This window comes from Salarias fasciatus, chromosome 6 (assembly GCF_902148845.1).
Source record: "Salarias fasciatus chromosome 6, fSalaFa1.1, whole genome shotgun sequence".
Taxonomy (NCBI): domain Eukaryota; kingdom Metazoa; phylum Chordata; class Actinopteri; order Blenniiformes; family Blenniidae; genus Salarias; species Salarias fasciatus.
The window spans coordinates 29,134,822-29,206,910 of record NC_043750.1 but is presented as its reverse complement, the minus strand read 5'-3'; the positions used below and the strand labels follow the sequence as shown (position 1 = coordinate 29,206,910).

Here is a 72,089-nt window from a genome sequence, read left to right as displayed (position 1 = left end):
AAACTACTGCCAGATGCTAGTTTGACCTACTTGGCACAAAAAAAAAAGTCATGTCTTGATGACATTTTTAATATGTGACAAACTAAAAAAGAAAAATCCACAAGTATGTCTCCATGAAAGTAGTAGTCCATGTGTAAGTCTCCATAAAACTCCAGGTGTTCAGTCCCAACATGTGTTGAACAAACTCTCCACAGACCATTTTAACCACAGATGTCTCTGAGCAGAGTCCCACTTCAGCTGCATCGCTGCCTCTCGTCTTTTTGCCTCAGTGTCATCCTCCAAAGTCAAGCCTCATGCTTACAGGAGAATTAACTCTCTACAAGAAACATCTGTTAATCCTTCTCTTTCTCTGAATTTCTCCAATATATTAAGAAAGAAGCACACACATTTAAATGATTCAGATTATTCTGATTCATCATGTCAACTTTGAGATTATAGACTCAAAACAAACTGTCACTGTAAAATCTGACCTGGAGCGAGACATATAAAGCTAAATGCAAGAGCTAAATGGAAATCAAATAGAAAAGGCTGTAGGGTTTATTGGGGTCTCCTCTAATCTTTGGTGACAGAGAAATGGGGGATGGGTTTGAAGAGGGGAGAAGAGTTAGCGAGCTTCCGAACCATCGCGGCGTTTTTACTGGTCACTCGTAAACCTCTGATGATCCCGGGGCCGACAGGTTGCCAGTAAAGCGCCATTTAAGAGTGTCCTGGAATTCTGTGCGAGCGGCGACCGGAGCCCCGGAGGTAAAAGGACACCGTGGGGTCCGACAGGTTTACGAGGCCCTCCGCCCTCCTTAAAGCACTGAGGCTTTTAGCTGTCTCGGAGGACGGAGAGGATTCCTTTCCTGTTGATCTGAACGGGGAATTCCAGGCCTTAGTGATCCAGAACAAGCGGGATCAATGCTTCTCTCCGCGTCGACCCGGTGAGCTGCGAAGACGGGGTGAGGCGGGGGCGTCCAGGGCCGAGGTAGGAAGTGTTTGCGCCTCCACACATGGCTGCACGACATTGTCAGCTTGTCAGCGCATGGCGGAGTGCTGAAAACGTCCTGCCAATTAGACGCAGTCCAGCTTTCCCACAGCCTGTTGTTTGTGTAAATAAACACGACTTCAGCTGTTTATTGTGCTCGTAATCCACCAAATCTGTCGTCTTCCATTTTTATTACAGATTTTCATCCTCTGTGTGTATTTACATTTAGTGGTCATCGCCTCTCAACACCCAGATGTTGCCCCAACCTTCCCTCTTTTCCAGTTCCTCTCTTTACTGGAAATAAATGGCAAAAGTAGTAGAAAATCAAAGTGGACCTAATGGATGTGTTATCTCCATGATCCACATGAGAGACTGTGTGTGTGTGGAGAAAAAAACATGACGAATGGTTTTTAAACTTTCACCTCCGAGGCATTAAGCACACTAATCCATACAGCAACTATTTATCAGTCTCAACACTGCATCAGCTTACCTTCAGAAAAGTCCCCTGCACATGAGAAAATATGAAAAAAAGAAGATTCCTACACAAAAAGCTTGGTTTTCATTGAAATAATGTCAAATGGGCGTAATAAAGCTTTTACAATTCAAAAAACAAATGCTTTCAAGGACTTTTCAAGAGCAGCAAAGTAAGAAATCGCATACTGGGCTGTCGGCTGAAGGCCATCAGGAAACAATAGTGACATTCACAAAACTCTGAAAATGATTTATTTCTCTGTGCAAAAACCTGTGGATTGTTACTGAAGTGGATCCGAGCAGAGAGACGGTACTGTGAGGAAACCCGAGACTCGCCCAGAAACAATGTCCTCTGTTATTCTGCAGCCACTGCATTCCTGTGTCGCTGATAAAGATCAAACGCTGCCCTCGGAAGAAAACATACCTTAATGCAAGTCATTATTGGCAAAATGGCAAATAAAATGAAGGAAATGTGATTTTTTTTTTTTTTTTTTTTTTTTGCTGAATTGTTTGCACCTTTCTTTACCAAAAGTCCCAGAAGCTGCTTTTTGGGACTAAACATATATTTGCCCGCTGAGCTTCCTCGTGACTGATGGAGGTTGACCGAGGAGGGCCACATGTGCATCAGGGAAATGTACTCACGTCAGCACATGTGCCCACTTTGGGGAGTCGCCGATAAGATAGGACAAACATCTCCTGCACGCCGAGACGTGTACAAATGAAAAGACGTCCGCTTGCATGTGTTTCTGACCTCGAGTCAAGATTCTTTTAAAAGGATTGTGAGTGATAACTTTGTAATGGTGTTTAAAAACACATTCATTTCAATTTACGAGCTTATTAATCAAAAGAACATGACATTGTACCGCTTTGTGCTTTCCTGCCAGCTCAGTTCCCTGTTCAGTAGTAGTCTGAAAAAAAACAGAGAGAAATACACAAAAGACCATTTGGAGAAGCAATTTATGGTTAGATACTTTAAATAAAATCCCCCCAAATTTGAGGAATCCGTATCAGATCTGAAGCATGAGGCACTGTTCGCCGTGCAGCACTCTGGAGGGAATCATTTTAAAAAGATTGAAGCTCAACATCGTCCATTAACTTCCTGAAGCCGCTTTATTCGAAACAGTTAAGTGGAAGCAGATCTTGCGGGCACTTTGTTGTGACGAGCTGCGTTATCTTCCAGAGGACTCAGGTGGGATAAGAGCTTCTCCAGTAAATGATGACAAATTGGCCTGAGCGTGGCAGCAGCAGCAGCAGCAGCAGAAGTCGTCATTAAAATCTGAATGCTGGAGTTGGATGCGACTCTGGATTCCTCCACTAAAGTGATCATACGCTAGTTCTTTTTTTTTTCTGACGCAGCCTACAGGCATTTGTCAAAATACTTGTAAACTGAAATAGTTGTGTGAGAAGAGTTCCCACTGTGCTGCAGGGAAGAGGACCGCTCCATAACGGCCCTGTAACCCTGCAAAACAAACTGAACAGCACTTCTGGGCTTCACTGTCTGAAGGGAAATGGTTCATCAGGACACATCAATCACATTTATTCTTGATTGAAATAAATAAAGTGATCTGAGTGGTTCCCCTCACACTTTTGGTTTTCATTGAGAACTTTATTTAAAAATCAGAGGAGGAAAGAATAAAATACAAATACTTCTAAAACTGCAAATAAATACTATTTTAAACACTACTTAAATATATTAAGTTATGTGTGACTCAGTCCACAATTTGAATTGACATTCAAACCATCTGATATGCTTTTGCAAAATCCATCTGCTATCTGAAAAGTGCAGTTTTACACAGCATAAGGTTTTCAGAAAAGCACTACACTTTTATTTTTAAAGATACAAGTTACTTGTAACTGAGTACAATCAAAGCTATGTAACGTTTATAAATTTTCACAACTCTTTCTTCTTAAGACAGATTGAACCATAAGCTGTGCTGATTTGGCGCATGTTCTTCGTTTTAACCATCTGATGATTATTACACCTCATAAATATTAAACTGTGATGTAGAAATGTAGCAGTGGGTTTAACCCAGTGAGGATTGAAAAACTGTTTCTTGGGTCGCGACCCCGCTGCCCGAATCTGAAATCCTGTCACGGTCAGTGCTCAGGTAAGATGTTTAAGCCGCTCTCATGCGGCGTTGATGTGGGATCTCACAGCGCTCCTCAGCGGAAAGAGAGCCGCAGGCTATTTATTGTCCTGTTAAATCCACATGAGCAAATCAGCAGACAGCAGCGGGCAGCAGACGGCCAGCTGTGGAAACACGCCTCGGCCGTTAACCGTTAGTGGAAGCCATTAGCAACAACTCACACAGCCTTTCAGAGAAGGTGCCAGTTCCGTAACACACACCTGCGTTTTGAAAAGTGGCAGGCATCTGATTCCAAAATACATTTTCCTAAAGTTAAAAAATTATTGAAAACATTTGAGGACATGATCACTGCTCGATTTCAGGTCCCATTTACACGATAACGTCTCAGGTGAACAGGAAAGTCACACAGGAAACATCACATGTGGTTTAATATCTGGACCAATACTACCTTCTCTCTCACCCCTGACCTCTGACCCCCAAAACACTGTGGCCATCACAAGGTTTAAGTATAGTTGGTCCCAACAGGAATGTCTGTAGTTCCTGCAGGGTGAGAGGTGAAATTTAGCTCCTCTAATTGAAAGCTCTCCCACGAGCTGCCAATCACAGCTGAGGAGGTTCAGGGCAGCACATGGAACGAAGCTGATGATGATGATGATGATGATGGTGATGATGTAATGGCGAAGCACTGTCAGTACACAAGAATGAATCTGATGCAGTAGAGTTAATGTCCATCTCAAACTACACACTTTGTTCTACAGACTCATTAGAAGTGATGTTTAGAGTGTTTATGTGGTTGATTAGTTTTTGCTTGTTTTGTGTTTTATTCCCCTGTATTTACTATTTGCTCCTGTAATGCTTAAGCTCCTTCTACAGAAACAAAAAAAAAACAACTTAATAAGTAAGAACAAATCTGAAGGAAGCTTCAAGGGGGGTACATGAACAAAAAAAAAAAAAAAAAAACAGCCTACAAATTCTGCAGCAGCCTCAGGCGCAGTATTAAGTTTCGATCCAGCCTGAATGAAACTCTGGACACGCTCCAGCTGCAATGTCTGTGTTTACATGCATTTCAGAGAAAGAAGAGAAAATCTATCATCACCTTTAAGAGTCCAGTTTTCCATTATTCTCTGAGGATGCAGATAAGAATGCATTAATTTCTTGGTTGATCAAGAGGCCTGCCAGAATATAATCTAATAAAATACAAGGCTAAGTGCATTTCCCTGAGCTACAAGCTGCAGCGCGACGCTACATCTGATCATAATTTAAACTCAACAGTGAAGCATTCCAAAACCTACTAGGCTGATCACTTGGAAAGCATTGCATGTTTAGCCGTAACCAAATACTAAAAAGTTCTCTGGACAGCCATAGCTCTGTGTTTGAATGAAATAATGAAATGAACAAAACAATGAAAGATCTGATTAGCGAGAAGTCAGAGAGTTGAGAGAAAACGCGGCTCTGTCAGGCTCTGCTCTGAGCTGATAAATGATCCATGAGTGAAATACAGCTCTATTCCATTCAGACGGAAGATGAGGACAGTTTGATTAAGTGCGCTCGTCCAGTGATGAATAATCCATCATCTCACAAAATCAAACACAACGACTGATCTGAACCCCGGCCATGTCTGAACACACAACAGCCGACTTCCATGTGTGTGGCTCAAGTGAATATGAGGTTTAGATAGGGTCGGAACAGCTGCATAGAACACTGTACCTGGACTCTGTGTATGTGTGTGTGTGTGTGTGAGAGAGAGAGAGATTTACATACGGCATCTCATATGGAAGTGATTGTCTCAGACTCTCCGTGAGCAGCGATTCCATTTGTGGTGATTTATGGCCCCTGATGCATGTCAGATAACGTTCTTTGGGCCTTTTCAAAGGCTTCTGAGTGGAAAAAACTGATTTGTAGTGGAATTAAATTGTAGAGATGAGATTAAAGTCCTGAAACTAGCATAATGTTGCCATTAAGTATTTTAGAGCTGATTTTACTGGACGAAAACTTGAAAGACTTTGAACACCCTGAAACTTTTTTAGATCATAAATCCTTTGCCACTGACCTTGACGGCACCACTCTGTAAAACATAAAATCCCTGAAAAGACGCAGTGCATCACTGACAGGATTCATTCAAGAAGCAAAAATAACATCCACTCTTGCTTTCGGACCACTATAAAAAGCCAAAGGACTGTTGTGTCTTTATTTCTTCAGACTATAATAATGAAGTGAAGTGTAGCGCACTTCCATTTGTTCCTGCTTAATGATTCAGCAGAGCCGGAGATGAATGACCTGCAGCACAGACACACATAAACCATACACCACGATAAGATTACGATCTGTGAGTTTTACATTAGCTGGAACGGCGTCTGTAAACCAAATAATCCACGAGGTGAAAATCGACTCTAGAGTTCAGATTTGTCTATTTTCTCTGGGCAGACGGCGAACGCCCGCCTCTCCCGGCCCCCCGTCTGTTTGGTCTGATTTATGATTTAGATCTTAACTCGTCAGCCACATCTTCGCCTGGTGATGAAGGCTTCTTCCATCTGCAGTACCTGGAGAGAGGTATTTGTTTTTATTCTGCTCACATGTCTCATTCAGCTTCACATTTCTTCCTTTTTACTTTGTTCAAACTCTGTTTTTTTTTTTTATGCCGCCACCATCTGGGCTGCTGAGTCCAATTTTTAAAGGTTTTTATCCACAACTAATCATACTCTTTAAACTTCAATAATATTATTGGATCAGACACTTGGTGAGATCCTTTTCTCAAATAACTCACTGATTTCATGTCTTTGTCATGGATAATGTGAAGAGGTTCCGTTTACTAAATGCTATGTAGTAGAATAAGACCTCTTTCATGAAATCCCAAAATGAAACATTTACTTTATTTGTTTATCACAAAATGATGTCACAATTTTCTCATTTACAGTCTGGCTTCATCTCTGCTTTATAGTTCAGTTCATATGAGGTGAGATATAAGTTACTGACTCAAGGAGGAATTTGAATGCCACAGTCTTTTGAGTTATTGATGCCAAGTTTTAATATTTTTCAATTTCAATTTCCCTCTCTGAATTAGACAGGTGTATTGGAAATGTAAATTACGAGTAAAAAGGACACTTCAGTTTATCGTCACAAATAGCGTTCTCTGTGTAGTGAAGATAAGATCATTTGAACTAATAATAGCAATATTCAGAATTATGAGCTTTATTTCCTTTTCCACTGAAGTGAGACAAAAGCTGGCCAAAGGCAGAGCAAATAATCCATACTGTTCTGATCTGGAGATCTATTTGGTGCCAGTCTCATGCTAAGTATGGTGATCTTTCATTCCCTCGTGAATTATCAAACAATATTTATCTGCAGAGGACGTTGCAGTGCCAGAGCTGCGGCTGCAGCTGGGTGGTAATCACGAGACGGACTGCAGAGAGAGAACCTGCTCCAGACAGTCATTCATCAAACACTGTGACACTGTATCCCCGGTAGAAGAGGAGGCCTCTGGGTTGTGTAGCACGTGCAGGCTGGACTTGTATTTGAAAGGAGCAAGAACAGAAAATGGAAAACCTCCCAAATTTAATCCTCGCTCACTTAGATTTGGACCACGGCGAAGTAAATGAGCTTCACATCCTGAGAAGATGGAAACCAACCGGCCCCGCGGAGCGACGGTCCTGCGACGCAGGGCCCGCTGGCCTCACATGCACAGCTTGAAGTCTGTTTGTCGACTCAATCAGATTAATACATTTGGACCACTGATTTGGTGAATGTTTTATTTTATTAGTACAGTCACGCAGGCCTGCTCTGGTTGTGTTTGTCTTGAATTCATGAGGGTCCATACAGGAGGGTGTTGATGTAAGGGACTGCATGTACGACTGGGTAGGTTTCTGTGTGTGTGTGTGTGTTTGAGATGGCTTTCAGTGGAATGAGATGGTAGGACAAACATTTCATCGATTAATCTTTGACAATGAAAGAAGCCCGGTGATTCATTTCAACGCCTCAACTAATTGTTACACATTGATCTCGGCAAAACTTTGATGAATATACGGAATACTCAAACCAATGTTTTTCTCACCACGAGTCCAGACAGCAAACCACTTCACCGCTCTGGCTTGAATTTAATTGGCCAAGATCAGGTAAAAGAGAGAAATGTCCTGATAACAAGCACAGCAAACACTCCCACACAGTCATCCCATCAATGCCTCCATTGTCTGTTCAGCGTTGCTGCAGCTCTCCGTGCTGAAGTTGGGTAAATGGAAAATAACCTGCCCTCATATCCTCATACTGCTGTCCTGCAGGACAGCATATCACTCTGATCTGAGTGCTGCACGCCAGCTTATTGCTTCACAGGACGTCAGTTCACTCATAATGCTAATTCTGAGGACAATCCGGGTTCATCAGTTTGGAGCTCAGGCCTCAAATGAGACTCGTTATGCAAACTTTACCAGACTGACATTCTTCATGGAATTACAAAGTGAAAAAAAGCCACAATAATCACTTTAATTATGGTAGATATACACAGTTTTTCTTCCCATTTACATTCATGCTCACTGTTTTCCATTTGTTAATGTATTCATCACTCACATGGAAATACTATGAATTCATTATAGAAGAAACAAAGCGGTAAATTAAACTATACATGGAGTTTTTGGTCAAATAAATCACAAGTCAATAACTTGGTTAAAATGGACAAACTAAATGCAAAACAAACAAAAAAAAAAGCCTCCAAGAGTTAACCAGCCTTCACCAGTCATCAAAAGACAGCAGTTTACTGAACATGAATAGTTCTTTCAGAGGTGAATAATGTTTTGAGCTTCATTTTTTTTTTCCTTTTTACATGAAGGAGTCAGATCCACTCAGAGTTTTCTAGGAGGAATCACACATCACAGTAACACCTTTATCTCAATCATTATTCCACAGTTAATCAGCCACACCCAGAGCTTTATGTGGATTTTCCAGTGCCAGCTCTGCTAAGCCCTCAGCTGGTTTTCATTTTTCTGTCATCTTGGCTTTTGCATGTTGAACACAAAATACTGCAGAACACGGTGAAATGAATACCCTCGGACCGACTACCATGATAGTTAATGATCATGTTGCTTTCCTCCAGCGAGGAATAAAACGTTTAAAGGACCTCAGGAGGACTGGGATATTGCACTTCAAGATGTCCTTTGCCTTCTGGACGCAGAGGATATTACATCTGATGTTGTGTTTTATTGATGTTGTTGGCACCATGGAAACAAAATGTTCCTGCAGTGGTTCGACCGCGGACCCCGGTGAGTTCTACTCAGAGAGCCAGCCCCTCCTCTCATGTCATCCTCAATTACTCTAATATGGAAATAATTAATGAGCCACTTAAATGAAGTGTATTTTGGGGAATTGGCTGCAGGGGGCTGGAATCGGGCTCTTCGGCGTATCAGGTTAGGCTCTAATGAGGGGGAATAATAAACTCACACCAGAGGGGAGGTGTGGTCACAGCCTCATTGACAAGCTGATCACGAGACGGTGAAAATATGTTTGAGGTAACACTTCGCACTTGTGAGGCGTACCGTGACCAGACTCTCAACATGGCTGTTACTAGAGGCCTTGTTTTTTTTTTTTTTGTTTTTTTTTTCCACTTTGAGTGGAGCGCTTGTGTCTGAGGGATGTGGTGGGAGTGAGGCCCCCGAAGGCACAGGGTCACTTCTGCTTTATGTTCACCAGACCCTGCCTGCGTGGAGCTCGTCGTATCTGGAGGAGGTGAGGATCCGTGCGATCGCCCGCTCCTTCAGAGTGAATCATATTTCGTCATCCCTTCCTTCCAGCTCCGGCCGTTTGTGCATATCTGAGACGCGTCTACAGATCCTCTCCTCGTTTTCTTTGACAAAAATAGACTCACAGATATATTCACGACCTTCATTTTTAAATATGATGCTTGGCCAGATTCACTTATGGTGGAATTTAACCTTTACAACCTCATGTTTGACCTTAGCTTTTAAAAACAAATCTCTGAGGTGGAGCTGGTCATTATTTGTGTCTGCAGTTGTTTTTTCAGATAAATGGGAAAGGAGAGCAGTTATGCTTCCAGCAAATTGCTGCAGCCCAGTCTGCAAATTTATGTTTATATCAACCTCAGATAAATCTGAAGAAAGCTCTCAGTCATAACAGGCTAACTGCTCTAAGTATTTATCCAACTTAAACCATTACAGTCGCTGTATGAAGCCACACAGGAGGCTTGGATCAGAGACGCTCGTCGTTTCAGTAAACTTGGAAAAATCAGACGTACGGTTTGTGGCTCCAGTGATAAACCTCTATTTAATCTCACAGAGAAATTTCCATTCCACAGTGTACAAGGCTGACTGTCCTTCCTTATTTCTTCTTTTCCCCCTTGTCCAAGTCTGCATCGCCTTCTGAATTGGCTGTGTAGCTCGAGCAGAGTTACGTAACTCAGACCATGTTGTTGTTATTGTGTGAGGGGAGTGCGGCTCGAGTGCCGTTCTTCTGTTTTCTGGGGGTTAAAAAAAGTGCATATTTGTAACACACTTGTACTACTTACGGTACTGTTAAAGGCTGAGCACTGCTATAAAAAAAGCACCAAATTAAATACAGTTAGCATTAAAAAAAAACAGCCACACAAGGCTTGTTGTTGTGCATTAATGCTAAGTGTGGATATATTACACTATTCATATAAAAATAATAATTTAACACAAATAGAAAATAAAGAAACTTTCCAAAAGAAGTTGTATTATGAAGTATTTTTTTCATTTTGTCAACCTTTTAGTGTATTTCCAAGATTGTAAGTCACACCTGAGTGTAAGTCACATCTGTCAAAACCAAAAAAACGTAAAAGAAGTGAAGGTTACTCCATAAAATACTTAAATTAATTTTTACATTTTTGCCAAAGTCATGCATTCCTTTATATGAAAAAGATGAAGTCAATTTGATTTATGTTGCTGCAACATTGTACATTCACACCCCAACCAGCCACCAGCCTCTTTCTGAAACTAGAAATTAGATATAGTGTCAATGACAGACACAAAACGACGGCCATCGAAAAGACGCGGACATTAATGCAACCGCAGAACGATCTGATGATAAGAAAATCTTGTTTTTTCTTTAAGAAGTACATCCATTAATCAAAAAGATAAATCTTTATTTAGTTATTGGAAGACTAATTCATCATCACTTGGTAAATATCAGAGAGCCTTGGGGTCCCCTAGAAAGGAAAACATAACTGGAACAAACCAACCATCAAGTTTTACGGTTGGTCTTCTCAGGTCAGATACTGTAAAACAGAACATGGGCTCCATACAATCATGGAATTAGGAAAACAGAAACATTTATTACAACATTACTAACAACACTATAAAGTCATTATTTTAACCTCATGCATACGAGTATATTCAGCTCTAAGATAGAGAGTTTGTTGGTTTGGTGTAAACAGAAAAACCAAATCCCTCCGTTCTCTCTCTCTCTCTCTCTCTCTCTCTCTCTCGCTCTCTCTCTCTCTCTCTCTCTCTCTCTCTCTCTCTCTCTCTCTCTCTCTCTCTCTCTCTCTCTCCCTCCCTCCACGCTTCATCAAGTGCTCTCACTGTACCATGAGCCAGAGTGTGATTTCAGTGTTTGGGTTTGCAGTTCGTGCTGAAACTAGAGGGCCTGACTGCTGAACGACGAAGGAAAAGATAAACTATTTTCAAAAAACCTTTTTTCATTGTGTATTCAGTAGAACAGAGACAGAATTGGAGACAATCGCTTTTGTTGCTGCGGCATTTCAGAAGCGTTGTGTCATTCGTGCTTTGTGTAGGTGGGTTGGTGTGTGTATTCACAGACAGATTGAGTAAACACCTCGCTGAGGTCTTATCTATAAAAGGGGTCAAGGCCAATCTTTGTTTATGAGATGTTTGGGCCAAACTTTCAAAGACACATAACAGTGTTTTTCCTGCCTGCGACAGATTCTATGCACTTTATACATCTGTTGGTCATTATTAAAGGAAATCAGTTCAAAGGTCTGTTTTCTTCCTCTCATTGTTTAATATTGACTGTAAACTTTTAAAAAATATGACAATGCAATGATATATAAGGTCATAGTGGCTTTGATTTGCATTTGTACACATGATCAATAACGTCAGATGCATAAATTTCGACAACAGAAATATTTTATGTGTCATATTCCTGCTTTCTCCAAGTCTGGGTCAAGGAGGCTTCCTGTCTATCACAGGGTTCCACGGATACAGACAAGAAAAAACCAACGTATATTCTCACCTGCAAACTCCTCACAGAAAGGCCTCATTATTCTAACATCGGTTGTTTCTTCATCTTCACAACAGCTGTTACCACAGTTTGTAGCAAGATCTGAAATGTCAGAACTGCATCAAGCAAATAAGGGTTATGGAAATTCCATGAATAATCACTAGAGGATCATCAGCTAAACGGTTTACTCAAATGAAGCACCAGAATCATGTTTCTTTTTGTACAAGGTCCAGCTTAACTATCACGCATGAGAGATATTGTTTAAACAAATTGGCACAGTTGATAGAGGAAAGCGAGGTGGCATGGAGGATGTGTCCGAAGAAAGTCATCTAAACACTCCACTGGATGCTGCGGCAATATTACACAGATCAATCCGTCCATCCATCCATCCACTTATCCATTTTAATCCCATTGAGATAACTACGGGTGCTGGCAGGACACACCCTGACCAGGTCACCACTCCGTCACAGGAAAACACACAGAAATAACCACCAACCACCCCCAGTTAACCTCACATGCATATGTTTGGACTGTGGGAGGAAGCACACACACATAGAAGGAGAACATGCAAACTCCACTCAGAAACATCTGTATATTAACCTGATTAAACATGTCTGTGGAGCTCTAATCTGAATTGATACTGCGTGTAGATCAATGGCTCCACCAGATCTACTTCCATTAATCTTAGATTATAATGGCTTCAGGAAGTCAGAGCCACCTGTTGAGCTTGAATAAGCAGAACAATAAACTCCAGATTAATGATTAGAGGAAAGCGCCTCAAATGGTTTCAAAGGTCTGATATGTGTCTGAATACAAATAAATATCAGAGACAATGTTTAGAATTTAAATTCAGCCTACATTTTAACAGTTATCTGAGCTTCTTCTTTAAATACTTGAATTTTGTTTTTAGTTAAATCGTTAATTAGTCGCCTGAAGCACCATAATAATCCCAAGATATTTTTTGAGAAAGAGAGAATGGATTTCAGTTGTAGGAGTAAAGAGTCGCCTCAACAGATGCTGTTATTTGAGTTATTGTTTGACTTGGCAGAAGTTTTGCGCCGGACGTCCCTCCTGACTCGGCCAGAGCAGGAGAGGATTAAGAGCTTTGGTCAGAACCACGATGGTCCCTGACCGGCAGAGGGCTTCAAATCAATAAACCTCTGGATACAAACCTGCATCATTACACTCCAAGTCACCAATGGCCTCAATCTTTCCCAATAAATCAATGTAGGAAAACATTAGAAAGTCTATTGATGGAGGCTGGCTATTGTAACAAATATGGATTAGAGCGAAATATATATTTGATGAAAAAAACCTGTCGATTTGCTTTGTGTACTTGTCAAGGCAACATGTTTGGAAGTCAGGTGTGTGAATTATTGCTTTTGGCGCCGTAAACTTTGAGTCATAAGTGATTTTTATTCCTGTTCCTTTTTCTTGGCCGGTGACTCGATTTTGGGAAACAAAGAATTTGCGGACTGCCGAGCACAGAAACGCCGGTTCTCTCAGGAGAAGACTTTAAGAAATTTCCAGATATATTAAGATGAATATAAATGAGGAGTCTAAATGTGGTTTGTGCTGCAGGAGGATCTCTGCCTCTTTCCCGTGTCCAACCCTGGAGGGAGCAGCATTCTTCTGATCATCTCCATACAAGAGGTCCAAATCTATTTTTGGACGCTGCTCATGTCCGGTCCTCCCCGGAGTGTCTGGCCACGTCTTTTTCCCAGCCGATGCTGCGCACATGCGTCCCGGGTCATCTTTATTTGTCGTGTAAGTCCTCTCGGATCAGGGATGCGGTTCCCAGAGAAAAGGTTTGCCAGTGTTTGGTGAGAAAGCCAGCGGACGCACAATGTTTTCCAAAACATCGTTCAGTGGGATTTATCGTCTGACAGTCAGAATGACACAATTTTCCTTCACAAACGTTAGCAAGACGTTTAGATCCTGAGAAAGGATGCAAGATTTACTAAGTAGATCAGAAATCAGGTTTCTGAAAAGCTATTTCATGTCGCGGCGGGAATTCTTGGCACACGTTAGATTTTCACTGGAGCTTCGAATAAACATGTCACGTCAAATCAGTTTGATTCGACGGCCGTCACACGATTGGTCACAGCACAGCCTCGCCGCAGTGGACAGTTTCCCAGAATAAAATACAGATCAGGACTTTCTGGAAAAAGATCTTATGCACTTTTCCAAGCACAAAAAAAGCAATATTAGATGCAGTAGCTTTGTTCCCACCTGAAAAACATTATGAAGTGTCAATAATGTCCACAGTTTATGAAAAGTGGTGAGAGTCTCGTATGTTCTAGATTACCTTTTGGAACAAAGGAGAACAAAGGTTGACGTTGTGATGCGGTGAAGAAAACATTTCTTTTTGCTGCCGGTGTCAAGTTTGTGTCTCGTGGGGTGGAACGTCTTCTCTGACTTTCTTGGAAGATACTTGTGCTGCCGCCTCAGTTCGGTGATAGTAAATCACATTTATGAGACAGAGTGCGGAAAAAGTTCACATCTGAAGTAGTCAAAGTCAGCAGCGCAGGTTGTATTTGGTGCTCAATCGCGGTGGTGTCAATATCAGCAGATTGGCACCGCAGAGGGATTTAACAGTGAACAGCACATCGCTGAATCACAGGCTTGGCTCCACACATTGAGAAACCTTTAACATTTTGGCTGCAGTTCATTTTTCTATGTTCTTCCAACAATAAAGCCAACTTTCAGGATTTATTGAGCACTTTAAATCTCATATTTAGCTGAACTTAAACAATAGGATGTATTAATATTGTCAGAATCACTTCAAGCTGCAGTGATTTCATTATTTTAGGTGAACTGTCAAGGTTAACTTAATTCTCACCTTAAGTTTGAATGTACTAATCTTCTTGGAAGTGAGCAAGTTTGACTGATTCTTTATCTTATTGCAAATTACTCCAGCGTCAATCGCCTTGTTTGGTTTTGCAGTGTTTTAACAAGAACAGAGAGGTTATTGAGTTGAATGGGACATGTGTTTAGCAGTGTTACATTCCATCGCAGATACTAAGCCCAATGAAAAAAAAAAAAAAAAAAACGCCGCTCACATTTATCTCCGGCTCAAGGCCGCCTGCATGCTGCACCTTCAGGCATCAGATGAGGTGAAGAACCCTGCAACGCTGAGAAAACCCATCTGACTTCTTTCATCACTTCTCTTCTTGGCTCGGCTGCCAAAATCTATTTTCTTGGCTGAACGAGAGAGGACACGACTCCATTACAGCAGCACTTAAGAACAAGACACGTACTCCTTATTTCTCCGATGTAAAGATAGCTATCCTACTGAAGAGAAAAAGAGGCTGGCCCACTTACACAATGTGACGTTGACCAAACGCATTGTCTGATACTTCCATTAAAATCTACGGTTTCAGGATGGCGGTTGTGGATTATTCTCAACTCCCAGAGTGCCTGGTTGACAGATCAATGCATCATGCGCAGCTCGGACGTTGACAACCAATCAAAAATATGTTCAATCAGCATGATGATCTTGGATTGCTTCATCTTTCTTTAAAGGAACTTAGAAACTCTTGAATACAAAACCAAATGAAAAGGAGCTGATATGTATTTCGCAGGATGCTAAAATGTTCCAGGCAGAACTCAACCGTGAGAGAAAAGGTTTGAAAAAAAGAATTGTGATTTTGTTGGATGACAGTTAAACATACTTTATCCTCAAACCTGTGCAGTTTGTCATCTTTCAGTGGCAGCGTTTCCGCTGCAGAGATGATTGATTCAGTGTGTACAAATAGTTTTCAGATGGGCAACATTTGGCACAAGGACAAATAATGGCAGCACAGAAACAGAGCAGAAACCGATCCATCTGAGTAAAGAACGTATGGTTTAAACCCACATTATTCACACTCAGTCATTTATCAACAAGAAGGCAACAGTTGGGAGAGGAAATTATTTTTCCATTCAGAGAAATCATCAGTCACTCTCAGTTTTTGTCGTAACTCGGATGACTCTCTTGTGTATTTGAATTGTTAAAGTTCAGAAATAGATGGTTTTTTAGGAAAAACTTAAAACAGGAAACAGATTCATCACTGTGATTATCGTACGGAAGGCAGTTTTGTGACAGAGGAGATGAGTGTGGGAGATCAGACTACATTCCTCCTTAACGTTCACTAATCTTTTAATTCCTCGATGCCATTAGATCTGATTGCAATGGCTTCCTTGGGTAGTTTGAGCTTCCGGGCTTGATGGAGGTCCGAGTCATGAATCCTCAACACAGCACTGCATGGAGGAACGCGGAAACAATTTCAATGAGCAGGATTAATGTAAGAGATCATTCGTCAGTGATTTATTCTCAGTCACTGTGATTCAACCAGAAGAAGAAAAAAACAAAAAGGTGAAAGATTTGACATGAGCCATCAGTGTCAGTGAAACTCGACACACCGAGCTGCATTCCATGTTCAGGGATCTTTCCATTTCTTATTCTATCCTCATGTTACACCTTCACAAAAAAATATGGCCAATGATGATCTTTAATCACTTCAGTGTCAGGTTTGGCTGAGAGGAGGACTCGTGATGCCAGACTCCGCCCTTGGTGGAGCAGAAGATCATCTTAATGGAGCAAACTTCAAAAATCCAAACAAACAAAATCCTGCAGATTGCAGAAGAAGCTTGCTGAGGCACGAAAAAGCCAAACACAAACTGAGGCCCTGGAGAGGTAACCACACAAAAACCCAGAAACACAAATGCACCAACAAACAGAACACACAGAAAACGCCCTTTATAGACCAAAGCCACCAGGAGAAGACGATCAGGCATTCAGGCACAAGTGAAACACATTCAGACACCAGAAGAACTCAAGGAGCACGAAACCAGGGGCCGAATCTCAAGAAGAATGCAGGAAACCCAGTATGGCATTTTGTTTTTCAAATTAAGTTATTGTTTCTGAAGTAAGTAGTAAAGATATATCTCAAGTTGTTCATCGCCTTGTTTTCCTGTCCTTCTTACTCACACCAGTTCTGCTTCTGAAACATTGCCGTGTTCCACTGAATTTATTAAATATCCCCAACGTTTCTGGCATTTTTGTAAATCTCCTTTGAGTGTTTGGCTGTCTCTGCTACATTATGAAGAAATGCCTTGCCTGTATAGCTTGTGTAAACTTTCACAGAAGTTCAACTTTAGCTCAGGCAAACGTCTCAAATCAAATATTTATTCAAACAAAAAAAAAAAAAAAGAAAGAAAAAAAAACACAATTTTTACCTGCAGTAGAGGCTACAGTTACCTAAATGTAGCCAAGTGAACCACAGCTTCATGTCTTCTTGGTGCTTGTTTCAAAATAAGAAATGCGAACAGCCTCCATGAGGGATTAGATAATTGTTCAGTGTCACAGCAGCAGCACAACTGTTTGCAACGCGAGAAGCTGGAAGTCCGACGAGATTTCTGGCAAGACTGTTGCAGCTAATCGGTTTTTACTTGTATAGCACATTTTATCTCTTGAGCAGTCCCAACGCGCTCTTACACACACACCATTTGGAGCAACTCGAGGTTCAGGGTCTCCGTCAAGGACACATATGGTCAGGATGGGAAGAGGATTGAACCCACAACCTTGGTGTTTGAAGCCAACCTGCTCGATGGACTGAAATGAAACGCTCCAGTTCCAGGAAAGAGCAGCAACGCAAACACAGCTGTAATCTGAAAATGAACAAGATGGTGTCTCGGATCTACTGGTTTCCTCATTAACTGGTGAACCATCGCTTCAGCTTCTATCTCCAGCAGCTGTTTTAACCCTGTCCATAAAAATAACAACCAGAAATACCCAGCACACGTTTCCTCACATTTCAAATTGACCCTCAACACAAGTGGCTTCACAAATAAGTTCACTTAAACCTCTCATCATAGGTCTGAGCAAAACCCACACAGCATTATTTTTTAGAGCAACAGAGACAATTAGTAACAAAACAAATCCGCTTTTGATAAAAACTGACCATACAGAAATATGTGGCCTTTAGTTGACTTGATGGAACTTTTTTAAACAGAAATGATTTTGTCCTGATGACAATATTTCTATCCTTCAGAGCTTCCTCAAATTAAATAAAGTACTTACCAATAAAGAAAAAATGTTTCTCATAAAAAAAATCACTTTATGGAAACTCACTATCAGCTTGAGGGATTTACTGGGCAAAGAAATGTGATCATCACAAATCACGAGAACAAAACTGAAATCTATGCCACTGAAACAACATCATATAAATTCATATCAGGACGCACATTTACACCTTTTCAGTTTCACATTCAGAAATAGATTATGAAAAAAAAGAAGCTATTGTTAATTCCAAATCATAGTTGTGGAGACAATTATCTATGTGGTTTAACTTCAAAATGTCAAAACAGGTAAACATGCAGCAGTTTTTATTCATAGAATTTCATATTAAAACTAAACAACTGATATCACACTACCAATGTTTCCCATTTGCATTTGAAGACATTGTGTTGATGGGAACCTTAATCAATGACGTTTCTTAAAATGTCATGTAAAGTTGTGAAATTTAGTAAAATGATGTCCAGGCTGTGATGGGGCGTTCAGGGATTCAGTAAATTATAAATAAGACCAACATCTTAAAGAAATAAGTCAAATCCATAACGTCTCTTGCCATGAAGGTACAATTTTTCTGCAGAGAACCAGAAATGCAGCTGAGAGTGTTGAGAACGTCAGCAACACAACAAGGTCTTTAAAATGAAAAAAAAAGAAAAAAAAGAAACCATATTTATGGTGTGAGCCAGCGAATAACTGAAGGACTGACACATCCACATTAACCTATGGAATAAAAGAATAATGGAATGTGTTACAACGTGTCTGTATTGCTCTTTTGAGGGACCTCTCTAGTTGAACTGCAGCATTTCACCACAGGTGTGACGGTCTGGGGTGTGTCCCACACACTGGCTCCAGTTCTTCAGCATCACTGTTTCCCTCTCTTGCTCGTCCAGGGAGTTTTGCTCATGAATGGTGTGAAGTGAAGTCTGTCTTTCTCGGCCATTTCCATCGGTAACTGGAGCCACGGGCTCCACATTTGACCTCCGGATTGGAAACTGAATGGAGCTTAGCTGGGTCAAGTGGTGTTGACCTCTTCCTGAGTGTTGAAGTCTTGCAGACCTGTGAGGCCTGGAAAACCCAGAGTAACCGACCCAGATGTGCTCCGCCATCTTCAGGAGCAACTCTGAGAGTTTTCAGTGTCTTCAGCACGGTCAGAGTTTATTTGTGTGCCAGTATACACACTGATTTAGCCATTACTAAATGTATATGTTGGCAGCGGCTCCTACATTCCACTTTGTGAGGCACAAAACAGTGGCAGCTGGACAGGCTGTGAAAACGGCGATTTACCAAACCGTCACAATACATTAAGAAGAGTCCTGAACTGAAGTGAACGAGTGTAAGTGTTAGACAGAAAAAGAATTATTAAAGCAATTTCAGTAACAGGATGGTAACATTTTTCTTTGGTCTCAGAGTCGTAGGTGGTCCGAGCTGCAGTTTGGTCACTGTTTGCCATTACAGCCGTCCGGCTGTTCGAAGAGCTCGATGCTTGCTTGTAATGTGCAGTGATTATATAATCACAAGCCTGGTACAAGCTATGTTTGGAATAAATCATAACTATTACGGTGAATCAAATTGGAAAAAAAAAACATGTTTGAAAGTAAAATGACTCTGTTACTTCTCTCAGTGGCTCCCAGGTAAATAAAGAGAAAATGGTGAAGCTGCTGCTGAAGTCAAAATGCTTTTTTTTTTTTTGTATGAAAGCAGAACTGAAGTCTCGGTGTCATTTTCACTGTTTTCCAAAGAGCAGCTCTCTTCCACCATTTGCAGTTATCTACATACTTTTCCTCACGTATTTCTTTCTGCGATTTGTTGTCATTGTCTCATAAATTCAACAGCCGCTGATTAACTTTGACTGAACATCACGAATTCAACAATTCAGCACACAGTGCTGGTAGCCCAGTTATATCTAAAGACACTCAAATATGAGCAAAGTTTGAAGGAGAAAATAAAGCTGTAGTTACTTTTCAAGTTATGTTGCAAATTAAATCCAATATAATCACAGTGATTTAAAAAAAACTATAGAACATCTATTTTTCAGCAATTTTTCAAATGATTATTTGCAATTAGATAAACAATATGATTAAATTACTATTTCAATAAGCAAAAGTCACATGCATCTAATACACCTGTGAAAAGTTCCACCTGCATTCTGCCAACAAGAACTTTCACACAACAGACATCTAAAACACACACTGCTTGTTAGTAGGCGCTACGGCTAACCTATTCTTTATTTCCACGACAATCAGGAGAATGTTGGAGATAAATGAAGAGAATGTACTCCAAATAAGCTGCAGTAAGGCAAAGTGAATTAATTTATGCAGCACAGTTCAGATATGATACAATTCATAGTGCTTTATAAGGAAATGCATTAAAAAGGCAAAAAAAGTGTAAAAAGGACAACAATTGAAAACTTGACTGAGAACTACTTCACGAAATAAGTAAAATGTATTGTTTATTTGAAAGTCTGGGTAAATGATAATGTTTTAAGTCCTGAGTTAAAGGAGGTGAGTGTGTCAGCAGTCCTCAGGTGTTCAGTCAGTTTGTTCCACAGGTGAGGAGTTGAAAGCTCGAGGACCTCAGCGTTCTGGATGTTTCGTATTCTGTAAGTAAATCTGAGATGTATTTACACTTGAGACCAGTCAAAGCTTGATAAAAGATCTAGAAGCTGATCCTTTGACACACAGGGAGCGAGAGCAGAGACTGAAGCTCAGGTGTGTTGTGCTCCACCCTCCTTGTGTTGGAAACGACTCTGGAAAAGCTGCATATGTGGAACTGATGTTTTTGCATCGGCAAGTGTTTGTGCTCTGTTGGTTTAAAACATATTGCTGAATTTGTTGAACAGCTGCGGCTTGTAAAGGTCTCTGGTCATATCTTATTGATTTTGACAGGAAACCTATTTTCTTTCTTGGACACTAAACAAGTTACTGAAAGGTCAGCTGCGAACATCACATCTCATTTATCTTTCTTGAGTTCAATAATTTCAGGTTCATTAATCTAAATAGAATCCACACTAATGTTTGTAGCCTCCTGAAGTGACGCCGTCCCCGTACATTTCCCAGTGCTGCTCTCCCAAACGTTCCTTATCTCATCTGGGAGCCACTGAGAATGGATCGCCCGGGTCTGCCTGATGGATTGCAGATAGTAGCCGTGTTATCGCATGCAGAGGTTAATTCAGACGTGTTCGAGGCAGATGGTGGACAGAGGTTGACGCTGCACAGAGGGAGGTGACAAATTTACTAGAAGTGAATGATGTGAATGGAGAGGATGAATGGAGATGAGTGCGGAGATACGAGATGTACGAAAACACAGGTACTACTGGGACGGAAGGGTTTACATCCTTTGTGAGTTTCTGAATCGGCATCTTATTAGGAATTGATTCTGACATGAGCATATCGGTTGTTAAATGTTTGTCTCCTCTCTGGGGATCGCCTCTTTGGCCCCACACTGCTTCTGGTCAACAGCAGCTCCGGCAGATGAGGTTTGTTTTGAAGGAGCTGTTGAGCGATCCTCCCCTTTCTGGTTTGTCACACATACCAAGACAAATAGACGTTTGAAGGGCTTTGTTCAGATAACAGAAGCCACTGGTTGGCACCCCGCAGTCTACACACACACACACACACACACACACACACACACACACACACACACACACACACGAACGATGTGGTTACCAAGTTCACTACAATAATCTGAACCACGTAGTGTGTGTGTGTGTGTGTGTGTGTGTGTGTGTGTCGCATGAGGGAGTCAGAAAAGACCACACAACACCACTGAATGCTTTCAGATAAACTCCTTAAACTGTCACCTTCTTCTTTTTTTTTGGCTCAGATCTATTTAGAAATATTATTAATTTGTTCATCTCTTTTTGACTTTTTGGCTTTACAAAACTTTTTTGTCTTTTTTAAGTGCAATAATAGGAATTGATAAAGAATTTCACACATGCAAAAATAAAAGCAGCAGTTCTTTTGCTTTTAGACAAGTCCTTTTTCGTAAAGTTTCATGACCTCGGTTATATTGTATTAAAGATGAATATACAGAATTGTCATATTAAGTCATTGTCAGTGTGTGAGTGTAAAACCAGCCGAAATCAGATTTTATTAAAGGTTCAGTTCAAATAGTTTGAATACAGCCTCCCCACTAATCAGTCACTTCTTCACCTTTAACCTTCGTCAAACTGAGAAAATACTACTGTTGCAAAGGCTGATGAGAATCAATCTTTCTTTCATTCATTCATGACGCCACATGACAAGCAGGCTGTCTGATATCATGACAACTTTAGTTCTTTTTAAACGAATTATGTCAAAATAACAAATTAAAGGTATAAAAGTGGCATAATTCAATGGAAGGATTATGACAATAAAATCATGTAGAGAGACTTAGCTCTGCTCAAACCTGACAACTACTGAATTTAGATTTTTTTTTTAGGAAAGGGAAAATGCAAACTCTATTCAGGAAAGTCTTAATGTGAAAGATGTGGGATTTCTATTTGTTTTCAGATGCAGTCTTGATAAACTCATAGTGAAATTGCCTGTTAAACCTTCACAACCAATCTGCGATCCTGATGTAGAAAGCTGCACTGATATTTACAAGCTCCTGAACATTTTGCACCTATCTAATTTTCTCCCCATCAGTTCAAAGATTCATAGTTCCTGCTCACTGTCCCTGGAATAAGTGAAACAAAAGGTGACCTTGTTTTTACCTTTGCCTAATATTCACTCTAAAACCTACATTTTGAGAAATTTCCAATCCCACAATTTCAAATCCCTTCAATTTCTTAACACTCAGCCTCCCCCAACAACCCCTCAGTAATGGCCGTCACAGGCTTACGTGAATCCAGACAATGAGCTTCTTCGAAGATCTGAAAAACCAACATGGAGTGTGTTGCAGTTCCCACACACAGCTTCCAGGGCCAACGTGCCAAATGGTATTTACTACTGGCAAGCAAAGGATCAGATCTGGATATCCTCAGAGATGCCGCAGGCTTTTGGTGTCTCGCCAGACGAGCACAGAGCTTGAATGAGAGAGATCAATGAGGCATGGAGGAAGAGCTGCCCAGCACCGTAATGCTGGGAGCTTGGTCAGTGACATGTGACAGAGGGGAAAGGAAGCTGGTAGGTTGAAGGTCCTCTTATTGGGATTTAATTTTGTGGGTCAACATTTTCCTATTTGGTATTTTGCAAAATACTAGCTTGCTTCCCAGAACATGCCTGGAAACAGCTCAAATACCACGAGGAAGCTGCTCCTCTGTACCTGCAGAGAAATATAACTACAAGACCGTTTTAAATGATCCCATGTGTGAACTGAACGCCTGTCCTCATCGTGGGGTTTGCCAGTTTGTCTCAATAGCGCAAAGTACTGAAAACAATGTATTATCTGCCATCTTTTCTCTCAAGGCAAAAACTAACAGCGCTAATTAAAATACCTCCTATGAAGATGTGTTTTGTTGAATTTAGTGGGATGTTTGTCAGAACAGGAAATTAACGAGAGGAACGGGGAACATTAATTGTACGTAAAATCAAAACACTGAGCTAAAAGAAAAACTGAAAAGAAAGCTTCACCCAGATGTTTTCACTTATCTATGTGATCACATTGGCTCTTTCAGTAGAGAATAAAAAGGTTATTATTAAACATCTTTTCCATGCATTTCACCATCAGAGCCTTTGTCTCTATTCATCTCTCTGCATGGAAGAGGCAGATTCATACATCGTCCATCTTCTGATCTCAGACCTGTTTTGTCCAAGTCAGGGTCCTGGGGGGCGAAGTGCACGTACACAGATCCACACCAGTGGTCACGTCCTCGCTGGGCTTTCACAGAGACCGGAAGAACATGCAAACTCCACACAGAACAGTTAAGTGAGCTACGCAGGTTTGAACCGGGAGCATTCTCGCTGTGGGACGACAGCTCGAAAAACTAATCCAGGCAGTGAATTCCCCCTGAAACACTTTCTGCAGTTCAGAAAACACTGCTCTCATATTCCTGCATACTAGCTCTATAGGCAGATCGTCCACACCAGAGACTTCTGCTGGCAAGACTTTGCTGCTGCGAGCTTTGTGGAAGTTCTCATCTTTCCAGATGTCAAACCGAATTGATCAAATGACTTGTGAAAACACGTAATTAGTTACACCAGCGCTGCGACAACACGAACGATTTCTTCGCTATTTAAGGGCTGCAGCAGGAGTGATTGGACAGGTTGCAGTGAAGAAACCTGCTTCATGAACTCCTGCTTCCAGGGTTTGCGTAATTACTCCCACTGGCAGGGAGGGAGGCAGCAAAAACATCTGTAGTTTACACTTACATTTATTTTATTGACCTAATATTCACATTGTGCACTTTATTGTAAGTGTTACTTTGTCATTCATCCAAATCAGGATAGCTAACTATCCAGAGAAACAGACAGACAGATACACACACACACACACACACACACACACACACGCACTCGGTACCACTGATCGCTGACGGAATCAGAAATGTGAACCAACATATGCCGCCCAGCCGTCGTGTATTAAAATTTACCTCCACAAGTTTAGCTGACAAGTGTAATAAATCAAGGCGGGACCTTCCCGCTGAACCACATCACAACAAATGGATCACGCCAGAACGCTAATTCCCCACCAGCCTCTGTATAAACACAGCGAGGGGGGGGGGGGGGGGGCAGGCGGGCGAGGAGAGGAGGTCGGGTGAGGCTGGGCGATGAAGGATGGTCAGGAATTCCCTGGCCACTCCGAGGGAGAGAGAGGAGAGTTTGGAGAAGACGGCAGGAGAGTTGAATGATTGAGTTTCGCATTTTATGAGTGAGGAGAAAGTATAAAGTGAAAGCTTCGATTGAGAAGCTCTTGTAGATAACATGCCCCCCCTCTGTGGATCCACTCTGTAAAAGCATTCTTGTAGTGAGCCCAGAGTTTAAATTACTGCACCTTGAAGCCAAGGCCACTGTGCGGTATCACTTATTTATATAGCCAATGCCAAACATTTGAAAAGAAATTAAATTTAAGTCCAAATAGAGTGTAAATATAAAGAGGTGAGAAAAGTGCTCCAGTGAATCACTTATCTTAAATTCCCTCCGGTGAGCAGCTGGTAAAGAGGCTTCCAGACGTAGGTACTGCGTGATAAGTGTGTGTGTGAGAGAGAGGAAAACTGATGTGAGCAGGATCCCACACTGATAAGTGAGGTGCTGGATGTGGATAAGTTGTGAAAATGTCCATGACGTTAAATATTGTTCCCATCTTGTCTCCTGAAGCAGTCACTTCGCCGACTTAGTGCTTCGTTTCTGTCCTCCTCCTTGCAAACGGACACTTTCCGTCTGCCAGACGTGGCAAAGGTCATGAGATTAGCACATCCTTCTGCAACAATATGAAACATTTCAAACATGTCTGCATATTTTAAAGATCTGTTTTCAAAGTGAGTTAGCAGAGCCAGTTTTTGGTGTCTCTGAAGTTTTCTGCTGGTTACTGTCAGTGTTTGTGTTTTCAGTTTTCATGATTGCAAATCGACTATGACTGATAGATTTCCATTTGCTTGCTTCTGATCCAGGTAACTTTGACGACACGTTCTGCTTCAGGGCCGTTCGTTCTTTGATTGAATTTTAATATTTGTGTTATTTTCACATCATGTGACCGTGGATGTAGGTCTAGATAAGGGGATTTCACCTTCGTCATTTATCGCCACTTTAGTCGAACTGAGAACAGTCTGTATTGAAGATATCATCTACATCTCTGAACCTGCATCAACAAAAATAAGCCTTTGGCGTTGCAAAGTGATGATTACTCTAAAGCCACACACTTCAGATAAACCATCACTTGGTGACTGAGCACTTTTCAGTCAATAAACACTTCCCTAACAAACCGACTGACCACAGGAATGAAAAATAACATTAACTAAAGCACTAGAAGTTGCTATTGTATTTGCTCTCCCCACCACGGTCTCAGCAGTGGCTCCCACCGCAGTGTTAATATTTTATTCCTGGGTGTATCAGTTAGGCAGAGACGGTTTCCGCACACCGGCCTGCTGAAATAAACTCCAGCAGCGTAATGCCACCCACAAGCCCCGGGAATCAAAACAGCACATCTGCACTGAGAACCAGGTCAGCTGTGACATTTGAGCAGATTTTACAGACGTCTTTGAGGCGAATAAACAGATAAGTCAGCGTGTGTTTCCTAAACAGTGAAACCAAGTCTGGCTTTGTTTTTCCTCAACTGGTTTCAAAGCTGCCAGTCAACACCAAACTGATGAGCTGCAGTGAAGCCTCTCACTGAGTGATGCTGAGTGTGGACTGAGTGGCAGATCTGCAGGTGAGGGGTGCCACCTAGTGGAGGGTATTAGGCTGCAGGATGATCAGGTTTTAGTCTCAGGCTGGATTCACTGAGATGTTTCATTTAAAAAAACTCTGCAGTATTATCTATAGGGGCTGAAGTTAACTAAATGGCAGGTTTCTGAGGATGTTTAACACTGGGCCCACTTCTGGAGGAGATGGTGGGTTTTTTTTAGACAACTGAAAACACCCTTGTGCATTTTAAAATGTTTGCGAAATGAGCTAATCACTGGAAGCTGTTACAAAACTCAGTGACATCTTATGCTAATTTCCCTTCAGGTTCGTGTAGTTGCTGTCTGTCAAAGTTACTACACTTTTTTTTTTTTTTTTTTAAATGAGAACTAATTCCAAAGGGGGGAAAATAGCATATAACAGCAAATGTATGTCTTGGAGGACACACACATGCTGCTGCTTCCTGAGTTTTCTGGCCTGCTGTTTTTCTCCTGCTGAATCATTTTAATTGCAGGGTGGGATGAGGTCTCACACAGTTATTAAAGTTATTTCACCACCCAACAGGAAAGACGCATCAAATAAATGTATGTTGAAACCTAAATAACGCTGAGGTGCCAACTCTTACGCACCTAAAGTGAAAACTAACCAAATTACCTCTCACCTCACACGCTGCTCACTTTATCTCACACCAAATGATGAAGTTTGGTTCAGCGCCTGACGTCCTAATGATGTAAATGATTGTTACCAGCTGTGGAGATCCATCAACAATACCAAGCTGCTGCTTCGAAGCTACACAGAAGATTGACTCCGGCTTCATGCTCGGCCCTGCAGTCACTGATCCTACAGTTATGTGTTCATCACATTTACATTTAATAGGCTTTGGTAATCCTTGGAGCTTAATCATTATTTTATCATCCTGCTAACTATCACATGTCTGAAAATGATTGCACAAACGCAGGTTTTCTTGAAGGTCACCGAGAGTCTCACAGATGCAAGGCGCTGTGTGTGGCGGCTCATCTTGTCTAACACAGAAACAAAAGCCCTTTTAATCAGATGCTCGACTAATTGCATAATATCTCCCATGGTGCCGCGTAGTGGAGTGAAGCATAAAAAGAAGGAAGAATGAAAAGAGGATCTTTTGTTGCTTTTTTTTCTCGCCGGCTTCGGCTCTCACAGCTCTTTGGACTCACTCGTCCGTGGGTCCCCACACTTTGTGGAGAGCTGCTGCCGGTTGTCTAATTTGGCTGATTTGGTGCACTGTACTTCTGTTAACCAGCACAGACTGCAGGTGGAGAGGAGACTAAAGAAAGCCCAGTGAAAAAATAGCTACAGCAAAGAAAACATGCAGTGGTGTGCCTTAAAAAATAGTTAATAATGTATGATAATAATAAAAAAAACACTTTATAAGTCTATCTGCACCTATGTGATAAAGTAATTCTCCTCTTGTTAAATCATGAATTAAATGTTGGGTGCATTTTTGAATCAGTTACAGATCAGATACACTCAGGCATGATAACAGCCAGACCTGTTGACGCAAACAACCTCCAAGATTGAACCTGTCCAACAAAACTGAAAGATCTCAAAAGCAATACATCATGCCATGATCTACAGAAATCCAAGAAGGAAAAAAGTCTTTGGCAAAGGGTTATTAAGCAGTTTCAAAGGGCTTTGGCCTCATCCACAAATGAAGAAAACTTGGAGAAACAGTTAATCTTTCCTGTAGGGGTCGTTCTGACAAAACTACTCCAGAAGTGCATCAACATGTGAAGAACTGCAGGCCTCCCCTGACTCAGTTAAAGTCCGTCTTCATAATCAAAAAGAAAGAAACTGAACAAAAACTGCATCTGTGGGAGATTTCCAAGACGAAAACCACGGCTGACCCAGAAGAACAGTGAGACTCCTCTCATATCTGCCAAAAAGTGGCTTGATGACTTCAGGAAAAGTCTTCTGTGGGCTGATGAGGGAAAATATTTAGTTTTGTGTGGAAGACACAGACCCAGGTTTAGAGTCTGATTTCCTCCTTTACCTTTTCATGTTAGCCTAAATCCTGTGGGTTCTGCTTCTTGGTGCTACAGCCCAGAAGGAAGGTTTGTGGACGACACAGAGGAGACAGGGTCAACACAGGACTCCGAATTGAAGTTGTATGTCTTGTTGCATCTGGCATTGAACTAATACAACATTTCATAAAGAGAACATTAAAGCAGTGCTCAAACATGGCGATGGGAATGTGATGGTCTGCCTCATGACTAGAAGAGAAGAATCCCTGAAGAAGAATGTCCAGCAACAGGACATTATTCTAAACACCAGCAAATACACCTCTGACTGGATATATATATAAAAAAAGTACGTTTGTGAGTGACCTAGTTATAATCCAGCTGTAGGACCAAATGAGATTCTCAAACAGGTGAAAGTGCTCCCGTGTGGCCGAATAAAACAAGGGTGGATCAAAGTATCTCTTAAATCCTGGTGAAGAATTTCAGTGACTTAAAGCATCAACTTAATCTCAACACTTCACTGCACAACCGGTTAGTTGGTTAAGCGGGTTCCGCTTTCCCTCATAGGGGCAGGTAGGTTTGGATGGATGTTTTTTTTTTTCTCCCATCTGTCCATCACAGAGCAAACACAAAGAGACAAACACACACACACACACACACATTCACACCTAGGGGGCAATTTAGGGTCACCATTATCCTCACATGCATGTTTCTGAACTGCAGGAGGAAACCAGGGAACCCGGAAGGAAACCTGCACACACAGGAAGAACATGCAAACTCCACTCAGAAAGACCCAGAATGACTTTTCTTTTCCTACAAGTAAAATTTGTTTGATAATATGAAGCACTTAAATGTGAAAAATTTGCAAAAGAAATCAAGAACGGGAAAAATATGTTTTGATTGCAAACATTTTCTGATTCTACAGTGAAAGTTTTTATTATTGTTGTCATGAAGTGAAAATTAAAAGCCCTAAACCTTCTTTCAACTGAAAGTTGTGCATGGATGTTTCTCAGTAGCGCATTAAAGTGGCGACTGTCCATGTGTGGCAAGAACAGAGAAAAGGTCAGGAGAAAAGAGTGAAGTCAACTATGACAGGGATTACGCAACCAACACCCATGTTCTATACTGCTTTATCCAACTTAACGTCACAGTCAACTAAATATAGGCTGCATTTAAGAGAAAGCATTACAAGTTGCTTGTCGGGTATCAGCAGGTCCAGAACGACTCCCCTTCAGGGTCAGCAGTGTCACAAACACTCCCTATAACTACCCTTGAACTACTTCTGTTCTTGCAACGTCAGATAATTTAACGTTTTCTGTTTGTATCCACCCAAAGTTATAGCTACTTCATTTGCTTTGTTGTTGCCTCCAAAATTATATAACATTACATTGCGTTTGAATTAGTTTGGAAGCTGGAAACAGTTTATCACAGACAGTATAAAAGGCGCAGCCTCTCTCTCTCTCCCTCTCAGCATTCCCTCGAAGCTGAACAGAATAATGAGCAGTAAACAAGGGGAGTAGCAGAGAGGCGGCGGAGGGGGCATCCAACTCAATATAAGGGGCCGACAAAAGAGAGGAGTGTCTCCACGGCGACTGAGTCAAGCTGTTTGAGCCACATTGTTTCTCCTGAGCCCAGCGAGAGGCGGCTCGGAGCTCAGCCTGGAGTCTCTGCTGTGGATGCCAATGGCAGCAACATGAGTGGAGGCCAACAAGACCCGGCTCTGAATGGCAGCGCAGTTCTGGGACTGCACGACGAGGAGACAGACCGAGCCCTGTTCGGTGAGTGAAAACTGTTCGTAACTTTTTTTTTCCCCTTCTTTTAACAAAAGGACATTTCACTTCAGATGCTCTCACTTGTCGTGTTTTCCTCTGTGCTCCCCGTCATCCAGAGTTCAAAGTGTTTAACATTGTGATCATCGCCCTGGCCTCATGCATCCTCACCGTCACTGCTCTGTACTGCATCACCGTCTGCTACAGCCGCACCAGGTGAGCACCACACAGCACGAGCCTTCACATTAGTGAAGCCCCATTTTCTCTGAAGTGACCAGTTTGTTGCATTTAATGACACTGAGGAAACACACTGGAAAAAAGTAACTCATAGTATTCCACGAAGTTCTATTTTGGGACCAAAAGTATTCATAATTTATTAAAATATCTTTACAGTGTATGGACATTAAAGGTTGTTGCATTTCATGGCGACACAAATCTATTTTGCTCAGGAAATGATCTGAACAAACTAGAAATAGAGTTGGATGTGCTGAAAAAATGGTTGGATAAATCTAAAAAATTTAAAGATGACTTAAAACTAAAATCAAAACAGTATATGAAACTAAATCTTTAGGAGTAATTGGAGATGAAAAACCCTTGTTGGAAGCCACATATTAATATATATTAATATTAAAGTGATAAAAAAATATCTATTCTATATAAAACTGAGCTTCTGTTAAGAAGGAAAATCTTGTTTATTTTTCACCTTCAGTCCCAGTGGGCTGAGATTTGGGAAAATGTGTATGAAAATCATGGATTAAATAAACAATCCTAGTTACTTAATTATACAAATCCATTATTCAGATGGCTCCATATATTAAAATGTTTAGATATTGTGCATTTAAAAACCACTTTAAATATTATATCAGGTTCAAAATTAAAGCCTTCAAGAGTTTTTAAGTTCAGAGGGTTTTTAAGAGACAATTTAAAAGAGTTACTGAATCACACAAAATGAGAAAAACTACAACAACTGTTTCTGTACTTTCAGCTGACCTCTCAATGATGAACTTAAATGCAGACCTGGCAGTTAACTCTCGGGAAAGCTGCAAAATACAGAATTGTTGCAGTTCAGACTGATGAGAAGAGGATGATTTGTAATTGCCTGGTTCTTCAGAAACCTTTTTAAAATTCTTTAGTTGTTTTTGTTTATTCCATAGAATTTCCAGGATGGCTTCAGCCTGTTCTTTTTCTTGGTTATTTTTAAGCATGCAGTTAAATGTAACAGAGGTCTGTGGTATGCCGGGTCAAACCAAAAGCCACTAATGTAAATTCTGCTGCTTTCTTTCACCAGGCAGTCCAAGCGAGCTCATGTGTACGAGAGTGCAGTGACTGGCGCCGAGCCGGAGGACCCGGTGGCGGTCAGAGCGGTGAAGAGGTCCACCAGCTTCATCAACCCTCTGGCTTTCTTTAGAAAACCAGACGGAGCAAAGGACAACTCCAGGATCTACTACATCTACAGCAACCCGCTGCCGGTGGGACTGCAGGAGGACGAGGAGGAGGAGCGAGGCCTGAAGGCCAGGCAGAAGGCGCAGGAGTCGCCGTCGGTGCCTCTGACCTTCGAAGAGTACGCCAATGACCCCGACAGCGGCGTCATCCTGGAGCCCCCCATATTTTACATGCAGCTTTAGAGGAGGAGGTTAGTTATAGACATTCAAGTATGGAAAGTGTAAAAAGTTTGAACGCCTGTATATTTATGAATCACTGACTGCCGTTTTAACACAGTTAAGTCTGTTTGATGAGTGTGTACGTTTTTCTGTTTGGGCCAAACCATCTGAAAAACACTTTATGAAGTCTCTTTTTTTGTAGTGAACGTCCTATTTACACGTGGAATTATGTTTTAACTTGAAATATTAAAGTCGACTTCTTGAACTTCTCAGTAAAGACACAAAAAAATTTTTTTTAATTAATTGAATGTCTTGGGATCAATCAAGAGAGTCCAGCATAACTTCAGCGTTTCCTAATCTGGGGTCCTGGACCCATGTGGGAAAGTTTCATAGACTGCTCCAGCTGTCAAAGAAAACCATAACATGCTTCCTGGAGTCTCAAGCAGATCTGAAAATCTACCAGTGGGTGTGGTGGAAGTGTCCTCCCGTCTTCACTGCAAGATCAGTGAAAGTGTCCACAGCGTCTCTCTGAAGGAATAAAGGCAAAAACCAGACTGAAATGTTTGTTTAAAGGAAATCTGGGTAACAAAATGCTACAAATAACCGACAGACTGACTCCGTATCCAAAATATTGCGTCTTTGCTATCATCCCATCTTAAAAGCTGAACTCAAAAAGTGTCAAACAACTTGAAAAACCTCACAGATGGATTTACTAAACTCAGAATGATGACAGAACTATTTGCTAGCAGACTGTTTAGAGACCATCAGTAAAGACAAAGGAGGACGGTTCCTGATTCCCGTGACCTTTATTAAAACTGCTGATGTGATGTATCTTTTACAAAAAAAGCCGAGTGTGAGACACAGAAAAAGATGAGGCAAGATGACGATGGCGATTATCACTGCAGAGCAATCAACAACACTCCCTGTGAAAACGAGGCGTTTGCTGCTCAGACGATGGGCTGCGTCTCCCTGATCAGCCACTCCATCGCCGCCTTCCTCCCCTGCCGCTCCAGCTCCGCTCCAACCACCTCCCGGCACTTCCTGTGGTACTCGTTCACCCAGTCCCGCTGCGGGAACGCACAAAACAGGCTCAGCAAGCGCGAGGACACAAAGACGCTGTGTGTACGACACGAATAGCTGCACGCAATATGTCAATAAAGCTTGTTATTGTTTCTCCAGAAGGCAAAGTAGTTGTTTTAATTAAGTGTTTTAGATGAATGAAACATGTCAGGCGTGAACTCGTGTTTATTTAAAAATGATAAACCTTGCTGGATCGTCCTCACCTCCTTCTCGGTGAGCAGCTCAGTGTTTATCATCTTCACTTGGATGGGAACCAGAGTCAGAGGCTCGAACGTCAGGCTGCCTCTGTTCCTGTAGTTGTACTGAACAGACAGAGAGAAGAAACTGAACGACGGCTGAAAAACTGACAGCGCTAATGTGAGCGTGATCCCAGGACTCGGTTTAAATCTGAGAGCAGCTTACGTCCCGAAGCGCAGCGCCACCTGCTAATATTACTGATCCATGGGTCGAGGAAACCTTTTCAACATTTCACTCACTGCACTGATACTCACTTTGGGCTTCGCTGGTACGACAAGAACCACGTTTTCAATTCGAATGCCAAAAGATCCATCTTCATAATACCCAGGTTCTTTAAAAAAAAAAAAAAAAAAAAAAGAGACACAGGAACACAAAAAGGAGAGTTTAATGAACCAAAAGGTAAAAACTACTTTCCTTTAGCAGCTTGCATGCATTTGCTCATCTTTATGTTCTCCGTCATGTCCTGCACTGGTAACACTCCCCTCGCCGTACCGTCACTGACGATCATCCCGGCCTCCAGGGGCTCGTCGGCGAAGGTCTTGTAGCTGATGCCGCAGGGCCCCTCGTGGACGTTGAGGAAGCAGCCCACTCCGTGTCCCGTACCGTGGAGGTAGTCCAGCCCAGACTCCCACAGCGCCGCGCGGGCAAACGAATCCAGCAGGTGGCCTGTTTAAAAAGAAAAAAGACTATAAAGATAATCTTTAATAGATTGAACGCTTTCCAGAAGCTCTCTGGATGACGTTAAAATAAGCATAAACGTGAGGTAAGAAAAAGTTTTTCTCTATTACGGTAATTCAGATTTTTCAGAGATGATTTCTTTTGGGTTGATTTAGGAATCAGAAAACAGATCAGCCTTAAAGAGACAAATGTGACTGAAGGGGAAGTTCTCTGTCATCGGGACGAGTTCAATCAAAGCCTCCTTTCTTTGAACCTCGTCTGTCAGATTCTCAGGAAAAACAGGAACTATAAATCCATTCAGCCGTCTTCATCACCACACCTTTTGTTCCGTTGGGGAAAATGGCTGCGCTGACTGCTATGTGTCCCTTCAGTACGTAGGTAAAGCATTCCTGAGGCGAGACAAACACAGAAAACCCCACAAAAACACATTAAGATGAGTTAAATTCAGTATCAATATATACTACCTATTACATAACATTCACAGCCACCAGTCACGTGAAATTCAACTGATTCCACTTAGACGAGGGTCACTCTGTACACGGCTCTAAATAAGATACATTTAAAACGTTTTTCTTTTGAAACATTTACAACACAAATCATATGCGGTCTGCGTCTCTGTGGAGTGACCGTCCTCACAATATTCCTCTTGCCACAGTTGCCTCAGTGAACTTCACCTAGAACTCTCTGCTTGTGTTGCACAACAATGGAAAAAGAAATCTGCCACTGTGACTCTTCTGTCTCGTTTATAGATACAAATGTGCTCCTGGTGATGTGTTACTATTGTTTTGTTTCACCTGTGTGAGCGTCAGTTTAGGGCCATGGCTAGTTCCGATTACAGTCTGAAGGCAGATATTGACCTTCATAACTGTCAAAAACAGAAAAAGCTCAAACTGCTTTAATGCTTTTACTTTGAAAACCGAGACTTTAAGTTAGAACAGAGGTGAGTCCCAGAGTCCCAGAGCCAACCAGCAGATGGCAATCTGGGAATATCATGGGTGTTTTGAGTTTGCATGTTCTTCCTGTGCATGCTCTACTTAGCTCAACATTGCAGTGAACTAAAATGAGTTTTTAGTTTGAACTTACTATACTGGTGAATACGTAATTCTGCTGACGTACCTTCTCAAAAGCAGATGGCGTCCCAAAGTGCATGGTGCGTGTGACGTCTGTCGTTCCATCACTGCCACACACACACAGGTTATAAGAACAAGTTCAATACGAACAGCAGAAATCTGCTCTCAGCAGTCAGCTGAAATGACTCACATGTACTGCGCTCCAGAGTCGATCAGGTAAACTTCATTCATGGTGAGGTTTCTGTTTGTTTCAGGCAGTGGTCTGCAAGGCGAAGACACAAGCTGGTCTGAATACAGCTGAAGATTAGAAAGCTCAAGCATGGTTCAGCTGAGGTCTGTCAGATGACTGACCTGTAATGTATGATCGCTCCGTTCGGACCGACACTAGAGATTGTGGGGAAACTGAGACCAACAAAGTCTTTCTGTTGACTGGAAAAAAAAAAAAAAAAAAAAAAAAAAAAGACAAAACATCAAATCAGTGAGACACAAGAGAATGTGTATCATTTGTAAATTCGTCTTTCAATTCAAAACGGGTTCAGTTTGTAAATTTAAACAAAACTGTTGAGGCTGCTTCATGTCCAGCAGAGGGGGGTATAACTCCAGAGGAGGGATTAAACCAACATCGCTCCAGCATGAGAGCTGACATGAAGTTAAACTGGATGAGCTTGTGAACCAAATAAAAAAAAAAAACAAAACACAACGGTTAATACAAACATGAGGAAGAAAAAAAAAAAAGACACACCTGCGAAATTCTTCAGCTTTATCAGCCGCTGAGATCTCGGTCACCGTACCTTTTGGTATCTATAAACAATAACCAGAGAGCATTGTCACCCGGTGTTATAAAACCACTGACACACCCCGATGGAATTTTTACAGGAGAACTGCATCAGGTCACACAGGTTCGCCACGCAAAATCATTTTGTTGTGGTTTTGCTTGATTTTCCATCAAAAATCTAAAAATACTGAATCACTAGGAAGATAAAGTACCAGGAAAATGGTCATTATTATGCCCCTATAAATAAAACGTACAAACTAAAGGAAGAGAGGAGTTAGGTAGATTTTCATTGATCACTTATAAATACTTATTTTATACTTTAAGTCTGAAAGGAGGCTCATCAAACATTCCCATCTAAACAAACCTCCTTTTCCAACCAAGCGAAGAGCTGACAGAGAGCGACTGCATCCTTGATCTGTTGGTAAAAACACAGATGATCAGGCCTGTGATGTTGGTAAAAGGAGCATTGAGTTTCTGAGCCAATAAACACATCGGGTTTTAAGGATCAGCGTTTCTTACATGGGCCATTTTCATGCCTTGAATCTCGGTGGCGTTCTTCACGGCCTTGGCGAGGCAGAGCGGGGTGTAGGGGATTGGAGTCCTGTGGACCTGCGAGCGTTTACACGGTCAGAAATAATGGATTTATTCATGAGGAGATTTTAATAACAGAGCAACTTTCACAGACAAAAAATGAATAAATGCCAAAATATTTCATAGTAGTCACTGATGCAATGATAAAAGGACATTAAAATACAACAAAGGTGACCCATTAGGCACACAGATTGACAGATATAAAAGCCGTTCTCTAACAAAACGCCTGCTTCAGCAGCTTTTTTATCAATATAAACAGTCAGAGAGAGGCTGTGCATCACAAACTTAGCTAAGCTAAAACTACACGTAAAACCAGACAGAAAAACAGAAAACTGAATTAATGCGGATCATCATAAAGCCTCTCAGGCTCGTTATTGTCAGGGTGAATAGCTGGTTATGTTGGGTTTACAAAGAGAAAGACTCTATTCAAAGACACAAATCCCTTTGGTCTAATGAGGCACGTTAAGGTTTCAGCTGCCAAAGCAAACACGCCGCCGCACGCCGCTGCGTTTTAGTACTTTAAGCAGGTGAGACAAAGGTATTTACGGTACGCTCTTTTAAATTTTCTGTCTACAAACGATCACGACACCACAGCGTCTGAGAATTTATCTTGGGTAGAATAGATTCCTACATCAAACACAAGCTGTCAGGAACAAGGACAAATTAGTCTTCTGGTATCATCTGTTCAGAGAGGCTCTTGTCATGTTTTTAAACCTACGAATGACACATTTTGAAGTAAACAAATCACATTATTAGGCCAAACACACACAAACATTTTTTTTCTTCAACATGAAATACAGAAATTACAGTAATTATGTTAGGATTTAATTATAGAAGAATGACATTCATGATCCTGTGTGCATAAGATGCAAACTTATAAATCAAGCTGTCAAATATTATATTCATTAATCTTTTCATTTGAGACTTTTTGTAACCTTTTTTTCAAATGAACAACTCTTAATTTTTAAATACATGGCATGAAAACGTGACTTTTCTCTTTTCATTTTGTTCATTTGAATGACTATTTCTGTCCTCACTCAAATATTTACTGAAAAAAAATTAAACCACAGCTCTCAAATGAAGCTTGGACATCAAAAAATGCATGATTTTTAAAACTTCTTTTTGAGCGTGTGCCAAAAGAAAATTCAAATTACTTGAATAGTTCACAATGAGCATTTTATAATCACTTGGAAAAGTCAAGTTGATTCATTTTCTATAAAAATTAGCTTTTTTTTTTTTTTTTAGTGGTTTAGTGAGAGTTAATAATAATGCCAATAAGACTGCTTTAGAAAATCACCACTTATATTAATTTACAGGCACGAAGAAGCAAGAAGAAAAGCTTTTCATCGCTGTAAAGCAGAGCGCCGTCACAATGGGATGCGTGCCCTCACCTTGGGGATGACCTGTGTGAGGGCACAACTGGCCTTGTCACAGATCCACACTTTGTCTTTGGGGCCGAGCGCGGCGCAGATGGCCTGCAGCTCGGTGTACACTGACTCGTACGGGAACGTCTGCACGCTCAGCTCGGGCTTGCTGGGGGAGTCCAGCTGCAGGTGTTGCCTCAGTGCCGGGTCACACAGACGCTTCAGGTCCACAAACAGCCTGCAGGTGGGGATGGAGGGGTTATGAGGGAAAAATGACCTTCTGATCTTTTTTGGCACTACTGCAAATTATTACTGTGAAATTATTGTGCATATAAATTTCCAACAAATCAGTTCTCTGACTAAATACTTTCTGCCGATGCAGCCTGCCGATGCACTGTACTGTACAGTTTTACCTTATTGTGTTCATCCCCACGATGGTATAGGCAAAGAAAACTGGGTTGTACTCGATATCCGCACCACGGAGGTTAAAAAGCCCTGAGAATTAAAAACAAACACAACTTTACTTAATTAATAAATCATTTCCAGTAAAACATTCTCCTATCAAATTAGAGTATTTCTTTTCATTTTATTCCGATGTTTACGTTCACCGTGCCTACGATGAAAGCAAAATGGACAAACTGTAAGTCATCCTTGGTGGATGTCTGAGTGAATCCCCTGCAAGCGTGATCTCCTCATTGATTCCTATGAATGCTTCCTGATGGTAATCAGAATGAGATTACTTCAATTAACACAAACTCTCAGACTGAACAATCAGAGACAAGAGCTCATCAGGAGGGGCGAGTGAGGTGCTCAAACAGGCATCTCAAGGGACACCTGTGTATCCCCGGGTCCTTGGATCGTGATCGTGTATCAAGACAGTCTTATGCAACAGCGACGCTACTGCTGGTTGTATTTTCTTTGTGTCCATTCGGAAAGATAAACTAAAGCTGCTCAAACTAAGTAAAGAAGCAAAAGAACCAACAAAGATTCAGTCATCAAGGTGTTTCAGTCTGAGAGCTCCTGAGTTTGAATGAAACTTGAACCTGAGACATCCTCACTCACAACCAAGAGATCGATGAACCAAACACAACACATCTTCTTATATCATGGGTCAATGTCAACGAGAAAAGGCAGCTGTATCTTGGGTTTTTATGCTTAGTAGGTATATGTTAGAGGTGCATGATTGAAATGTTATTGGATCAAAAACAAATAACTCGAGTTAAACGGTAGACTGTGCTTCTTTTCCTGAACATTTTTCTCCTACAATAGTTCACGTTCAGGGGCCACACACACATGAGAACATCATGAACAAGTTCATGAACATTTAGATAATGATCGCTGTGTACACGATAAAGTGAGAAATGTTAAAAATGCTGGAGTTGCGTTCCAGGCCACGAAGTGGTGGTGTATGTTGAAAACACATGATCTCCGCTTATCAGGTGACGGTGTTCTAAATGTGAGCGGCACAAGCAGAACTCTGGAATACGTCATTCTTATTGTTATCATTCTATTCACAGAAAAAAAAAAAAACAAACTTCACGAAAAGTTCCACAAAAGTTGCATTTTCCATGTTGAAGTGGAGACGGAGACTGGCAGCGTTTCAACAACAAACACTCAAAGCAGCCAAAATGCAACAAAAATATACTGTTTTCACTATAAACAGGGACTTAAGAGGCTGCGCTCATCTCTAGGGGCAGATCGAACCCCTCGGGAAGTGGTTTTAGTGTTTCAATACCGAACAGTCACGACTGGGGAAGATTTGATTCTGAAGGAAATGAACGTACACGCGATCTCGTCCAGCGCTGTTGCAACAAACCAGGTGACTTTCCTCTCAGTCATCTTGGCTCGCAGCGCAGTGATCTTGTCGTGCCAGGAAACACCTGCAGGCAGAAATAACATGGCAGGACTGGTTTCAGTAAAATGAAACCTTTGTCTCCAAATTATTAAAAAACAGAAACCGAAAGGATCAAACAAGCCAAACGAGGGCTTTAAATCTTGTAGCACAACGTACCGTGACACAATAGATAAACAGTCTCAATATGCAAATGACAAATTTGATTTTTTTTTTTTTTAATTATTACAAAATTTCTACCAGCATGAAGCTTGATCAGCTTTTACTACTAAAAGATTTTAATATTGAGGGCACTCGCCAGTGTACTCTAAGCCCAAGGTGCGCAGTAGTGTACTGGGTCTTTCTGGGCGATCGGTCCAGACAACGTCGATCAGATTGTCCTGCAGCGCCACCAGTGAGTGACCGGCACTGGTCAGGGCCTTGGACATATTCTTCCACTGGTCTGAAATGAAAAGAAAGCAGACAGCTTCTTCTTTTTTCTGTGTTTTAGAAGAATTGAAATATTAAAGTTGGACAACTTGTCCATTTCAAAAGAGAAAAAGACACAACAATGCTACTTTATTTACAGTCTTCCTGGTAAATCTGCTGCAGCTGAGTCGCTGCACTGCAAGCGACAAGTCAAGGTTTCTGGTGCCGAAAATTTACCAGCAGCAATGATCCAGGGATCCACTCCCACCCTGGAGTTCTCAGGCAGGACACTAATCAGCCAGTCCTCCTGAGAGGGCGTCTCCTTCAGTCCTGTCATTATAGACATAGTAAGAAAAAAACACACAGTGTGAGGCTTTGACAACATCCAGATTTAACTTCTTCTTATGACTGTTATCCTGGCATAAAACTAAATGTTTCTGACCATTAACTACACTTATTTTGGGACTGGGAAAAAACTACAGCCACACCGCCATGAAGAAACTGAAACATCGTGCCAGACATTACCCATCTTCATCAGGGACCAGTTGTTGTCCATCTGCTGGCTGGCCTGGAGGAAATACCGGCCATCGGTCCACATCGCGGCGTGCTGCTCTGTGATGATGGCGGTACCTGCATGACACACACAGACACAGACACACACACTCAACAAAGCAGCTTTGAAAGCTGAAGTTCTTTTTGCTCCGTTGAAAAAAAAATGACCTGATAAACTCCTGCTGGGTATAAATGTATAAATCTCTGTTTTCAACACTGAATGCTAACTGATTAATATCAACACAGTCACCTGTGAGTGAACTGATACTCATCTCCAGCATTCAGCATCTACTCCATCACAGGCTGCGAGGATCACTCAGCAAATTCACAGATGTGCAAGATGATGAGGAGGTGGAGTTGCTGTGTATGAATATAATTTATTTTTGACTACTACGGAATGGACTTGATCAGTTCTTTGAACTCTAGATTTTTTTGTTTGAACTCAAACTCAAAAGTTCAAACTCCAGTGATTCAGATAAAACGTTTCCTAAAAAAGAGCAGTGTGTGTAGACTATGCTTTATTTCCTAAATGTGCAGAGAATATACAGACACAAAATGTAGCTAAACAGAAGGAGTTCTAAAAAAATTCACCCAAAAGAAGCAACACAGTTGATCCTTGTGGAATTAAAAGAGCCAGCGTGTAAAGAAAGAGGTCTCCCTCTGTAATTTCAAACTGTTCTGAGGTCAGCGTGGGAGGCTCAGTCTGCCACAAAGATTTGTTATAAAAGTAGGTTGCCCTGCTTGGACCACACCCCTTTCAACACATGTTATGTAATGTCATGTTATCTCCTCTTCTGAATAAAGCAACGCGCTCCGAGCAAATCAACAGAAGTAAAACTGGACACACCGCTGAGTCTGAACTGCAAAGTCACTTTCACACAGCACATACCAGCAGAGCCATTGAATCCACAGATGAATTCCCGCCTGCAGTCACACGGGGCGATGTACTCGCTCTGAAAAAGACAGGCACGAGACAGAGAGAGTGAGAGAGCTTCATTAACAATCAGCATCAAGTGCCATCAGCCCGTCAGACACGTTAAATGCCACCCTTGCTGCTCTTCTGACATCGTGTCTTGTTCATTGAGAGGAAAAAGGGAGGAGAAACAGGCCAAGGACTGCAGTTAATTGCAAAGGTCAAACAAGACGATCAGAAATTAATGAAGACAAACAAGAGCAGGTGTAGCTGCTGCATTTTTGTAGGATTGTAAATTAATTTTTTGCTGGATTAAATGCATTGATTTGAACATATTGAAAATAGATAATGTATATAAGTGTGGGCATTCATGATCTGACTCACCTGGTGTGCGTCTCCAGACGGGACAATGTAGGCTTGAATAGGCTCAGAGAAGTATTTACAGTTTCTCATGGCCTGGCGAAGCTGCCTGAGCAGCTCTCCTGTGATCTTTGGAGACATGCTTGTGTCTACATGGAAAATAAAATGACGGAAATATCAAAAACAAGTGCATTCACACTGGGATCTTACAAAGAACACTTTTCACATGTTCAACCTTCCAATCAGTATGTTATGAAATGCAAGGAAAAAGAAACTTCAAAGTTGAAAGTAAATGCTTCTGACAGATGGAACATACACTGTCATGGATTAGCTTTGAAAACAAATACTTATATTACTTATAAGCTCCTCTTGGAAGAGCAAATCTGTCAGGCACACAACAGCAGCCAGACAGGTAAAAAAAAAAAAAAAAAAAAGCTTTGAAAACAAAGATGAACAAAGCTTTATATCCTCATACCAGCTCTACAGCACCAAATACAACACAGATATCTCACGACGCTTTCACAGAGGAAACCCCAACAATTCAACTGAGCTCAAACACTGCCGGTCAACCCATTCAACCAGAACGCACTGAGATGTGTTTTAATCCATTTGTTTAGAAAGCTTCGACTCGAGATCAATGAATTACCTGACTTTTGAGCAGCCATGCTGTTTTCAGATGACTGGAGTGGGACAGTGAAAGACTGCAGTCTACCTGAACAGTAACGTGGAGCTCAAAGTCACAGTCCACACCTGTAACTTTAACCTGCTGATCAAGCAAGTGTCGCAGCAATCAGGGTTAAATATTAGAAGAGGTGCTGGACTGGTTGGATACACACTCAAAAGTAATCACATAGAACAGGATTCATGAAGAGCATGAAGAAACTGAAACAAACCATACTGGTAGAATTGTTGATGTTGTTGTGTCTTAATCTTGCAGACGTCACGCAGCATTTTATACCCAACATTGATAATGTTTCATTGAATTTGTGTTTACAGGGCAAAGGAGCCTGGGCAGGTCACCACTTCATCACAGTGTAGACACAGACAGTAATGACTATGGACATTTTGGAGTCACCAATTATCCTAAAATTCTACATTTCTGCAAAGCTTGGTGCGGTGTTGGTGCAGAGATTAGGGAGGCGGACTTGGGAATGGAAGCTCACGGGTCAAAGGTCACTCCTGAGGGGTCACCACTGTAGCTCCCTGAGCTGGTAAAAGTGCTGTGAGATGACTGTGTTGTATTGGCGCTAAAGAAACATAACTGCATTTAAAAAACAAAAAAATAACATGATGATCGCATAATGGTAATTTATTTGTAATAAAAGTGTGATTTTTTTCTTACTCCTTATTTATATGACTGACTGGGTCACAGTTTTCATTCATTGTTGTGCTTCTGGAGACTAAATACTCAGTATCATATCTCCCATATTGAATATTTTCTGAAATTGTAAGAAAGTCATCCTTTTCAGCTGATATATTTCAAATAATATTATTTTTGGATATTACAAAAGCGTTTCCTATAAACTGTGTACTCTGGTTTATCATGGTGTGTAGCGGTATACCTCGGTGTAAAAAACAACGACAAACCGACCAATCACATTGCAGTATTCCACAACGACGAGCGCTCCTATTGGCTGGAAGCGCCGCATGCGATTGTTGTTTACAAGTTGGCTTTAGACGAATCTGTTGCTTTCAGTATCAGTCCAGACCAGCTAGCACAATAGCCACAATTAAAGTAATGTTTGATAATGTGAATGTAGATAAAGCCATCCCACGGGCGTTGTGGTGAAGAGAGCTGGAGTCTCCTTTGGCCTGATCGGGCATCACTTTTCTGACCAGGCCAGCCATAACACACACAATGATAAACGTGCATTCAGAAGTGGGTGTGGTAGCACGGCGCGTGTAAAACTGGCAGCTCATAGCCCACCTCCACGGCTCAGTGTGAACAGCTGTCTTCACGCTCTCACAACGGACACGCGCCGGGGACGGAGGCGAGAGAAAACCACCCGCTCCGCTCATTTAAACACACTCAACATCTTACCTGCTGCGTGTTCCGTTAGCTCCACAAACAGCCTCTGCTTCAGGCTGGAGACCGCACACAAGGAAAACAAACAAACAAACACACACACACACACAAACAAAATAGTGAATACACACCCGCTGGATGGTCCCGGAGACTGATTCCCGTGTTAAAAGTGGGAGCTACTTTAATGCACCAGCCGTGGACCTTGTGTTAATTTACAAAGCAGGAAGCTGCCATTTCCACGCTGACGTCAGCAGTCACGTGACCGCAGCTCCTTCCAGTAGAGAGGGAGAGCCGGGGACTCGCCTCTTCTTCCGTCATTAATTCAGCCTCGGTGAACAAAAACACCACAATCACATGCAGAAGTCACGGAGTTTATTCACACACGCAGGTCTGACTGACTGGACGGTATCAGCCCATCGAGACAGGCAATACCACTAATGTTACTACAACAAATTAACAAAATGTGCAAGATCAATAGATTGCGCAAGTACAAACCTGCCTGATCAGTAGATTGCTACCATTTGCATCCTAATTTGAGACAGAATTAGAGCAATCAACTAAATTGATCCCAAATAAGAGATCCCTTATTTATGCAATGTAAAAATACTTTACACTACTGCTGTTTTTATTTATACAGGCCGGGTGGTGTGAAGTTTACAGTAATTTGACAAAAACTGCAATCAAAAAGCTGAAATGACAATAATCAGAACAAAGTGCAATGTAAGTATGTAAAAGCAAAATAAATGCAGAAAATAAATCAGTGAAAATCTAAAAATACTGTGTGATGGTACACAAGTCATCAAATGCATGTGGTTTTGTTGTCATTTCATTGTAATTTTTTAGAACAAAAACAACGTGACCACCTTTTGTTTGTGTTATTTCATAGATCATGCTCTGTCCATGCTGTTTATTACTCTTTGTACTTGTTCCTTTCGCCCATTATTGCACTACTTTGATTACTTATTGAATAGTTTTATTTGACTTGCTATTTTACTGGCATTGTTAGCACTGAAAGTATTTCATTATACAGAGGAAACATGCGTTTCTGATGGGCAAATGACAAAAAGCATTGAGCTGAATTGAAGATAAAACGTAAACTGATACTTGACAATTTATTGACAAAAATCATTTAGTTAAGAATAACAGCAATAATGATAATCATGGTATTTATATTGCATCTTTAAAAGCTATTATTCTCACCAGTGCATACAACAACGATGAGGAAATAGTTTGTCTTAAAAGTGCAAGATTGATACTTAAATTCAGAGGCTTCAGGATGTTTTCTAGACTGCACAAAATAAAAATCACTAGTATGAACAACTGCAATATGATTATGTGCACATGTGAATGACTGATTCTCTTAAATGTCACTGAGGCATCAACCATGTGAAAAAAAATCTAGTGTTGAAAGGCCAAAATACGCCCTAATTGAAAAGAATGTTGTATTCAGAGATTGACCCTTCTGAGAAAATCCTTCTGATTTCTGGTTCCACACTCATCCCTCTCATGGGTAGGCACGGCCTGCAGAAACAATATCCTGCTGAAGCTTGTGCATCCCCATTTTTTCACGTGTTTTTTTTGTGTGTGTGTTCATGGGCTTAGTACAGAAACACATTAAACTGGTTATTAGAACAAAGCATAGAAACATTTTATTCACAATTTCCTGATATGTACACAAAGTTCCACATGGAATCATAAATAGTGCATTCAATTCAGATAAAAGTCTGAAGATCGGAGAACATACAGCATTACCCCCAACCAGAACCCAAACACATTCTTAACAAAAGTAGCAACGCTACTAAGAAAAAAAAAAAAAAATCCATCATGAACAAGGAAATGACAGGTAGGGCACCTGTTTACAGTTCACCAGCTGACATGAAGGCATGTCATCCACCACCATCGAATGACACTTCTAAGGCAGGAAAAAAAATAACATGTTGAAAAATGCCTACTTGCCTGAACAGAAGAAAAGAGAATCTTCATACTTGTTTAGAAAAGTCTAGACGGACTCGTGTCGTCTGAGAAACAGTGAGAGCATTGCCTGGTGACCATCGTACTGTCTGGTGGACTACATTCATCATATTTATAAAATCACAATACCAGGTTTGGTGTGTCACTGCTGATGAGGATGATTTCACCCAGTTATGAAAAAATAGTCAATGGCAGCAGGTAGGCGGCAGCAAACAGGAGGAGCAGAAGAGAAGCCCCGGGCACGCCTCGGTTTGCAATCCCCGAGTCTGTGGCGTTGAAATGGAGAGCACAGATTAGTCAAGCTGGGAGAGAAACTCTGATTACATGACTCAGACAGCTTTTTTCAATAGATTTTAAAATATCTGTCTCATGTGTGACACAGGTTGTGTAAATTAAATAATGCGGAATAACCGTCTCTCAGATTCATCTCTGCAGGCTCACATGACTTCACCGTGCCCCAGGCTTGATATTACACAATTTATTCGTCACGGTATTGTTGGTGTTTGGCAATGTGATTTTCAGATCACGTTTCCTAAATTGGTAGCATTTCAACACTGCTACAAGTATTGACAAATATTACAGAGTGCAACGGAGTCATTCAATATAAATCACCAAACACAGGAAGTTCATTTCAAAAACTGGAATTTATGCAACTGAAACAATTCAACAAAAACACCTGCGAGACATTTTCTACACACAAATGAACAATTTCATCATCCTCATCCTGCACACAAAGCACAATTACAGCCAAGTGCTCATACTTACTTCTACATATGGAAGAAGAAGAGAAGTTTCCCATCTGGTTGCTGCTTTGGGCAGAGCTCAGCAAGTCGGCGCTCACGTTTCCTTTAAAAATACACACAATAGAAGAATGCTTATCTACACACAAAAACCACACAATGTGCAGCCTCTGAGCTGAGCCGAAGCTGAGTTCAAAGTTAATCATGAGAAATTAAGTCAGAACAAAGCTCCCCATGTGCGAATCAGAGAGCATCAACCGTTTCGTTGGAATATGCATATTGACTGTCAAAGCGCCCTCCAGGGAACTATCGCAGTAGTACGCTCTCCAACTTGTGGGAGACTTCTGGGAGTATAAATGCCTGTCCTGTGCTATAGTGTGTGAAACGTCTTCACAGACACTCCTCTGTTTCCTCACCTGGGACAAGAGGAAAGGGCAGAAAATGAGACGCACAGACACTCAGACCCTGCGCATCAAGTTACTGAGCAATTTTTTTCAGCTTTTCTAAAGATTTTCAATGCCCATAATTGTTCGTTGTCCTGTTGCCTCGACAAACGGCTTACCCAGTGAGGTCCCAGAAGCCTTATATAACCAGGCCGTCTGTAGACTCGCCTGATAAATTGAGATTATAATCAAACACAACAATCTTTATGCGGTGGACACGACAAAGCTGAGCAGCTTTGGCGCTCCCATTTTAAAGCTGTGTCATTTACCATCATGTTGCAATTAGATTTTTTGAAACAACCAAGTTTTCATTTTAAATCACCAAGACCTGTGGACTGTCCCTGAATTACATAACCTCTGAATAAAGGCAGGGTGGAGGAGAATCACTGCAAGTTTTCAAGACTGAACCACTCAAGCAAAGCAAATGTTGAAGGAGTTTCTATTGTCTTTCCTTTGCTCCCGTTTCTTTGCTCATGTTTGGAATCACTGGCACAACGGTGAGACTTTCCTTACCAGATATCATGAAGTTGACTTGCTGACACCTTCCCTCAGCGACAGAAATGGGCGACAAGGGCAGGATGGTGACTCTGTAAAATCCTAGCTCCAGGAAATTAGCAAGCGTCCTGCGGAACAGGGACCTGTGCACCAAGAAATTAAGGATCAGCTTTGTGGTCAGTGCATGCACTGAATAACGCTCACGTTTCAGGCATGGTGATGTTACCCCGGGCCCTTGTTCAATCCCAAGTCTCTCAATCAGCATTTTCCTTACATCAAGCAGTTTCTGGCTGATTGATGGACGTCCTGATGTTTTTTACATCATGCTAGTAACTCTTGGGATCCACAGGCAAAGGAAAGTGTGGTTCCTCTTGTGGCAGTTTGGTTCTTTAAATTTGAAATTGATGTGCCTTTTCACAAAGTCTGCTGTAAACTGTTACATGTAGAGTTTCACACTGAAGCTCATTCTTTCATTTCAGATGTTTGCCTGAGTCCTGTATCTTGCTCAGAGAGAACCCAGCCCAGCATGGGAGAGCGTGAGCTCACAGTCTGACTCCACCTGACACCTGAGAGCCTTCGACACATGCCTGCCAGCGACCGTCTCTGCTCACAGATGTCAAATGAGCAGCGTATTGATGTCAACGACACTGTATATACACAAAATACAATCCTCTGGATTGTCTTCCCTTGGGCAGAATTGAAAGTCTGTCTATATATTGGAAATCAAACGTGATCATTCATTCCAGTTTGTGGTGCTCACCGGCTGAAAGAAGCCACGTTGGGGAAGACCAGCTCTCCTGACGGAGATTCGGGGACGATGTCGGCACATGCAACGACGCTTTCTCCCTCCATCAACACCAGCGACCTATGGACCACTGAGAACACCCACAGAAACATGACAATCACCAATTCTTTTGTCACATTCACAGTTTAAAAAAAGCCAATTAGCTTCACAAGTGATGAATCTTCTCTCATTTCACCTGTGAAGTCTCCAGTGAGTTGGATGATGCTGTCAGTGAGGAGCTGTCTCATGGTCAGGCTGATGTTTCCATGTCTTGCAGAGAATTCCCCGATGACGCAGCTCAGAGGGTTCTCTAATGAGCAGCTGGAAGCCTGGAAAAAAGGAATTCGGAGGCATGTCACATATTAACCACATAAGCACAAGGAACTTGCCACCTTAACTGCAGCTTGCCATCCCGATCTGACACTCTTTAAGTAACTGAATCAAAGAAAAAAAGAGAAATTGTTACAATGATTCCAGCTCTGATAAAAAGAAACAAAATTAACTTACAACTATTTGAAAACAGAACCACTGGAAACTGGTGTTTCAAGTAATTAAATCCAATTTCTTTCTTTTTTTAAAGAGGAAAAGGAAAGGATTGACATGTTTGAATAGCTCATTGTTAAAAATGAGTTGCATAATACACCATAATCTCTGTAGAAGAAGGAAGTTTATAGCATGACTGACAGCCTGCATGCTGTTCAAGATTGTTTATCTCTAATATCATATCTCATATAAAATCATATTACATATAAAGATGTATTTCTGAAAGATGTTGACAACATATTACTTTGCCGTGGTTTGATTTAATGAAGCAGCAAACTGCATTCAATCGAGCAACAAACTGAAAAAAACAAAAACAAAAAAGCAAAGAGCGCCAACACTAATTTAATTTTCCATTTGTAAGCTACTGGTTTCTATACATGAGTAATAATCTAAGAATAATTCAACAAAAGAAAAATACAATTAATATGAATGAAGTCGATGCTTTTAAAAACAGATGTTCCTCAGGTAATCTTCCACTTCCTGTATTCACTTTCGATATGACTCACCAGTGTTTTCGATTATTTCCTGTTTTTCCATCTGTGGTTCTTTTTTATTCTGTGAATTGCTAAAATCCACCGCTGCAATAATGGATCAATAAATAAAAGCATATACTTTGATCTTACCATTGAGGTCATGTTAAAGGGATTGTATGGTCCTCCCAGACCAGTGCACGGGCTGTCGCCGGCGTTAATCCGGTTCTTCATAATGTACATCTGGACCATATTTGTCTGCAAGAACGGGTACAGTCCAGTCCAATATTTAGAAATTTGATGAGAACATTTATCCAATACATACAACGTAAATACACCAACATGTCAGGTTTTCCACATGGAACCACCGTCTTTGTGACTGTGCGGCGCCATTTTTCATGTAATTGCATGTCGATCTGAATTTGTTTCTGTGTGGCACCACTGTTTCTGAAATCTTAAGTTATCTGGAGAGGATACATGTAATACATAAACTGTACTTACAACTCGATTTGAAACAGCTGCAAGATCCACCTCCACTGTAGTGTCACTGCTACTTCCATCAGGATACACTTGCTGAATCTGAAGCGACATGAAAAAAAAAAAAACTCTTAAATTTATAAAACTTTCACATTTGAATAGCGATATATTCAACCACAAGTGTGTACTTGCTTTGTTAAAATGTGGAAAGATTTGTAAATATCATCTCCATGTAGTTTTAATAGACTATAACTCCATTTTGTTCATTGATTAGACTTTTTTTCCCCCCTCAATAATGGGGATGCTCTTTGGAGATATTATTCAAATCAATTCAGCTTTATTTATAAGATGCCAATTACAACAGTCATTTCGAGACACTGTTACAGAGAAAACCCAACAGATCCACATGAGCAAGCATAAGCGACTGTGGAAAGGAAAAACAAACTCCCTTTTAAAAGGAAGAAACTTGCAGAAGCAGGCTCAGAGGTGGAGGCTTTCTGCTATTCCGGTTGGGGTGACGGGACAGAAAGAGATGGAGATAGGACAAATACATTTCTTGTATCAAGACATGGACGTGTTTCATGTCTGTCTTCTCCTCTTCCAAAAGTCACTCCCATGTTCCTCACAGTGTTACTGGGGGTTAAAGCAACATCATCCAGGGGCACTTTTTGCTTAGACGATTTTTCCCTCAAGTGTTTTGGGCCGAATAAAATAACTTCCGTTTTATCCGACTTTAGGAGGAGAAAACTACGACTCATCAGGTCTTTATGTCTTCTAGTTTGACAAGTCGATCGGTCTCATCTTGCTTCATGGATAAGTAGATCTGTGTATCATTTGCAAAACAGTGGAAGTTAATAGATAGATAGATAGATAGAAAAAACTTTATTAATCTCCCAAAGGGAGAAATTCAGATGTCCAGCAGCACACACAAATCATATGCACGCAAATAAATAACAAAAGTACAATAAAATAGTGCTGATGTACTCGGTTTGACTCAGGCACATCTGTTGAACAGCCTGATTGCTGAGGGGATGAATGACCTCTTGAAGTGCTAATGGAGTGTTTCTTGATGATATTCCCTGCAGGAAAAATGTATAATGTGAAATGTATAGGTCCTAAAACAGAACCCTGTGGAACTCCATGTTTAACTATGACCTGAGATGAAGAGTCATTGTTAACATTAACCAAGTGGAATCTGCCTGTTAAATATGATCGAAACCAGTTTAATGCTGAATCTTTAATCCCAGTAATATATTCTAGTCTCTGTAGTAGGATGTCATGATCAACGGTATCAATATCAGTATTATGAGGTCCGAGCCATAGATGCAGAGCAGGGCTCAGTATGGGAGCCTTGGAGGGCAGCTGACAGAGACAGCTGTTCCCTGAGCGAGGGTCCCGGTTCAGGATTCTCTGTGTGTCCTGAGCCAGCAGATGGATGCTAAGCTAAGCTACTGATCGCGCACCCTTTCTCCTACAGCTCGCTATTGCCATTTGTCAAAGGCTGAAATTCACTCTGTTCAGCACAGCAGACGTACACTGTCGCAATCAAAAATGACAAAGTGACTCAGAAATTACGCCAATATCAGGATTTTCAAGTGAGAAGTACAGATTAATATTGCAGTTTGAAAGTGCTTTTGAAATTCTCTTCTTTTAAAATATTATGGCATTAGAAAGTAATTTTGAAAAAGGAAAACTGCATGATTGTCATAAATTGTTTTTCTTTCAAAAAATGTTAATATGTTTTAAGAATTTTCTAAATATCAGGATGTGTGATGTAGAAAGCAGTGAGCTCTCAGACATCCCACACGCTCGAGGCAAAAGACATCACGATGAGCGATAAATGCAGAACATCAATAACATGATCTATGGAATTGTTTAAAAGCTTGCAGGTCGCTGAATAAACTATTTAGAAATAGAGTTTCCAACCATTTGTTAGGGAATAATTCAAGGCTATTGTTTGACCGGAAAGACAATAATGACCAAATTATTTTTTTTGGAATTTATACTTTCACAAATATCTCTAAATGTAAAAGTCTCACTTGATGTCTCTTGATGGGAAAAAAAAGACAACCCTGCCTAAATACCTATCGATAGTGTCCTACAAAAAAAAAAAAAAAAAAAAGTCCTTACGATTTCTTTATTGTGTGCGAGCACTGACCACACATGGCTGCCTGCCCCATAAAGAGCTAATAGAGAAGAATGGTTTTGCATCGTTGGACACTTACCAGTCTGACTGTTCCAGTCACCGCACTGGAGAAGGAGGCCTTGGCCATAACCATCTGTCCATCAGTATTCTGAACCGCTGAGATGTTCGCACACCTCATTCTACAGTGAAACAAACACACAGGCATAAATATCTGAGAACACAAAAGGATGAGCGAGCAGCTCAATTCTGCAGGATTAACTGTGTGGCTTTTTCATGCCACCATACTTTGCTGAATCATTTCTCATGAATGAGGAAGCAAGTCGGAGTCTTATAATACAGCACAGCACACATGGCTGTTGTTCATGATATCCCATAATTACATGTAATATCTTGGTAAACGATATTTCTTTGTTGGAGGCTTGTTGTGGTGGTAAAACCTGGATTCATGCTAAGGACTGTTTCCATGTTGATACAGCATATTAGGTGTAGAATTCACGTAGATCAAACAGTTCCTTTTTCTGGCAATATGTACCAAGAAAAACAGTCGTACTGTGTTACGATTTTTTCATGAAATAAAAGGAACATAAGGTCAACCTTATGAAATATTTAGTTGTGTTCCTTATTTCAGTTCAATCTTTTGAGTTTGTTTCAGTTCCTCTAAAACCACAATCACACAAATGATCTCACCTTGATCCATTGGTGTAGTGAACCACCACTGATCTCCCCATGACGCTGAAACGTCCAGATAACGGCAAGTCAGGATCCATGTAGACGACGTCGGTGTTGTTTTGACCAGCCAGAGATTCAAACTTCCCACTCAGGTCGCCGATCTCGTATTGGTCCACAGTACCAGTTCCAGGTGGTGGGGAGTTTGAGATGTTGAAGCCAAGGGGATTGTAATGGCCCATAATATTTGCATCTGAGCAGGGATCGTCACCGCCCGATCTGAGAGGCAGTATATGGACGTGGTAACCTCCGGCCAAGGAGCTCAGGTTTCTCAGGGACACGTTTAACGTGGTTGGGCCTTGGGGAACAGCTTGGGAAAAGTATATCTGGCCGCCTGACATTTCAGGGCCACGCCAAGGACCCATCTGCGCTCTGGGCACCCTCATCATTGTAACATTGGCACATGCGATCCTAGGTCCTCCTCTGTTTGCTTCATGAATGACTACAGAGCGACCAATCACACCTGACATAGGCAACCAGGAAGTGACATCGGTAAAGAAATATTTTGCTGCTACCCCTCCGATGTCGGTGCCAAGATCAAGAGTGCTATGTTTGCTGGAAAGGTCTCCCACCTCACAGGATATGGGACGAGATGGGGCACAATGGAGGGCATAGCTACTGTCACTCGTGTTAATGCTGAAGGGGTTCCAGTGGCCTCCGACTGTGCCACAACGCATTGGATCGTCGTCCCGCTCTGAGCTAATGGGGTAAGTGTGAACATGCCAGTTGTGGTTTTCAGTAGGAGTCATTGAGGCATTGCCGTATGACAGATCCACGAAGATGGACACGTCAGACAGAGGGTTGTCCACCAGCTGAGTGAACCAGATCTCTCCAACCACAGGGCTCTGAAATCTGGCTTTACCCACGACCACTTCGCCTGGGTAACCGATGCTGGCGCAAGCATACCTAGGACCATCTGGCAGGTGAATTACAACAGAGCGCCCTACAATGCTGTTGTTTCCAAACAGGGGGAGACTGTGATCTGTGAAGTTCATCTCCACTGCATTCTGACCTGCGAGGCTTCCATGCTTGGAACTGAGGTCACCGATCTCATACATGTCATGTGTGGATCCAGGGCCAGTTGGGTACGTTGGGCTACTGACGTTGGCTCCAAATGGATTCCAGTGGCCGCCCAAATTATCGTTTGCACACCGGCTTGACTCACTCGCCCCAAGTGGAGGGACAGGAAAGTGATGAACATGGTAACCGGCAACTCGACTCCGGAGATTTGTCAAGTTTACTCTCAGCTCTGTCAAATCGAACGGGGAAGCCTGCACAAAGCTGATGTGTCCCTGGATCCCATTCATGTTCATAACTGCACTGACCTTTTTCTCTGCTACGTTATAAATCCTAGCACACTTGAAATTTGACCCCATGCTGTACAGAAGAAATCGAAGTGAGGAAATATTGTTGCTAATATCGAGACGGGATTTCTGAAGCTGCAACGGGGTGCCAACGTCTACATCTCCTAGTCTGGTCAAGGCTGAAGCATTTAGGCCTTCAAGCAGTGCGGTACAGTTTGCAGCACTACTTTCAGAACCAAAGAGAGTGATGTTGGTTTTTGAGGCATTGACCTGACCGATCGTCATCAGATCTGTGAGAAGTCTTGGACTGGTATTGTCACTGTTAGAGCGGATATACACATTTCCTGCAATGTCCTCTGTGAATCTGGCTTGTTTCGTCAAGGGTGTCTGATCTTGACCGACAACTGTGCATACTTTACTGCCATTGCATGTCTGCAATACCAGAGAAAGGTCATTGAGACTTGATCTTTGCTGGAAGACTTGTTGAACGTTGATATCAGCATTCGAGGAAGGGTCAGCTGTGAAGTTGAAGATGCTGGAGCCAATATTGGCTTCAGAACAGGGCTCAGCAAAATGGCCAAACATGACTGGGAATTCGGTGAGGGAAATATTGACTGAACTGCAGGATCCAACACCTGTCACATTGACCATGGCGGTCCGGGAGGTGGCATTAAACTGCACCTGCCCCATGACGCCGCCCATGTTCAGAGGGGCCATGAACTGAGCACAGGAGATGGAATCTGTGAAGAAAGACAAGAAGGAACCAGTGATGATAATCTGAGTTATTTCTTCCAATCAACTCACAAGAAATGAATGTAAAACTACAACAATCAGCTCTCTATTGGAATTCGAGATCCAGTTTCACAACGATCTGAAATCAGAGGTAAAACTGAAGAAGAAAGGTCCTACGAGCGGTTTTACATTTGATTCAAAATAGAAACACGTGGAGGGAGTGACCTTGACCTAAATAGCTAAATCTAAACAACGTGATTATTAACAGTTTGCGTTTGGAATACTTTGGCAAAAACATTTGCATTTTATAATTCTACATCATGCATTGACTTTCTTTCCAGTCATTCTGAATTCTTTGCATGTCACACATGGGGGTGTGGCATTTCTTTTTATCAATTCAGTTTTGTTGAGTTGAGCTTCTGATTTCATTGTGTCAGTTTCCTCTTTTCTCAGAGTGATTCATTTTAGTGTTAACAGTCGTGGGAGGTTTGAATGTTTCATGAGGATTTTCATGTGATTTCCATGATACACCACCCTGCCGAGCTGCACATCCCGGTGTGTGCACTGGGGCTTCGCTCCGCCTGCCGATGTATCGAATTAACTGGTGTCTGTGTTAACTTGTGACCAACAGATGTTGAAAAATTCACTGAAACTTGTAGTCGTTCTGGCGAATGTCGGTTATCTACAGTTACAGTAAATTTATAAGTTTTGAGTCTTTTGTGAGTCTTATTTTAACGTTTGCTGTTACCAGCATGTGTTTACACAGAAATCCGTCACTTGTTAACATGAGAACCAGTTAATCCTTAATATCGGCCGGGCGGTCCGCTTGTAGTATGCCACGGAGGTCTTTAAACAACTCGCTGTTGCGCGATTTGCGGCCATTTCTCCTCTCTAGTGTTTGTTCTCTCAGGATTTTTTTTATTAAAAAAGTGTTTCTCAAGCATCATCCAGTTCTTCTGCTTGCTTTTGACTGTCCTGCTTCCCGTTTACTGTGCACATCATTACGTCACTATGTACGGGGGAACGCATGCGCAGAACAAATAATCCCCCATTTGATCCGCTCCGCTGTCAGGCATTGTATATATGAGACATGGAGCGGATTATCGGTCGGCGTAGACTACCCCGTACAATCGGATGCGAAATCCAATCCAGTCCTAGTGAAGCGGATCCACTCTTCAGTTTGTATGACACATTTACACATCCAGTTTACACATTTACAGCCGAGTGCTCATACTTACAACTACATATGCAAGAAGAAGAGAAGTTTCCCATCTGGTTGCTGCTTTGGGCAGACCTCAGCAGGTCAGCGCTCACGTTTCCTTTAAAAATACAAAGAATAGCACAATGCTTATCGACACACAAAAACCACACAATGTGCAGCCTCTGAGCTGAGCCTCTGAATCAGAGAGCATCAACTGTTTCATTGGAATATACATGGTCACTGTCAAAGCGCCCTCCAGGGAACTATCGCAGTAGTACGCTCTCCAACTTGTGGGAGATCTCTGGGAGTAGAAATGCCTGTCCTGTGCTATAGTGTGTGAAACTACCTCACAGACCCTCCTCTGTTTCCTCACCTGGGACAAGAGGAAAGGGCAGAAAATGAGACGCAGTGGTGTTGTTAGGCTTATTTTAGGGGACCGAAGCCCCCCTAGAATATTCTTAAGCCCCTCTAAATAACTTGGTGCTGTTCAGGGCCACTGATGTTTTTTTTTTTTTGTTTTTTTTTGCAAGAAAAATGCCTACTTATTCAATATAAATTGGTTGGAATATGAGTTTTAAAGAATCACACAATCCTACAACCGTTAATTATTCACTTAAATACGATCAATATTCTGTCCGTTTCCCCTCACTTCATAGCATCAGATCGATAGCCCTTCAGTGAGTCCATTCTACTTGTTTATATAGAGAACGACCATAACACTAAAAATCCATTCCAGGTTTTCCCTGTGACCTTACATGCAGCTGGTACCAGCGCGTGAGCATCTTTGAAACACAGAGCCGAATTAGTTTAATTGATGCATTGCTTTCCATATGTAGACATATACTACTTTCATTAATTTATTACTTTCATTAATTTATTATTTATTAACAATTTATTAGAAATTTTTTTCACGGAGCACCAAGCTCTGGCTCGCTGACTCCTGGGGGTCCGGGAAACCCAGGGTGAGAACTGCTGCTGTAAACACATCGTTACTCTGCAAACCTTTATTTGTAGTTGTAGTGTATCAAAAAAAAACAAAAAAAAAAACAAACTGAAATAATAATGAATAATTTCTCAGTCTCTGTTTGTGAAGTTTCGTGGTCATGCACTACCACATCCTGTGCATCTGCTGGGGGCTAAGCCCCCCCTGAACTTAAATCCTAGTGATGGCCCTCTCCTGCATCAAGTGACTGATTTTTATTCAGCTTTTCTAAAGATTTTCAATGTCCATAATTGTTCATTGTCCTGATGCCTCGACACACAGCTTGCCCAGCGAGGTCCCAGAGGCCTTATACAACCAGGCCGTCTGTAGACTTGTCTGATAAATTTTTAAGACTATAATCAAACACAACAATCTTTATGCGGTGGACACTACAAAGCTGAGCAGCTTTGGGTCTGCTTTGGATGCGGGCCGGCTCCTATTTTAAAGTTGCGTTATTTACTATTACACTGTAGCTAGATTTTTTTGGAACAACCAAGTTGTCATTTTGAATCACAATGAACTGTGGTCTTTCCCTGAATTACATTACCTACAATTCTACAATTCTACAATTTCATTTAGCGTTTGTCCAAAGTGACGTACTCTGAATAAAGGCAGGGTGGAGGAGAATCATTGCAGTTTTCAAGACTGAACCACTCAAGCAAAACAAACGTTGAAGCAGTTAATTGCTTTGCTGTATTTTTTGGCAGGGTGTGATTTACCGTTCCAACACCTCTGCTGAGAATCTTAACCGTAACTTGGAAAGTGCTCAAGCTTGTTTCTATTGTCTTTCCTTTGCTCCCGTTTCTTTGTTCATGCTTGGAAACACTGGCACAACGGTGAGACTTTCCTTACCAGATATCATGAAGTTGACTTGCCGACACCTTCCCTCAGCGACAGAAATGGGCGACAAGGGCAGGATGGTGACTCTGGAAGGTTCTAGTCCCAGGAAACTTCCAAGCGTTGTGCGGAACAGGGACCTGTGCACCAAGAAAATATGGATCAGCTTTGTGGTCAGTGCACGCACTGAATAACGCTCACGTTTCAAGCATGGTGATGTTACCCCAGACCCTTCTTCAATCCCAAGTCTCTTAATCAGAATTTTGTTCTGATGTTTTTCACAACATGGTAGCAACTCTTGGGACTCAAAGGTAAAACAAAGTGTGGTTCCTCTTGTGGCAGTTTGATTCTTTCAATTTGAAATTGATGTCTTTTCACAAAGTCTGCTGTAAACTGTTGTTGCACTGAAGCTCATTTTGAAATTTTAGTCAAGTTAATTTACATGTAGAGTACCATTCAGAAACAAGGCAATTCTTAATTGTTTAATGTATCTTCCTAGTAAAGCAATGTGAACGAAATAAAAAAGGAGAGTACAGTAAAAGCTTTATTAAAAGTTATTCAGAAATGAATAAGTAAAATGTATTTGTTGTGGTTTGATTTCGTAATGTCAGCAGTTTGGTTTGAATGTGTTATGAAATTCCACATCATATTCAAAAATACTTTTGCACTGAGCAGTTTTTCTCTCACTCACAAAGCACTTCTAAAGGAAGCTAATTTGCTCATAAAAGAAGTAATTTGCACATCGATTTTCATTTGAAATTTTTTATTGGAAAACCGTTTGTGGGTCCGGTCGGGGTGCGTCGCCTGCGGTGATGGCGGCAGACCTGCAAGACAAACATGACAAATCAAATTGGGAACGTGCAATGTACTGTATGTGCCTGTTTTAATTAGGTTTTTCTTTTAGGTGTTGGTGTGCATGCAGTGAGTGTGAGAAGGTGTTGGCTGTGCGAGTGTGGTGAAGTGTGTGATTTTTACTCACCGTCTGCTCTTGTGTCCAGGAGTGGTGTCCAGCCAAACGATGGACGCCACTAAAGAGGGTTCCGCACTGGACCAAGAGTGGAAATGGGCGGAGGGTGCTTTCACAGATTTTAGGATTTCATTTATTTAATCCGTTTAGCTTATTCTTAAGTATGGGTTTAGTTTTCTTTATATTATATAGTTTTTGTAGTGAAGGATTTTAACATAGTGGACTAAAATTATGTTTTTACACCTCATGGAGTTTTATGGTTTCACCCATTTAAGCTGAATGTATTTAAGGGCCCAAAGACATTCACTAAGCAGTTGTTGTGGTCATAGTTTGTTGTAGCTGTGTGCTACATTGCTACTGGGGAAGTCATGCTCCTATGAAATGCTCCAATGCACCTTTCTGGTACTTTTGCACTTTTTCTTTTGCACAAGGAATTGAAAAGAAGTGGACCACTCAACTTTTGACTCGTCTCCTCTTGGTGCTCACGGTTTTTCCGCCGCTCACGCTATACTGCTTACACCATCCACTTTTGTTTTCAATCAAGACTTCTAATGAAAAATACAGCTCAAAGAAATTATGCAAGAACACTCATGACTCTTGCAATGGGGATCCGGTACCACTGGATTAACTGGTGCCAACCCAACCCGTATCATTATGCGCTTGAATAGGCTTCATAATGAAGTCATACAGCATCGAGATGAATGGATGATCAGCTGGTGTTTTCAGCCGATCCGCGATGGTCACACCGGCAGAACGGGTTAGATTTGTGGCATATGTCATTATCCTTCTCTTGACCGTCCCATGTGAAAACCCAGTAGTGTAAAATGGCGTGTTACTTTAATGCAGTGCTTTGTTCTTAAATTACTGCCAATTGTGAAAATGGACAGTAGAATGGACAACCTAATCAGCTGTAATTAGTGACATTATAACTAACCATATGTTGGAAGGTCGCTGGGACAGACCAGGCGCCAACCTCCGCTCATAAAACATGAAGATAATACGGAAGTGCAAAAAAGCTGTAATTCCAGAGAAATTCCAGCAGGGGGCAATGATGCTGATTTCAAAAAGAGCCCCGGTCTCATTGGAACCCATTCAAAAATGCCGATTTTCAGAGTGCAAATAAATATATAAAGCGGCCGGTTTCAGAACATATTTTGGTCTCCATCACTAGTTTCTATAACCGTGTTGGCTTCACCAGACTCTGATTTTCACATATATCATCTGTTGACTTTATGAGTTAAAATTTTGCATAAATTGCCCTATCACAGCGCCTCCTCTGGCCACGTGATGCGGTCATGTGACGGGCTGGACCAATCACATTTACATCCGGTTTCAAATATTCAATGTGGAGACGTCCTGCTGGACTCGCCTGTGGTCTTCAGAACGGCGGTTGAGACCTCTATGGGTGACGTCACGAAAGGTCTGTCCATTTATTTACCGTCTATGGGACAGACGGCTGCAGGGCCGGGTGTGGAATCAGGGGTTGGCAGGTTCAACTACGACGCCTGACAGACCAGCACTCTGGGCCTCTGAGCAAAGCACCAGAGTGCCATGCTACGGCCGGCCAGCAATGGGTCAATTTGGTAAAAATTACCTCAAGGGTATCATTAAGTATGATTAGTTTAGTTAAAAGGTGGAAAAGTCTATAATTACACAAAAATCTATAATTAGGCAAAAATACAGCTGGCTCCAACCTGACTGCTTGCCGGGAAACCCTGCGCCTGACGACAGCGGCCCCTCCAAGCCCCTCCCCTTCATGCAAAGTGTGTCTTTCTATTGGCAGGTCGCCAGTCCACACTGGCACAACTACTGAATGCAGCAGCACCTTGACTTCACCCACAGCTGGTATGAGGAAGAATTCCGAAAGGTGTGACAGATGCTGACGGCATCAACAAACAAAGGCGACATTCTACTAATTGTACCTGACCCTGAGTAACCAGTAGGTTTTAATATTGCTGATCCTGCACGTAGGCGATTGAAAGACAGATTATTTGGCCTCAACTTCAAATGTCACGGTAAGAGTCAGTGAACCGTTGTTGTTGTGGTTTTTGTGTGCCACTATTTGGATGCGTCTTCAAATATGTGCTCCTTGACAAAGCCGCCATGTTGCACCCGTCAGACTTCACCGAGTAGTAGTACTTTTTTTTTTTTTTTTTTTTTTTTTTAGTTTTAGTACAATAATAAAACAAGTAGCCTCTAAATGCACTGTATTCACCAAGTGGATGAATTATGCTTTTAATAACCACTGACTCACGTGGACGAAAATTAGTTTATTTTGGAGATTTGAATGGAGTCACTGGAGACGTCTTTAAAGTTTCATGGCTACTCAACTCGTTACTCGAGCAAAGTCTTGTAAATTTTCTGTCTTGTTTGATGATGCGCGAAGGCGGCCCGTCATCGGCGGCCTTCACCTGTCATCACAGGCGATCTTTTGATCCGCGTGGTTGATTTTGCACAATAGTTGTGCCAGATGCCTTTGCTGATGCAACCTGAACAGCTCGGGCTCACCGGAGACTCGCAGCAGTGACCCATTTCTGGTGGGATTTGAAGCGAGAGATGCTGTGATACGTCAGCTGAGCCGTCGGTGCTGTGAGTCAGTCCAACAAACGGTTGACTCATTGCATTCAGCTGGACTGACAGCAGGTAAGCGGGAAGTCAGACGGCGGTGCCGACATGCTATTTTTGATTCGAGATAAGTCATTAAAGCTGATATTGCACAAGGGTATTTCCCCCCAAAAAATACAAAAAAATAAACGGATTAATAAACATGACAAGAAGCAGCAGAGACAAATCGAGATAAACCCACGTTTAGACAGCTCTTTTTCAGATAATGCAATGTTGATTTAGTGGCTTGATAAAGATCGGAGCTGTTGCATTAGCTGAGCCTTAACTCACAAAAAAATATATACAAGGATCACTCTGAATGTAGAAACATTGGCAGCCCTGGTAATTTATCGAATGCTGAGGCGTTATGGTAAATTTTGCTTCATAACATGTTATTTCCTGCATAATTCAGGGCCCAAAATGAAATATGATTTCTGGTAACAAAAGGGCGATTAGACCATCATGACTGATAGTTAGTAGTTCATGTGGAGAGCTAATTAGTGCTTAGTTTGTTTGCTTAAGTTAGATTTATTTGATCAGTCTAGACTGAGAAGAGCAGTTCAGAGCAGAGCACCTGTGTTTTAAATAACCTTGTTTTTTGTGAGCCACCAACTTTGCTGATGTAACGAAGAGCTTTTTTCTGGGTATAAGAGGAAGGCAGTGTCAAAAGGGGAATTACAAGAAAACAAAGGACGGAATATGTTGCCACGAACATGTTTTCTGTGGGTATTCAGAAAATAGAACTTCCTTTGAATTGTGGTCAGAGCTTCAGGGTTGAACCAGCGGTGGTAGCCGCTTGTTCTCTCAACACAGTGAGTCAGACGAAGGTTTTCTGTGGAAGACGCCTGCAACAATAACCTTCTGAGTGACAAGTTAAATGGCCTGTTCTGCAAGTTCAATAAAGACCTTCCCACCTTTATACATTCAATTCATTGTGTTCTAAATCAACTGTTTACGGTCAAAGACAGGCTACACCCTGGGCACGCCACCACACACACACGTACACTGTAAATGAAAATTAGAGCCACTAGTTAACTCTATATGATAACAGGGAGGTGAATCCACACTAATTATGTTGTGTGCGTGTGTTTGGGGTGATACTACCCAAGTATCACCATGGGAAAATGGATCAGTACTGTTGACCAATTAATACATTTCACTTGTGTACACCTTATTCCAGCACTTTTTAATTCTGAGTTTGGTCGGTATTTTTACCTTTGCAAAGTCTTTTTCATACTATGAGTATTTTTGGTAACTGGTAGTACCGGTATTTTTACACCATTTTGAGTTACACATGGCACTTGTTTAGTACACTCACTATCTTTAATCACTCACATCTGTAGGGCACTTTTTCCAACTTTTTACTTCCAGACATTGATTTATGCCACATGTATTCACAGAGCATACTGAACACCTGAGATAGAAGGATTGTTCAGCTGGTATCTGTTGCAGGATGAAGAGAAATGCAATGGCTGAGTGTTCGCCTGAGTCCTGTATCTTGTTCAGAGAGAACCCAGCCCAGCATGGGAGAGCGTGAGCTCACAGTCTGACTCCACCTGACACCTGAGAGCCTTCGACACATGCCTGCCAGCGACCGTCTCTGCTCACAGATGTCAAATGAGCAGCGTATTGATGTCAACAACACTGTATATACACAAAATACAATCCTCTGGATTGTCTTCCCTTGGGCAAAATTGAAAGTCTGTCGAGAGTTTGGAAATCAAACAGAAATCATTCATTCCAGTTTGTGGTGCTCACCGGCTGAAAGGAGCCAGGTTGGGGAAGACCAGCTCTCCTGACGGAGATTCGGGGACGATGTCGGCACATGCAACGACGCTTTCTCCCTCCATCAACACCAGCGACCTGTGGACCACTGAGAACATCCACAGAAACATGACAATCACCAATTCTTTTGTCACATTCACAGTTAAAAAAAGTCAATTAGCTTCACAAGTGATGAATCTTCTCTCATTTCACCTGTGAAGTCTCCAGTGAGTTGGATGATGCTGTCAGTGAGGAGCTGTCTCATGGTCAGGCTGATGTTTCCATGTCTTGCAGAGAATTCCCCGACGACGCAGCTCAGAGGGTTCTCTAATGAGCAGCTGGAAGCCTGAAGAAAAGGAATGAGAAGACATGTCACACATTAACCACATAAGCACAAGTTCACCATGAATCTAACTACTTAAAAGAGGAAAAGGAAAGGATTGACATGTTTGAATAGTTCATTGTTAAAAATGCATTTCATAATACACCATAATCTCTGCAGAATAAGGAAGTTTACAGTGTGACTGACAGCCTGGATGCTGTTTGATTGTTTATCTCTAATATCATATCTTGGAAATGCATCTTTAAACGATGTGATTAATTTTTCGTGGTATGATCAAGATCTGCGGGGACGTCTCTAATGAAGCAGATGCAGCAAACTGCTTTAAATCAAACAACATCTGAAAAAAAAAATGAAGTCAGCAAAAATCACAAACACTAATTTAATTTTCCATTTGTACTGGTTTCTATACATGAGTAAAGAATCTAACAATAATTCAACAAAAGAAAAATACAATTAAAATGAATGAAGTCAATGCTTTTAAAAACAGATGTTCCTCAGGTAATCTTCCACTTCCTGTATTCACTTTCGATATGGCTCACCAATGTTTTCTATTATTTCCTGTTTTTCATCTGTGGTTCTTTTTTATTCTGTGAATTGCTAAAATCCACCGCTGCATTAATGGATCAATAAATAAAAGCATATACTTTGATCTTACCATTGAGGTCATGTTAAAGGGATTGTATGGTCCTCCCAGACCAGTGCACGGGTTGTCGCCGGCGTTAATCCGGTTCTTCATAATGTACATCTGGACCATATTTGTCTGCAAGAAGGCGTACAATCCACTATTTAGAAATTACATAAGAACATTTATCCAATACACATAACGTAAATACACCAACATGTCAGGGTTTCCACATGGAACCACCGTCTTTGTGGCTATGCAGCATCATTTTTCATGTAATTGCACGTCGATTTGAATTTGTTTCTGTGTGGCACCACTGTTTCTGAAATCTTAAGCTACCCAGTGAGGATTCATGTAATACATAAACAGCACTCACAACTCGATTTGAAGATGCAAGATCCACCTCCACTGTAGTGTCACTGCTACTTCCATCAGGATACACTTGCTGAATCTGAAGCGACATGAATTAATAAAAACAAAAACAAAACAAACAAAAAAAACTTAGAATGTTAAATTTATACAATTTTCACATTCGAATAGCAAGATTTTCAACCACAAGTGTGTACTTGGTTTGCTAAAACATGGAAAGATTTGTAAATATTACCTCCATGTGGTTTTAACAGACTGGAACTCTAATTTGTTAATTGATGAGATTGTTTTTTTCCCCCTCAATAATGGGAATGCTCTCTGGAGATACTATGAGGTCCGAGCAATAGATGCAGAGCAATGGCTCAGTATGGGGGCCTTGGAGGGCAGCTGACAGAGACAGCTGTTCCCTGAGCGAGGGTCCCGGTTCAGGATTCTCTGTGTCCTGAGCCAGCAGATGGATGCTAAGCTAAGCTACTGATCTCGCACCCTTTCTCCTATAGCTCGCTATTGCCAGTCGTCAAAGGCTTAATGAATTCACTCAGTTCAGCACAGAAGAAGTACACTGTCATGTTTTTGTGGCAGCTTGGCTCCTAACAAATTAGCAAGAAACAACGCATGTGTTCTATCGCAATTAAAGACGACAAAGTGACTCTGAAATTACACCAACATCAGAATCTCCAAATGACAAGTACAGATTAATAATGCGGTTTCACAATGCTTTTGAAATTCTCTTCTTTTAAAAATTATTTTGAAAGAGGAAAACTGCATGTTTGCCACATATTTTGATAAATGTAATATATGTTACTAGAAGTTTTAAAATATGAGGATGTGTAGTGTAGAAAGCAGTGAGCTCTCAGACGTCCCACACATGCTCCAGGCAAAAGACATCACGATGAGCCACAAATGTAGAATATTCATAACATGATCTAAGGAACTGTTTAACTGCCTCCAGGTAACTAAACAAACTATTTAGAAATAGTTTCCAACCACTTGTTAAGGAATAATTCAAGCTTTACATTTGAGATTTTACAAAGTATTCAATTAAAATAAAAAAGACAACCCAGCTACCCCACCTGCAGATATTGAGTGCCCTAAAAAAAAAAATTATATATATACACACACATATATTTTAATCATAAAACTGATTTCTTTATTGTATAATAGCACTGACCACACATGGGTGCCTGCCCCATAAAGAGCTTATAGAGAAGAATGGTTTTGCATCGTTGGACACTCACCAGTCTGACTGTTCCAGCCACCGCACGAGAGAAGGAGGCCTTGGCCATAACCATCTGTCCATCTGTATTCTGAACCGCTGAGATGTTCGCACACCTCATTCTACAGTGAAACAAACACGCAGGTATAAATATCTGAGAACACAAAAGGATGAGCGAGCAGCTCAATTCTGCAGGATTAACTGTGTGGCTTTTTCATGCCACGATACTTTGCTGAATCATTTCTCATGAATGAGGAAGCAAGTCGGAGTCTTATAATACAGCACAGCACACATGGCTGTTGTTCATGATATCCCATAATTACATGTAATATCTTGGTAAACGATATTTCTTTGTTGGAGGCTTGTTGTGGTGGTAAAACCTGGATTCATGCTAAGGACTGTTTCCATGTTGATTCAGCATATTAGGTGTAGAATTCACGTAGATCAAACAGTTCCTTTTTCTGGCAATATGTACCAAGAAAAACAGTCGTACTGTGTTACGATTTTTTCATGAAATAAAAGGAACATAAGGTCAACCTTATGAAATATTTAGTTGTGTTCCTTATTTCAGTTCAATCTTTTGAGTTTGTTTCAGTTCCTCTAAAACCACAATCACACAAATGATCTCACCTTGATCCATTGGTGTAGTGAACCACCACTGATCTCCCCATGACGCTGAAACGTCCAGATAACGGCAAGTCAGGATCCATGTAGACGACGTCGGTGTTGTTTTGACCAGTCAGAAATCCAAACTTCCCACTCAGGTCGCCGAGCTCGTATTGGTCCACAGTACCAGTTCCAGGTGGTGGGGAGTTTGCGATGTTGAAGCCAAGGGGATTGTAATGGCCCATAATATTTGCATCTGAGCAGGGATCGTCACCGCCCGATCGGAGAGGCAGTATATGGACGTGGTAACCTCCGGCCAAGGAGCTCAGGTTTCTCAGGGACACGTTTAACGTGGTTGGGCCTTGGGGAACAGCTTGGGAAAAGTATATCTGGCCGCCTGACATTTCAGGGCCACGCCAAGGACCCATCTGTGCTCTGGGCACCCTCATCATTGTAACATTGGCACATGCGATCCTAGGTCCTCCTCTGTTTGCTTCATGAATGACTACAGAGCGACCAATCACACCTGACATAGGCAACCAGGAAGTGACATCGGTAAAGAAATATTTTGCTGCTACCCCTCCGATGTTGGTGCCAAGATTAAGAGTGCTATGTTTGCTGGAAAGGTCTCCCACCTCACAGGATATGGGACGAGATGGGGCACAATGGAGGGCATAGCTACTGTCACTCGTGTTAATGCTGAAGGGGTTCCAGTGGCCTCCGACTGTGCCACAACGCATTGGATCGTCGTCCCGCTCTGAGCTAATGGGGTAAGTGTGAACATGCCAGTTGTGGTTTTCAGTAGGAGTCATTGAGGCATTGCCATATGACAGATCCACGAAGATGGACACGTCAGACAGAGGGTTGTCCACCAGCTGAGTGAACCAGATCTCTCCAACCACAGGGCTCTGAAATCTGGCTTTACCCACGACCACTTCGCCAGGGTAACCGATGCTGGCGCAAGCATACCTAGGACCATCTGGCAGGTGAATTACAACAGAGCGCCCTACAATGCTGTTGTTTCCAAACAGGGGGAGACTGTGATCTGTGAAGTTCATCTCCACTGCATTCTGACCTGCGAGGCTTCCATGCTTGGAACTGAGGTCACCGATCTCATACATGTCATGTGTGGATCCAGGGCCAGTTGGGTACGTTGGGCTACTGACGTTGGCTCCAAATGGATTCCAGTGGCCGCCCAAATTATCGTTTGCACACCGGCTTGACTCACTCGCCCCAAGTGGAGGGACAGGAAAGTGATGAACATGGTAACCGGCAACTCGACTCCGGAGATTTGTCAAGTTTACTCTCAGCTCTGTCAAATCGAACGGGGAAGCCTGCACAAAGCTGATGTGTCCCTGGATCCCATTCATGTTCATAACTGCACTGACCTTTTTCTCTGCTACGTTATAAATCCTAGCACACTTGAAATTTGACCCCATGCTGTACAGAAGAAATCGAAGTGAGGAAATATCGTTGCTAACATTGAGACGGGATTTCTGAAGCTGCAACGGGGTGCCAACGTCTACATCTCCTAGTCTGGTCAAGGCTGAGGCATCGAGGCCTTCAAGCAGCGAGGTACAGTTTGCAGCACTACTTTCAGAACCAAAGAGAGTGATGTTGGTTTTTGAGGCATTGACCTGACCGATCGTCATCAGATCTGTGAGAAGTCTCGGACTGGTATTGTCACTGTTAGAGCGGATATACACATTTCCTGCAATGTCCTCTGTGAATCTGGCTTGTTTCGTCAAGGCTGTCTGATCTTGACCGACAACTGTGCATACTTTACTGCCATTGCATGTCTGCAATACCAGAGAAAGGTCATTGAGACTTGATCTTTGCTGGAAGACTTGTTGAACGTTGATATCAGCATTCGATGAAGGGTCAGCTGTGAAGTTGAAGATGCTGGAGCCAATATTGGCTTCAGAACAGGGCTCAGCAAAATGGCCAAACATGACTGGGAATTCAGTGAGGGAAACGTTGACTGAACTGCAGGATCCAACACCTGTCACATTGACCATGGCCGTCTGGGAGGTGGCGTTAAACCGCACCTGCCCCATGACGCCGCCCATGTTCAGAGGGGCCATGAACTGAGCACAGGAGATGGAATCTGTGAAGAAAGACAAGAAGGAACCAGTGATGATAATCTGAGTTATCTCATCAAACCAAATCACAAGAAATTAATGTATCACAAATAACACGTGGAGGCAGTGACCTTGACCTAAATGGCTAAATTGAAATAGCGCTTAATTTTTTTTTTTGCCAGTTGGCTTTATGCAATGGTTTTATTCATGGCAAGTAAAAAAAAAAAAAAAAAAAAAAATCACACATTTGCATTATATGCTCTCCAATTCTGCATCATGTATTGACTTTCTCGCCTGTCATTCTGAATTCTTTATATGTCACACATGAAGGTGTTGCAGTACTTTTTATCAATTCAATTTTGTTGAGTTGAGCTTCTGGATTTCGCTGTGTCAGTTTCCTCTTTTCTCAGAGTGATTCATTTCAGTGTTAACAGTCGTGGGAGGTTTGAATGTTTCAGAAGGATTTTCATGTGGGGCATATTCTGAATATTTTCTTGCATTACTATGATTAAAAATAATTACAGTCTTTGGTGTGCATCACTTCAGAAGAGGTTCCATGTTTGATTATAGTACATGGCATGACTCATCGCAATAAAGCATAAAATTACTTGCCATGTTCCAGTAAACAAATGATAAATCTTACTCGAGGATTGTGGTGGTGGTCAGAAAAGATCCCTCCAAAAATATAATCATAAAAGGCTGCTGTCACTATTTGTAAAACTGAATTAATGATTAAATGGGGGGTTTTAAAAAGCTGAATTCAGGAGTTCCTTCAAGATTAAGCTTCAAAATAATTTCTAATTTGATGCTGTAGATACACAAACTGACACGAAACAACCTGATGATGAGAGTGCAAATTCTCAATATATAAAACAAATAATTACTGCACTCTGTTGCTATCGGTGCTCTTGTTCAAAAACATGTCTTTCAATGCCAAAAATTAGATGTATGGCGTATCCACAATCAACTTCGGTGATTCACATTTACATGATGGGTGTGAACTGACCTTTAAGTTAAACCTGACTGTCGACATTGAGGAGAAACAGAAAGAACTTTTGGAGAAAGTCAGTGACGTACAGAATTGTGACAGTGAAGTGTCCTTGACAAAACAGAAAGTAGCTCAAGAGGGATTTAAAACGGTGTACTCAGCAAGGTTGAGCAGCCAAACTGAAGAAACTTAGCGAAACTTAAACAAGGTAAAAAAAATTACAAGTCACTCAAGATTATTCCGATACTGTAAGGTAACTATTCAATTACCATGTATATTAGCATAGTTTATTCAAACATTGTGTCCCACAATAATAGCTGCTCTGCAATAAATTCAATTTCAAATCACTTAATTTTCAACGTTCTCTCAAAGAAAGTAACACTGCAGTTCGGGACTATCAGGTCTTTGTTCCGGGTGTGTCCATTTTGGACCTCTCAATGCGTATCCTGCTGCGGGATGGCGGAGAGGAAGTGTGTCTCAAACCAGCAAGAACTTCTGATCATGTTGCTTTCATATAAAGCCTTGGTCTAAATAAAGATGCATCAATTAAAAAAAAAAGTCGAAAAATCACCACAATGGTCACACCACTACATTATTTAACACATCACAGAGCATTATCATTATATCATTTACAATAAGAAAGATTTCTCAATATATGTGCACCACAACATCCAATATATTTATCAGTTACATGTTCAATAGTAAAAACCAAAAGCAAGCAAAGTGAGCTACAGAGTGACCATATCAGAGTTTTCCTTCCCTCTTTATTAAAAGCAGCATGATTAGATGCCGGCCAGCTTCAGCACACCTGAATCTGCTGAGGAGGTCTTCATCAAGCATGGAAGAGGACTTCTCATTGGAATCAGGTTTATCGTCACTGGGGGGGACCCAGGACATGCAGGATGGTGGCCTTCCAGGGCCAAAATTGAACAGCCCAATTTTGAAGTGACTGTACTAAAATAATCTGACCAGACTTTGAAGACCAGATGATGATGATGGACTCAGGGTGACAAACATGTCCAAAGGATAGAAATTCCATTGTTAAGAGCAGAAACTTAAGGTTTTTTTTTTTTTTTTTTTTTTTTAACTATATCAAGTTACTCTCTGGCTGTAAGTTATAGTTGCTGCTTGGAGTAAATTCTAGATTTAAATGTGTGCAACTAACAGTCTCCGATTAGATAGACAAAACCCAGCACATGACAGGATAACATCAAGTTATTTGAATCAAATGAACTGCAAAATAACATTTCAGGGTATTTGAATTTCTAACTAACACCTCTTAAGCCCAAGAGATTTTTTTTTTCCCAAAAAGCAGAATGCATCTTCGAGAAATCAGTGATCCACTGCAAACACAAAACAGACACTTGATTTAAAATCTATTCATGTGTGAAGAAATTATGCATACCTAATTCAAGCCCATTCAGTCTCACTGCCTTTCAAAAGGTATTACGGCATTTTGTGGCAGAACAAGTTGAACAGAATGAAGAATGATAAACAGTTTTGACGTAGCCAATGCTGGCAACGTGCCACTAGTAAAAGTAGTCAGCTTCTTTCATTCCTCTCTGCAGAGAAAACCAGCACACCCTTTCTGGAGCATGTGGCTGAAAACATCAAATTACCCAGAAAGTCCTTGTGATTTAACTGAAGGAAAAAAAAAAAAGGACTGAAGAAGTACTCACCCAGTGCCACAAACAGCAGCACAGCTTGGAGAAGGCACATGCTGGCAGATGTGTGCAAAACACACAGCAAACAGAGGCTGTATTTTAGGACTAAAGCACACAGAGCCTGCCTGGAAATGAGGGTAAGAGAACGTCACGGGCACGGCAGCGTGATGGAGAGGCAGCGGCTCTGCGCTCTCTGAGACTCTGTCATGTGAGAGTGGTTTTGAAAAGTGTGCAGCCTCCCTTTTTGTGTCTTTTTCTTGTCTGCAGCCTGTCTGTGTCAGCCTGTGATTGGCCAGCAGGTCGGCAGTGTCTCATGTGGGCCGGGTGGGGAGGGAGGATGCATATTTGGCAACCTCAACAGTTTGAGGTGGCCCATCCCTGATGAGAAGCTGCTCCTCTTGATGACACACATAGTTATAAGAAAGCACCTTTTCATTATGGAGTTTATGCTCAATAAACTCAATAATTGCGCTCCAGAACATTCAGACATGCAAATAAGCTTAATTGGATGGACGAGTTGAAAAAGAAATCCTCTAAAGTAGAGATGACCACAGTACTGCATGTTTTTCAAAGTTTCCCTGTTCAAACAGCTGCAGATAAAGCTCTGCAGAGAGCCTGATAACGAGTTAATCATTATAATCAGGTGTGTTGAAGCGCGGGACACAGGATCAGCTGTGTCCATCTCTGCTCTAAATACATCAGATGACACGTCCATCAGTCAGTTATTCTGTGGAAGTATGAACCAAAAGTCACAGCACAGACATGGTTGCGTGACTATGTGCTTTTTTTTTTAATTCCCTCTGTTTAGCTTCTATTTCTGTCTCTTCCTCTTTCATCTTGCACACAGTCCTTGTGTCAGAGTTGAGAAAAAAAAAAAAAAAAAAGACAAAAGGAAAAAATAGCAAGTGTCTAATAATAGCAGCCGAGGGCTCATCATGGGAGCTGTTTATGGTGGTCCACACAGCTATTTACACATATTGGAGGGTCCGTGAAGTGGTCCAGGCCCTTCACTCGCCTCGTTTAGATCCTTGATTGCAGCAAGAGCCTGAAATATGACGAGTCCGCGGCCCTGCAGGTTTGTCATTGGAACATGCGTGCACACGTGTAAAATTAGAATTAGCAACCAAATGTAGGGCCAAGAGCGACAACAAAAGAGCTTCCTCACTGAGTTAATCCCCTCACAGCATTTCACAATTAATCACGAAGAGGTACAAAAAAACAAACAAAAGCAGAACAAAGACAGAATATGATGACTTCCCTCATATTGACTGTATTTCTGTACAACAGGACTTCGAGAGAAATTTAACCAAACTCCTCTTATGGTTCCTTTTTCTTCAGAGCTTTTTTATTTCTCAAAAGAAAACATGCGTATGTCATTATGATGCCAGGTTCATGGAACATAAAATGAAAGCATGAGGAAAAATAACCTTTCACTGGAACATTTCACCCGGAAACTGATTTTCAGATAATAAATCAAGGACAACATGTTACACAATAAGTCCACTAACACACACGTGTCTGAAATCACAGTACATCTTTTGTTTTCACTCACTTTTTGATATCCTGTCTTTTACTGTGCCACTTTTTGCATTCATATTTTTACTGTCACATTTTATGGATCCGATTTCTTGTATTGCACTGTTTATTATTGCATCTCCATTATCTAGTGTTGATTTAAATAACCAAGACCATTCAGCCGTGACC

At 41.5% G+C, this 72,089-nt stretch overlaps 2 protein-coding genes across 2 annotated transcripts; both read right to left on the bottom strand.

Annotated features, from left to right (window-relative positions):
• Nucleotides 1-32,237: 32,237 nt before the first annotated feature.
• xpnpep1 (X-prolyl aminopeptidase (aminopeptidase P) 1, soluble) lies at nt 32,238-43,596 on the bottom strand. The gene is made up of 20 exons (XM_030093326.1): nt 43,442-43,596; nt 41,309-41,433; nt 40,901-40,964; nt 39,985-40,089; nt 39,697-39,789; nt 39,350-39,493; nt 38,984-39,079; nt 37,613-37,694; nt 37,227-37,437; nt 35,764-35,853; nt 35,609-35,659; nt 35,212-35,270; nt 34,821-34,898; nt 34,660-34,731; nt 34,516-34,576; nt 33,719-33,788; nt 33,214-33,387; nt 32,976-33,052; nt 32,688-32,786; nt 32,238-32,471 (listed from the first exon to the last, which is right to left on the bottom strand). Exons 2-20 carry the CDS (start codon nt 41,423-41,425, stop codon nt 32,352-32,354), a joined length of 1,863 nt encoding a protein of 620 aa, XP_029949186.1. The 5' UTR covers nt 41,426-41,433; nt 43,442-43,596; the 3' UTR covers nt 32,238-32,351.
• Nucleotides 43,597-44,929: 1,333 nt separating this feature from the next.
• cusr (Copper-only SOD repeat protein) lies at nt 44,930-70,605 on the bottom strand. Its single transcript, XM_030093325.1, has 18 exons — nt 70,401-70,605; nt 65,677-67,759; nt 65,069-65,168; nt 63,838-63,912; nt 63,495-63,599; nt 62,710-62,842; nt 62,491-62,605; nt 57,177-57,301; nt 55,380-55,460; nt 52,067-54,149; nt 51,459-51,558; nt 49,258-49,335; nt 48,910-49,014; nt 47,940-48,072; nt 47,720-47,834; nt 46,978-47,102; nt 46,047-46,127; nt 44,930-45,547 (listed from the first exon to the last, which is right to left on the bottom strand). The coding sequence occupies exons 1-18, from the start codon at nt 70,438-70,440 to the stop codon at nt 45,453-45,455; spliced, it is 5,772 nt and encodes a 1,923-aa protein (XP_029949185.1). The 5' UTR covers nt 70,441-70,605; the 3' UTR covers nt 44,930-45,452.
• Between the last annotated feature and the right edge of the window lie 1,484 nt (nt 70,606-72,089).

Coding starts and splice junctions, on each gene's coding strand:
- xpnpep1 (XM_030093326.1), bottom strand. CDS start 41,425: ATGTCTCCAAAGATCACAGGAGAGCTGCTCAGGCAGCTTCGCCAGGCC. Junction 35,271..35,608: donor TCGCTTGGTTGGAAAAGGAG/GTTTGTTTAGAT, acceptor TATTGTTTATAG/ATACCAAAAGGTACGGTGAC. Junction 33,053..33,213: donor CGGGATGATCGTCAGTGACG/GTACGGCGAGGG, acceptor TTTTTTTTAAAG/AACCTGGGTATTATGAAGAT.
- cusr (XM_030093325.1), bottom strand. CDS start 70,440: ATGTGCCTTCTCCAAGCTGTGCTGCTGTTTGTGGCACTGG. Junction 65,169..65,676: donor CACTACACCAATGGATCAAG/GTGAGATCATTT, acceptor GTTTCACTGTAG/AATGAGGTGTGCGAACATCT. Junction 57,302..62,490: donor AACCTGGCTCCTTTCAGCCG/GTGAGCACCACA, acceptor CTTGGTGCACAG/GTCCCTGTTCCGCACAACGC.